General features: G+C 38.8%; 3 protein-coding genes across 5 annotated transcripts in view; 1 reads left to right on the top strand and 2 right to left on the bottom strand.

The window, feature by feature from the left end:
• Nucleotides 1–30386: 30386 nt before the first annotated feature.
• Nucleotides 30387–36329, top strand: STMP1 (short transmembrane mitochondrial protein 1). The gene is made up of 3 exons (XM_079303528.1): nt 30387–30487; nt 33360–33413; nt 35868–36329. Exons 1-3 carry the CDS (start codon nt 30473–30475, stop codon nt 35946–35948), a joined length of 150 nt encoding a protein of 49 aa, XP_079159654.1. The 5' UTR covers nt 30387–30472; the 3' UTR covers nt 35949–36329.
• A 5805-nt stretch (nt 36330–42134) lies between these two features.
• On the bottom strand, nt 42135–65866 carry SLC13A4 (solute carrier family 13 member 4). The gene is made up of 16 exons (XM_079303448.1): nt 65741–65866; nt 60197–60325; nt 58263–58399; nt 57880–58058; nt 57410–57464; nt 55760–55799; nt 54937–55014; nt 53460–53650; nt 52295–52414; nt 49450–49551; nt 48230–48331; nt 47080–47177; nt 45817–45947; nt 45314–45475; nt 43680–43817; nt 42135–42916 (listed from the first exon to the last, which is right to left on the bottom strand). Exons 1-16 carry the CDS (start codon nt 65837–65839, stop codon nt 42779–42781), a joined length of 1899 nt encoding a protein of 632 aa, XP_079159574.1. The 5' UTR covers nt 65840–65866; the 3' UTR covers nt 42135–42778.
• A 3556-nt stretch (nt 65867–69422) lies between these two features.
• The window catches only part of FAM180A (family with sequence similarity 180 member A), a 22563-nt gene continuing 20057 nt past the window's right edge, over nt 69423–71928 (bottom strand). For 2 of the 3 annotated variants that reach the window (XM_079304096.1, XM_079304098.1), the window contains 2 exons: nt 71058–71158; nt 69423–70754 (listed from right to left, as the gene is read on the bottom strand). In XM_079304096.1, the coding sequence (XP_079160222.1) occupies nt 70413–70754; nt 71058–71158 (443 nt within the window). In that variant the 3' untranslated portion in view covers nt 69423–70412. Of the gene's footprint in view, nt 70755–71045; nt 71159–71928 lie in introns of all 3 variants that reach the window. The other variant, XM_079304097.1, reaches the window with a different exon arrangement.

Raw genomic sequence — 71928 nt, 5'->3', positions numbered from 1 at the left:
TGCAAACTCTCACTTCTCACTAGGAACTGCAAGCACATGAATTGTTTAGAGTTAAAGTTTGGTTAGTGTAGCTGTTCCTTGCATGTATTAGCTAGCAAAGTACTTCTTTGGTTTTTCATGTAATCTGTGAAGCACCTGAATAAATGCTAAAGGCTGCCTGAATAAAGCAATCCAGGGAGAGTTAAAAAAAAAATATTGAAAAGGGCTTTGTCAATTTTATTTTATTTCTCCATTTGGAAAATCACTGTCAGCTTCTGTTTTCTATACTAAGCTCTGATTGGTTAGATGAGAGTATAAACCAACAGAGAAAATAAATAAATCAACTCTATCAACTAAAATACTTCACTATAGTAATTTGTTTTGTTTTACTTCCTACACTGTAAAAAAAAATCCTTAAATTGGCAACTCCTCTTCCACCACCTTTTTATATTTCTGACATATTCTTCGTTGTTTTTATCTGAACCTAAAACTCTTAAACTTGATACAGAGTTCATGGATAAGAATAAAAGTCTAACATGGAAGTATATCTTTGATAGAGAAATAGGAGAAATATAAATGAGATGATACCTACAAAGTTGTTCTTCCAACCAGTGGAGAGAAATATGTGGATTGATCTCTCTTTGAAATTAATTTATATTTGAAAATCTGATGAAATTGTGCAAAAAGTAAAATTATTTTCAAGGAATTGTGAGTTGAACAAAGCCAACAATCTAACCATTAAAAGCCATTCAGAAAGATGGCACTTAAGCTCTGTCAAACTTATTTAACATTCAGATTATTTTTATTATAAAAGTATTTGTTTTATTTATATTTTTGCTGAGAAAGAAGAAATGTGACAGAGCTAGAGGTAGAGACAAGACATCTTACCTCAATGAATATTTTGAAAGTTCTTTGGCTGTATTGTGGGAGACAAGTGAAAATGCTACCTCATAAAATGAATGTGTAGTGCATAATATGTAGAGTATTATGTGTCTTCAACTTATTGTAATAGAATACAAGATGGAGTGGATGTGTTTTAGGGTAAAATGATACACTGTCTGCTCTGAGAGCAGGCAATGGGAATGGAAATATTGAAATGTAATAATGCCTCTATTGAAAAATCAGATGAGAGGAAATCTGTCTACAGCTATTTTGTTCTCAGGTCTTGATGTGGCCTGACATTTCCAGCCAGACAAGCAGGCAGCAGCTGCACCACTTTGGGAGCTACTCTAAACTAATAAAAAATGTTCTCCTGTAGAGCTGAGCCATCAGGACAAGCTTCTGAACATTTCTGGCATGAAGCAGAGACCTTTGCTAGGGTCCTTCTACAGCCTCGACAGAGAAGAAGGAAGCTGTCACCATGCAGGCTCCTTTTAGACAGGTTTGAAATACTCTGTGCCCTCCTCTGTTGGGCCTTCACACTATAAACAATACACTTACATCTTTGATTTTAGCACCTCTGATACGCCAGGCATAGCTGAAACATCCCCAGCTCTGTTAACAGGTTCCACACCTCACCTCAACCCCTCTTGTTTCCTCTTTCATGTTCTCCCCATGCCAAGTAGCCTTTAAAATTCTGCCTTAGAGGCTTGTGGTGAAGCCTCTGCATATGTGAGAGCTGAGCAGAAGGGCAAAGGCATCTTTGTGAACTCTGTGATGAAAGGGTACCTGGCAGTTTAACTCATCTACTGTGATTTCATTCAACTCCCAGCAAAAGGCACACTGGGGGGATGTGGGGTCTGACAAAATCACTTTGAACATGCAATGGATAAAATACAGATACAGAAATAGGCTGAGAAGCCTATGACAGCACAGAAGACTCTGACTCTGATTGTCTCACCTGTGAGATTAGTCTGACCAGATTTACAGGAGCCTCTTTATAATTGGCTGATGCCCGTCAGTAATTACAATTCATTTCTTCTGTTTGCAATTAAGACAACTCAACCCTACAGACAGCATCCAAGAAAAACTTTAAATTATCTTCGTGAATACCCTCTGACTGCTACAATGTGCTTTTCAGGGCTAAAAACCCCACCCTAATCCTAGAAAGACTGCCTATTTTACAGGACTCTGGTACTTAAGGGTTTATATACTTCAAACCAAACATTTCTGAATTAGGAGCCTTCTAGAAATGCATGGAGAAATGCATTTTAGTTCTGTTCCTAGGTTTGGGGTTTTCTATTGCTCCAGAAAAATAGCTGGTGAATTACATGAGCAAGCTGTCCCTTGCATCCCAAGAAATACAGTTCAGGCTGTTTCACAAAGTTAAAGGTTTCAACAGCATTGACACATCACTTGCAAAGAAGATACAATTATGTAATTTTGAGATTTAAAATAAACCAGGAATAAGATAATATGTTTTCTTCTCTCAGAAATTATTTTAGGGATTTTGTAGCAAGAACTGAATATGACATTACAGCAGGTTTTCCACTATATATATAATGTATAATGTATAAGGTTCTACATAATTCCTTATTGTCAGATGGGTGTTTTGTACATATTTCTTTGTCCAGACAGTGTGATATCCTGAGACTGTTTTTAAGATACTTTGTTATCGTATTTTTAAATAGATATTTGTGGAGAAAACACTTTTCAAAAGCAATATGCCACAAATATGAAATCAATGCTTTCCTTGATTGCATGTCTACCCAGAAGAAAAGTTCTAGTTCATTTACAGGCTATTAGATTCAAAACAGAAATGACTGGATGAAATTCAGTGAGTCAGATGAAGTAGTAAGTCACAATAGATAATGCTTATGGTTTAAAATCCATTAAATTGTTTAGAAAGAAAAAAACCTTAGTAAGCTAGATAGATAGGTTGCACTCTGTTTTGTCTTTCTGAAGGGAAAGAGTAGCTCAAGAAATCCATCTTTTCCACAGAGATCTGTCCAGTTTATCCAACTAACAATACATTTTTACATATTTTCAAAGGCCAACTGGAGTTGAACATTTGAGTTGTGATTCAACAAGGTACCTAAGAATCAGCTCAGTCTGAAAATTGCTCTAATCAAAGACAAAGCTCCTGGTGCTACTGCCTGATTTTAGAAAGCAAATTTAGCACTAATGAAAAGGTGACAGAATGAAACATGTGAGAGCTGTCATCTCTTTCTGTGGAGCAAAAAAATGATATAAGAAGAAGCAAAGCAAGGTTTTTTGGGCCTTTCTTGCCCACCCCATTCTCATTACCCCTAGCCCCATGTGTTTAAACTTAATTTTATTCCTGATGCAGTGTTTTAGGTTCTCAGTGGCAATTTTAGTTCACACCAACAATAGTAATGCTGTATTGAAGAAATTCTGACTAATAATGTAAAAGGCAGCTCACCACTCTAGCCAGTTCTCTTGACCAGCCTGTTCCCTTAACAGTTCAGTGTCCTTTTTTCCTCTTGTCGCAAATTTCCTGCTTGGATTTGTTTTCCAGGGGTCCCACATAAGCAACACCTCAGCAGGTTGTCTGTTATGTTTTTCTATTTCAGAACATGTCAGGACACTTGCCTGACTGACAGGTTTAATTATGAGAAGCTGGAGCATGATGCAAGCAAATACACAAAGGTGACAAAGAGAAATGAGATCTGGGGTGGATTATTGGAGGCCTTTAGCAACCTCATAAGCCTCCAAAGTTGCTAGGCTGTGAAAAAAAACAGAGGTTTTTTTGGTAGAAAATTTTCAGAAGAGTCATGATTTCCTAACCAGGGTACAGGTTTAATAAATGATAATGAGTAGCTTAACTGAGACTTTTATTCCACCAGAATTCCCTGCCTTTGACACTGATAAGCTTCTCATCAGTACTAAGTATCAACCTCTCTAATGAAACAATGAAAATCAAAATTCTTCTTTGTGTTATGGTAAGGGAAAGAACTTTGGTGAGTGTTGGTTTGGAATATTTGGCTTTTTTCAGAGTGTTTTTTCCACAGCATCCTACTGCACTGAATAAGAATTCTGCAGCTTCCTGCAAGCTCTTACCTGAATTTGATGAAGACAAGCACTGTCATGAGTTATCATGCATCCATGGGACAGGACTGGAATTCACCCCACACTTCCCACATGGGACACAGGGAGGCTGTCCCAAATTATAGTCCCTACCCCAAAATACTGCATAATCTCCACAGCCTCCTCAGAAACCAGGATTCAGGGACAGGTGCAGTTAGAAATGGGAAACAGATACAATTTTTCTCTCCCAGCTTTCTTTCAGTCTCTGACTGTGCCTGGAAGATGCACAGGAAGACTATGGCATAAAACCACAGAGTGAATAGTTCTTCCTGAATGTTGGCCTTGTTTGGAGACATGAGTAGTTACAGGATTTAGATGAATTTCTAACAATTTCTATACCCATGAGGTTCTAGAGAAAAAGTTCCAAAATTGCCACTTCACCATTGAAAAACCACTTCCCTGCAAATAAGTTTTGAGATTCAAATTTTACTATTATGACTAATTTTGTGTCAGCACCCAATTTTATCATCTCACTAATATCTCTCCTTTCTGATCATTCATAATAATGAAGAATATCACAAGATCTACAAAGACTCTTGAGTGAAAATATCAATGGCAAACCATTTATTTAAATTTGCAATTGCTTTCAAAAACTTCAGTAATTGAATTGAAACTCAATAATGCTGTATTTACAAATGCCCTTCTATTGATTGCTTATTAACTGTTCTAAAGAATCTGACATATCTGTGGTGCATGACAAAAATGTTGATTTTTCCCCAATGTTTTATACTTGTACATGAGAAACTATTCCTGTTTTATTACAAAGTCTGCCAGTTTTCCTACTGCTGAAATCAGGTTTAATGAGACATATTTTTGTGAAATCTCTCTTAAACACTGCCTTAACTTACTCTGTTTTTTGATCAAAGCCTTACTGAATGCTTTAGTAAACAATTTTAACTGCTATTATCAATTGTATAATTATTGTTCTGAATATCTCTTCTGCCAATCTTTCATTTTCTAAAAGGTTTTCAGACTTCTCAGAATGCAGGACTCTCTTTTAAACCTCTCCATGGTTAAAACTGGGATATAACATCAAAATTTATTTTTTTAAACTTTTTCCCCTTCCCTTTTACACCTGAATAATTTTCTATCTTGGCTGACTCTCTATTTCATTCCATGCTTTGCTGTATTTTGAAAAATTCCTATTTAGTTTTTCTGCTTTCACAGGTTTCTCATCAAGGACATTACTGACGTGCTTCCTTGCCATTGTGTGTCATGTGCTGCTTTCTGTTCTTTTTTTTGCATTTCTTATTTGGACAACAGAGGGAACACAAATACTTATTTTCCCCCTGAATCCACAATTGCCTGGCAGTAGGATGAAGAGAATACACTTCACTGGACTATTGGAAGTAACCCCTTCATAGAAAAAGTGGGGACGTTTAGGAGACAGCTCTTTAAAGAAAAAGTTGCTTTTGGGGACAACTGCTACCATGAAATGGTACAACTCCACAGCACTCACAGTGCTGCCACACACTGGGAAATACAACTGCTTATAAGTGTAGGAATAATCTTTGACTACAGATATTATATACTGCATGAAGTATGAGCTGCTGAATGACATTTGCCTAAAATGTCACCTTCTAAACTCCTAAATTACAGCTGAATCCTTAAAGAAAGCTCTTAAAATTCTCCATTAAAGTGATAGTCACACTGGTTACTAAATTTCCTAGGCATTTTTTGTGGGTGGATTTTTTGTGGATTTTTTGAAGGAAAGTATGAATTAGTCAAGCAGTGGTAGTCACTGAAACAATTTCACCTGGGCACAGCAGCAATAGAAGGAACAGACCTACAAGGATGGGGAAAGGTTTGTGGTGACTCTTCAGGCTTATCACAACAGACATTGCATGGCTCCTGTCCAACATGGTCATGGACTTTTCAGTTTATTTTTCACTGCTGAATCTTCCCCTTTTCAGTTTCCCCTTTCCTCCCTTCCTGTTTGTATTCATCCACGTTGCTGTACTAAGACTGCAGACCCAAGCCAAGTGAGAAACATCCCTTTGTCCACCTCCAAGGCTTGGTGAAATTCCACTCTTTTTTCAACTTTCGACATCATCTAATAAAATGACAGCCTAGCACTTGGTATTTATTAACATTTGTAAGCACTTTATTCCCTTTATAAAATATATTTTAACTTAGCTGTATGCAGAATTGATAGAAATCGAAGCACTTGACATTTTAGATCACTTGGTGGTGATTATTTTATTGCCCTGGGTCTTTTCCCATTTCAAAACCGGAAGATAATTAAGTGCACTTCTTTTTCCTCCCAATTTTATAAAACTCTTCAAATGTGTGTTCTCAGGAATTCTCCATCTGCTATAAAGAAAATTAAGCCTATCCCAGCCAAAAAGACACTGTAAAATACCACCTCCTGCCCCCCACACCTTATTCTATGGCATCCAGTGTGGGACCTGATGTTAAGTGATCAACGAGGTGCAATTAGGCTTACAGCAAGTTCACAAAAGTCACCAGATGTTCTTCTGATGACACTGCTGTGCTCTGACTCTTTCTGCAATATCTACAATATCTACAAATCAATTTTCAAACAATAAATCCCACATTTGGGGAAGCATCTGAAAAAGTTTTACCAAGTGATCTGCAGGTGACTGGACCTGCTGACAGATTCAGAGCCTTTGAAGAACAGATGGAATCAGATCCCTCCCTGGTGCATTTTCATTTTGCAGTCACAGGAAATTCTTCCAACAGTTGAGCCTGTATAGGATGAAGTAAAATTGTTTTTGTGTTCTATATGGGCCAAATAATTTTATTTCAGCAAGGAGATCATCTGCAGCAGTGCCCTGCCTGGTGAAATTGCAAGGTCTGTTACTAATTTAAAGCATTCAGGTTTCATCCCTTTTTCTAAGCTTACTTATTTTTGTCTAATATTGGCTTTTTATTTAATATATTAATATAAACTTAGTTCTTGAATCTTCATCCAAACTCACAGAATATAAACTTTAGCGGAAAATACAATGATATTCTTTAAAAAAGTTTTTAGTTTTGAAGAGCAAATCTTTTTAGAACAAGAGTCCTGAATTTCTTCTTCAGGATGCTTTGAATATACTTGGATTTGTTTGTTTTCTCTAGAGAACCTAATTCCAAAACTGCGAAGGAAAAATAAATTATAAATATTTATCTTCTCTATTACTCATATAAACATTAGCTGAACGTCTGTCCAATTATTTTTTTTTTAAATAAATCTTCCCAGAAAGGGCAAGAATTTGTTCTAAGCCACAGGTGCAGAGTTTCAAGAGCTTGCAGAGATTCAAGTACTGACAGAAGAAGAAACTGGTTAAAATTAAGCTCATTACTTGCCTCCTGTAACACAGCCTAAGTCAAACTTCTCAAAAAATGAGCAGAAAAGAATGCTTTGAGAAAGAAAATTGTGTTTACAAAATGAAATATGTGCTCTTGGCTTTCCCTCAAAGTGTTGCTAGCACTTGCTGCTCTTATTTTTGCCATGCACAAATCCATGCACGCCCTTCTGTAATCTGCCTGTACTCCAGTGTCTGTGCTGGCACCAGCTCCCCAGAACCCACTCATCCATACTACTCCTCTTCTGCTCAGTCTTTTGCCTCCCAGCACTGCTGGCAGTGGCCAGCACCATACCAGCTGAGCCCCAAATTCAGATTTAAGTGGCACAGGATGAGCTGGGGCTCCTGCACCCACTTGTGGGAGCTGCTCCAGCATCTGCTCTCCTGAGCCACACGGTGCAAGTGCTCAGTGCCTCTCACGGAGCTGCATCTAACCCTGGCTATCCAAATGGTTAATTGCTCCTTTGATTTACCCCAAAATGAGAGTATTTAGCTTGTCCTTTGGCTTTCCTTGGGCCAGCAACTAGCAGCAATAATGAATATATTCCAGTATAATACAATTGCAGTGAGATATCATAGACAAGTTCTAAATATCATCTCTCTTTTTTGCAGAAAGTTAATTCAGATACACTGTCAAAATGCTTGCTTTCCATCCAAGACTCCTAATAGCAACATCTTGGAACAAACTAAGGAATATCTCAACAATATGGTCAAGAGGAAAAAAGGGTTCACCACTGCTAATGTAGCATTTGCAGCTCACTTTATTTGACAGCTTGAAGAGCCACCCAAAGGAGTTTACAAGTTTTCTCTTTATCTTATCTTTACCCTTATTTAATTTATTTATAAATCTACCTATCTTTATATATTTATCTTCTTCTATCCATTTTTGGTGATACTATAAATTAAGACTATCAGTCTTTCATAGAGTGAATTTAGAGATTTAGGCACTTTGAGATGTGATCTCTCTAGTGACTGGTCCTGTCCTGTGTCTTATGAACAATAAGGCTTGAAAAAGGCCTTGGAAGCTAGATTTCAATACAAGTTTTAAATAGTGGACTGCAAAGAAATCAAGAAAACTCACACAAAAAAGGAGAAATTTTTAGCTTGATCTCATTTGTTTTGCTGCTGTACTTTAAAGACCTGCACTGGAAAATGAAAACTGAAATCTTCAGACATGTTCTTTTTCAAAGGTAGCAATTATGAACAAATTGGTTTGAGAAAGGCAGAGAGAATGGCCATTCATTATAAGGATTTCAGAAGGAGAAACTTCTGCTCAGAAAAATATGTAGGCAATTGTTTATTCCTTTCAGTCATTGTTAATAAAATGGAGGTACTGTTTTACAAAACTGTGGGAGAAGTACTGTCAAGAATGTGTCTTCAACTGAAACATCAATATAATGTATTCAATTTTTCATTCACATCTCATTCTTTTCTTTCATTAGCATCAACACTATTTTTAGATCCAGACTGCCGCCGTGTAGTGTTTGTGTCTGGGAGAGAGTTAATTTTCTTCGCAGTAGTTAGTGCAGGCTGTGTTTTTGATTTATGCTGGAAACACTGTTTATGCTACAGAAGTATGGAAAGCTACTGCTGAGCTGAGCTCACAGAAGGTCAGGTCCTTTTCTGCCTCTCCCCCCACAGGGAATGGGCTAGGGGCTCATGAGAAGCTGTGAGGAGGCACAACCAGGATAGCTGATCTGGAGTGACCCATGGGATATCCCATACCACACATTGCCATGGTCACCAGGCAAAGCTGGGGAAGAAGGGGGAAGTGGGGGGATGTTGGGAGCGATGGAGTTTGTCTTCCCAAGTCATTGTTACGTGACTTGACACCCTGCTTTCCTGGGGATGGCTGAACTCCTGCCTGCCCAAGGGAAATAGGAAATTAATTCCTTGTTTGGCTTGGTTTGTGTGTGTGACTTGTGCTTTACCTGTTACACTGACTTCATCTCAGTCCATGAGTTATTTCACTTTTACTCTTCTGCTTCTCTCTCTCATCCCACCAGAGGAAGTGAGTGAGCAGCTGTGTGGGGCTTAACTGTCAGGTGGGATAAACCAATACACTCAGCAAGCACTTCTTGTCAGGGCAAGAGCTGCTACAAAACAAGGTGCAAGTCTAGAGTGGTCTTACTAAACAACTGCACACTCTAGTGCCATAATGGTGACAAATCCCTTCCCTTCATTCTGATCAAGCAAAATAATGGGAAATGACCTTAGCACTGAAGCTCTTCAGCCTCTTAAGTGTTTGTTTCATATCCTTTGATGATATTTGTGAACCAGCTTCTGTTATACAATGGAACAAAGAGTAGGAACCTGGTTTTGCACAGTAAACTTATTCTGCCTTGCAGCTCCAGTGATTTTGACCTTGAATTCCAAAGCTCCTCATGTGCCTGCCATCTGATATGTCCTGATATTTCCTAGCTGACAGACAGCTTTATCAGACCTCCAACACACTGCTGACTTCCAAGCACTACGAAAAGCATGTTCAACACATCTCACATAGAGACAGCATTGGGATGATTCCCAAGTACATTCTCACTATGTGATTCCCTTCTTTGACCACAAGTGTTATCTACTGGTGTTTGCCAGCCCTCCAATGGGCAAGAAGTGTATTGGTTCAATTAATGCAGCTCGGCATCCTCTCTTAGTGTTTTATTACTTTCTTATTCACACAAGCAGTGAATTTCAGTGAGCAAGTTCAGTCTTTCCCAGGCAATGCATGATGACTTTTGGTATAACATGGAATCCTACATATTTTCCACATATACTCACTCAGTATGAAGGACTCTTTAAGGCAAACTTGTGTTTGTCTTAAGGAAATTTAACACATTACAAAACCCAAACAAAACCCCTGAATTTGAACTGAGAGTTTGAGAAGGAAAAAAAAGGCTTCTGAGAATTGAATAATTGTTTTTCAAAAGGCTTTAGACACTTAGGAATTCAAGTCTCCCTGATTCACAATGAATATTAGGCTTTCACAGTTGTGAATGATTTTAAAAATGAAGATAAATGTCCCAAATTACTGGGGCGCTTTCATAAAGTTCCACTAAACAGTGTTCACAAATAAGACCAGGATTTTGTTTTATATACTTGTTTCTCTTTGACAAGAAAAAGATCTCACCTTTCTTTTCACTGCAACAATCATAATGTGTTAGTATAACTTAAAGGGTCACAGGCCTTTATTTTCATAATCAGCCTATGGTTTAAGTGAATTACAAAGTAGAAAAGTGCTCTTAACAATTCAGTTCACAGACTCCCCATAGTTATCCTATGTGACATTTTAAACCTAATATTAAAGGAAATAGTCTAGCCATAATAAAAGAAATATTATGGATGTTGTAGTGCATGAATTATTGAGAAAAAACTATTCCAGTCAAGTTAAATGGAGAGTACTGAAAATCATCCTCTTACTCTACTTTCATGTCCTGGTTTGAAGGACAGGTGTCTGCCAATGAAGGCAGAAGCTCCTCTTTGAAATAGAGAATGTAAGCCCTCTCCTTCCCGATTATTATTATTTTTGAATCAGGGACTCTCAGGCAGAGATACGGGGATAGGAATAACAGCTCTTTACTAATGTACCTAACCGGACAAACAGAAACAACAGCAGCTATGAAAACTACCAACGAAACAGAACAAGTAGCTCAGTTCCAGCCCTTTTCCATCCGCAGACTCTCTGCCGGTGTCCGGTCCCGGTGCTGCAGGCGGGGCAGGGTCTGTGCAGCTGCAGAGGCGCGGGCGGGAGCGGCGCGGGGGCGAAGCGGCCGCGCTGTGTCCCGGTGGGAGCAGGATGGAGGAAAGCTGGATGGCGCTCCCCGCTCACTGTGCGGGTCCCGGTGCCCAGGTGTGTTTTTAGAGATAGCAGGCTGGATGTGGAGCAGATGCAGAGCAGTGTGTGACCGCAGAGAACCCGGCGTTCGGACAGTTTGGGCTGGAAACGAGCAGTCCCGACTGCCCTCAGAGCCTGCCGGCGAGCGAACAGCCCGGGGACAGACCCTGCCCACTCCTTGGTCTCGAGCCATGAAGAGCATAGGTGCAACCTGGCAGGCTTCCTCAGCATAATAATGGGAAAAAATTCTCCAAAAGAGGAGGAACAGTAAGAGAACAAGCCCCAACCCCCAACATTCCATCTGTTAAGTCAGCTTACATCAAATGAGATGATTTTTAGCTTTGATCAAAGATTTGTTTAAGGTATAAATTTTGATGGAATATTAACAGAAGCTTATCTAGTCTTTCAAGTTAGATAACACAGAAAGCATTACAAAAAAATATGAGGATTTCACACATTACTCCTGTGTAGCTGTGGGGCAATTACGGCAGCCCTTCTGCTGCTCAGCATCTAACACAGCATTTAAACTTCTCAGTCATGCTGGTACCCCTGACCAAAATCTCAATGGGCTGTAACAGAATACATCAGGCTTGTCAGTGTTGTTAAAGTGGCAAAGCAAAAATTCAGTAAAGAAGAACTTTCTGGCCTCAAAGTTAAGTTACTTATTTGCAGCCAAATCCTATAACTTTTGTGTATCTTTTGCATGCAATGTATAAATTTCACAGTCTTCCTGGGAGAATCGCTGCTACCCAGTAAAGATAGGGAAACTTGTATATGGCTAGTAACTGCTTGTGCCTCAGTTTACCCTTCTGGAAAATTAATATGAGTAACATAAAATCAGGTCTGATTTTATTACAGATTTTATAACAGAGGTCTTGAGATGCAGAGGATCAAATAAGCAATAGATATTATTACACATTTCTACTTCTGCCATTTACAAAGATTTTCTGATAGCAGATTCCCAACAAGGGCAGGTAGGCAGAGCAAAACAGAGTAGTCAAGATGAGCCTCACAAAGTCACACAAAAGAAGGCAGGTCTGAAATAATAAATTGCTAACATACCTAAGGAAAAGACTTAGGCATAGAGCTATTTCTTTTAACCCAGAACTTTCCAAACTCAAACTTTTCCTGGCACTGCAATCCCAGAAGTGCCTGTGCCTCTTGTCTGGCTAACTTAGTTGCAACCCTGAGCCCCTGTGGCCGCACCACTTTCAGTGTTGGTATCCACAACCTTGTGGCACAGGCAACACCAGCACCTGCCCCACTGGGTACCTCAACTCTGCCAAAAACGTTCAAGTGACACTGAGTCTCTTCTCCTCTCAAATAAACACTTGTGTGAGCCCTTGCTGAAAACTGCGTAACAGGGAAATGTTTTGCCAGATGGCAGAGGATGGTTTGGATCTTGTTGGCAATTTTCAATTAATACTTATATATTTTTGCCTTTCACCTGAATGCCATGCATTGTCATATCTAGATAAACACTGTCAGCCTGTGCCCTGCCTCATCCCCACACCCAGCAAGGCAATGTTCTCAAGTGCAAGGCATAAAGTTCCTGCCAGCTTAAGGATCCAGATCTCTGTCTGACTGAAATGTCAGATACTATATTAAAAAGGCAGCAGATTGTGGCGATAATGAAGTGCTGCAGCCTGTCGCTATGTTACCAACTGCTCTGAACTGACACGTCAGAAGGAACAGCAAGGAAAATGCCCAGAACCCCTGTTTGGATCCCCTTCCCACGTCTACCACCAACTGAACTATTTTAAATATTTACAGATATAGCCAGCATGTTTCTTTATAAACAAAGCCTAAAATGATAAATAGATAAATATGTTACCCCAGCAAGCCTGCTGTCTAGTCCTCCTCTCGCCTCTCCAGTTTGCCTTAGATTGCATCCTTCATCCTTCACAGAGAAGCACTGCTTAGGGAATGGGCATTTCTCTGCCCCTTATCTGTCCCTTAGAGAGGCCAAACTCTCCCTGTCCCAGCATTGTGATCAAAAGTCGATTGGAAAAGTAAGGGTGATGTTTTCCTGCCAACTGGGGATGAAGTGAGAACTGTGGATGCTCTTTAAAAAGGGAGGGGGACACGCTCTATTCCCAAGCCTACAGATTTTACCTGTTATTGCCTTATTTATACTGTGTTAAACATCACCATCCTCAGTAATGAGTGTTGCTGGACAATAAAACTGGCCTGAGGGAGTCAGGGCAGAAGGAAGGAGGGTGATGTGCAAGGGCACAGACAACCTCCTGCTTTCATCCTGCATCCAGCATAGAGCTCCCAGCAAGCATAATTTCTTCCCTTTCCTCAGCAAACCCACTTACTGTGCAAAGCAGAAAATACTCCAACCAAACCACTTCTGCTCCCATGGAAATTTTGCATAAATAAAGAGAACAAAGCCGAGTCCTTATCACAATGACAGGAATTCACTGTGACTTGCCTGGCAATTTTGATATGAGATGGGTTTCATCACAGGCTGTGTTTGCTGAGGAGAGATTGTGTTTGGAAGAGTATCACATCGGGATGTGTCTCTGTGCTCACAGACTCCAGTGCCATGTTTAAAACTCTCTCCTCAGTCAAGCAAAAAAACTACTTGGAGTCACTTTTTTTCCCCTGCCCACCATGCAGAAATGGAATTCTTGATTATTTTACCATCTGTGGCTGAGTTTTGAGTTCCATAAAATAGTAGGTTTTCACAACACTATGTTAAATGATCTGTTCTTTTAAAACCTACAACATTTAAATTAGAAATAGGTTTATTTTCAGCTAAAAGGTCTAACATATCATTATCCTAATTCAGCAGTAAAATATTTTAAACTGGTTTTGGTTGAAAGTAAATTTGCGCTAAAAATACACAGCAGATACATTTTCAAGAGCCAAGAACACAATTATGGAAGTAATTTTGTTGTTTGTAAAAATCACACCCAAATAGCAGTGGCTGCTAGGCATTAAACACCAATAAAGTATTTTTTCTAGATTATATGAATGCAAGCATCATGAGGAGAGTGTCTGGATTTCTGCAGGGTACAACGCCAAAACTCCAGAAACCAGATGAAATGAAGGAAACAATGTTCTATTATGTGCTGCTAATTGACGTGTTACTCCATAGGTAATGGAAAACAGAATTAAAAGACAAACCAAAGCTATCTAAACCCCACAATTCCAGGTACTTTTGACAGTGTTAGAAAATGAATTGCTCAGGATATAACTGGAGCTCCTGTCCCCATCCTTTTGGTGATAAGGGCACATGGTGGCAACTGCTTTACTCAAAAGGAGGGGAAGACAGGCATTTCACCAAATTTCTGATTAGCAGTGCATGAAAGCTTCATGGCCTGTTGCTCTTGATCAACCCTATTGACATATGCCATCACTTCTCATTGCTCCTGCCACACAGCTCAGGGGAAAATTGGCACAACTTATGCATCCAATGCCAGGGCACACCATTATCTTATACAGGTGTTTTATTAGCTCCTCTCTCAGCTTCATTTTCTGTTCCTCCTTCTGCCCCACACCTCTGATTGGGCAGAATCCAGATGTACCTGAGACAAATATCTGAGCAAACATCTTATTCATTAGGCTCTGCTTAGCAGCAGCTGCCATATTTTGACCTATTTGAATGGGGTAATACTGCATAAAATGGAAAGAGAGAGACTGTCAGGGCCAACTCCAGTGCTCTACAGCAGTTTCCAGTGGTACTGTAAAAGGGTGGATTTTGGTAGGACAGGACATGGCTTTAGGGGAATGTGTGTGCTTTCTTACAAGGGATTAATACTAGAAAAAGGAATTCTTAGTCCAAAAAAGCTGTGGGATATCCACTGCTCCATGTTTTCCAGATGTCTGCCAGGTGTATTTCAAGCATGAGGTGTCAATATGAGCCTGATGATTAAATAAGGTCCCTGCCAGCCATATTTTCTACGTCTGTATAATTCTGACATATATTCTAATACATTTCCTGCTTCCTAATAAAGGGAAAATGCTGCTGTACAGTTCTTTAACAATGAAGCTTTCGTGGTATATATTTATTGACAGCAAGATCCCTGGAGTACAAGATGTCAGGTGCACTCACTCAAATATAAATAATAAAATAGGTTTTCTTGTCCCCTATTAATTCCACTTAGCCCTTTCTTCCCTTCCTGCAGACAGATTCCTGATTAACGTAATTGGAGCTGAGAGTTTTGTTTTCCCCTTTCCAGTGGAAAGTTTTGTTGGTTTTTTTTCCCCCATGGGAATTCAGCACACAAGCTTAACAACATCAGCCTGGTAGATTTAGATGTGCCTTTTAACTTTGTCTTAAGAGAAAACCTAGAGGAAAAATGTGAAAGAAAAACAACCCTAAATGAAAGTGCAAGATAACTGCTACTCCACAGCGGATCATTGGCTGAATTTTGCTAAGGCCTGTCTGCATCAGCAAGGCTAATAATAAAATAAATTGTTGAGGGCTTCAGACAGTTTGTTGTAATGAGGAGAAGTCTTCTGTGGTCAAGTCTCTTAACTCTACTTGTTTTTATCCATTAACTGGCAGGGTGTGTTTTATAGATGAACCATTATTGGCAGATGGCAGACAAGCACATATGCACTCAACTGGACACCCAGGAGCCACAGTAAATTGTGAGATATCCATAAGAACAAATGAAGTATTGTCTAGGTAAATTTTTGCCATAGGGAAATCTGGTAAAACATCAGACTGTCACATCCAAAGGCTTGACAAATGCTGTGTACATGGAAGCTGATACTTTATGTTCTCTGTTCTGAGCCTGAGATATCCTCTGCATTGTTACTAGTTCTGATTTACCTGACATTCTGACTTAGCAGCAAAAGAGAAGAAGCCTCATGGATAAATCCACATTTCTCTTTATGCTGGAAATGAAACAGAGTTAATTTTCTAGTTCATAATCAATAACTCCAACACTACAGTGGGAGAAAGAGCATTTAAATTGTTATATGAATGTAATTTCATAAATTCAATATGCCTTAGATATCAACTTCCACCATGTATTTTAATTTCAAAAACTCAGTGTTGTAGTACAGATCATCTGTGAATCTTTCCCACTGTGCCCAGGCTCTGCACAGAGACTTTGCTCTTTTCCACTTCTCAGAAGTGCAGCTCTTACTTTATGCAAGAAAGAGAAGAATATTCCTTGGTGTTTTTAGCATCTCAAGTGCTTCCTTGATTGGTGTGCTGCTCTTGTGGTAAGAGAAAAATTTCACTTGGTTTCACTTCACATGGTTAAAAAGTTGTCCGCCTCTTCCCTCTGCTTTTGAAGCATCCAAAACATGTACTGGGAGGAACATTACAGAGAGTTACAAAAAGATAAAAGGGAGAGGTAATCAAACAGATCCAAAGATGGCATGGAAGAGTGAGAAAAAACTACTCTCTGCAGCTAGAACTTTTCTCCTAGGTTTTCTGAGTTGAAAACATGACATAACACTTAGATGCAAACTCTTTTGTGTTGGACAGTGGATGATAATAATCCCATTGAGATGGATTGCAGATTGACAGTGCAATGCAAGTTATCGATTCAGAATGGAAATGATGAGGGTTTTTGTTGGATTCTATAATCAAGGGTCTCTCTGAATTTGTCTGAGAGAAATCAGAATGTAGGGATTGAATTAAAACCTTTGGATGGACTGAAGTATGTTAAGCCACTCACACATAAAAGTAGAGATGTAAGTTTAAGTTTTAGAATAAGTAAGCAAGTAAGTAATTAAGAATAAGCTTTAAGTGCTTTTAGTGAGTGAAAGGTCTCAGACACCAGAGTAGAAGTGCAAGTTCTAGTGAAGGTTGAAAAACATAGTCATAGATACTGGTGTTTCCATGGAGGCTCCAGGAATGTAGTTTTAGACATAATAAAACAATAGTAAGAATATTGCTTACATTTTTCAGACAAAACAAGATAGATCATATGTGTAGTTTATACTAACCTGGCATGCTAAGAAACTAGAATTCTAATAGGTTAAGAAGTAGTGTTTCGAGTTTGTGTCTTAGCTTGGGAAGTTTCTATATAAGAACACACACTGGGGAGAGCTTTGCTTTTTGCCATTGCTTTTTGCCATTTGCTTTTTGCTTCCCTTTGCTTTTTGCTTTTGTTTCTGCCCTCTCGTCGCCATCACCAACACCCAAGAAGAAGACAGGAGTTGTCTGGCAACATCAGCCCTGCTGACACCCTTGGGAGCAGCTTCTGCTTCTATTTGGGACTCTATACCAAAACTTAGCATGGACTTCAGTGCCTGTGACCTTTTGTCTTTTAAGATTTACCTGCTTTTGCAATAAAGAATTTTATAGCAGCTGCTGGCTGCTTGGCTCATTAAAGAAGATAACCACAACCCAAGAAGTTGGTGCCTAGAGCATTGGAGAACTAACCCTACAGGGTTTTTTTGTCTTGAGTACAGATGGGCAAACTACAATGAATTGAGTTGGAATTTAGCAGATCCCTAAGGAAAACAGCCTGAAAAAGAGAGCAAACTGTGTGGCTTCCAGTAGGCCCAGCATCTTACTGCCAAACTTGCATCCATATCCAACCCCAGGCTCAGCCACCTGCTGCAGAAGGAAGAAAATCACCTCCACTACTAGGAACGTACAGATTTATATTGCTAAAAGTCTCCAGTCTTCATCAGACAGTCCAATGGCAGCTTTAGAAATCAGATTTTCTGGTGTCTAATTTAGTAGTATACCCAGTAGTTATTAGGATCAAATTTACCCTCTGAGCATTTACCTGTGCCTCCCTCTGGCACAGGTTTCCCAGAGGAGCTGTGGGTGCCCCATCCCTGGAAGTGTTTAAGAACAGGTTGGATGGAGCTCTGAGCAACCTGGAACAGGGAAATATGTCTTTGCCCATGGCAAGGGAGAGTTGGAACTAGATGACTTTTAGGGTCTTTTCCAACCCAAACAATTCTATGATTTTATGATGTTTTTATAATATTTCATCTAGAAAATTTCTTAAAGATTAATAGTGATCTCAAGGAAAAGAAAATTTCCTAGAAGTTACATTGAGACTAATGCCCACAGTTATATGTAGCCATTATATAACCATTTCTTATGAAAACATAAACAAATATGCAAAAAAAGTGTATAGAAAGGTATATAAGTAAATATAAAAATACTTTCAGTATTTCTAGTGGAAGTACTGCTAGCAAATTTCTGATCAGTTCTTAATTAATTCTTAAAATAACAGAGGATCAGAACAGCATCACAACAAATTAAGTACATGACAAATATAATAGGGGAAAAAAACCAAATCTGATTTATTTCTCTTGGTGGCTTGTATTCTATATGTGCTAAGTCATTATTTTTTTATAATAGCTAATATAAATTTAATTTTTAGGGTCTGTGATAATGCAGATATACCATTTTAAAAAATAGAAGTATATCCCATTGTTCCCTTGATCCAATTGGTCCCATTGTTCCCTTTGGACAATTTTAGGCAGGATAACTTCAGCTTGCTTAAATGGGTTCACTGAAATGATGAATTGCAGCATTTATAAAAGTAGCCACTGTACCCAAAGGCAGGTGCTGTTCTTTGCTACATTGAAATATTTGTAAAAACATGATGAACAGTAATCAAATATTATTATAAAAATTATTCAAGTTTCATGTTCATTTATTTCAGTCTATTTCAGATTCTCCCAGAATCCTGTCAGAAAAACCACTAGAGCCATTTAAGAGCATATAAACAAATTAGTAATTTGAAAGACAAGCTCAGATCAATACATGTTAGATCAGTAAGGTCTCTTAAAAAAAATAAATTACATGGAAGGCAAAACAGAGATGGGCCTCTCAATAGATTGAAAAGGTGAAAGTGATTAGAGGTGAGATTATTCTGCACTCTGATAAGATATACTCAATGCCCTCATGACAAGGTGATTACTAGTATGGGATAGTACAGAATGGTACTTTCAGTTATTTCTAGAATACCTGCTAGTATAAGAGTTGTGCATAGTTGTGTGAGCGTCTACATGCCAAATGTCATCCCCCCTCACACACTTTCAACAATGTAATGTTGCAGAAAATGTTGGATTCAGTCCACAGATTCCTGGGTTGTATTCACTGTGGTACCATCAGAGACATGAGTGACCTTGCAAACTCTGTTACTTCTCTATGCCTCAATTTCTTTATTTCCAAAATTTTACCAATCACACTGACTTAGTAATGAATGGACTGTGTTGAGATCTTCTGATGAAAAATATTTCATGTTAATGGATGAAAAATCACTTACAGATATTTCTCACTGGTCTGAGTTGGTTAAAATAATAGCCATGAGTTTGATTGTGTCAGTGTCAGGGTTTTTACCTCCTGCTCCGCACACTGCTTTCCACTGAACTTCTCTTTTCTTTCCTATGGCATTGTGTTACAATGTAGGAGCCTTATCAGATCACAGCACTTGCACAGGGAACACAGAAATGTTTCATTACCCCAAAGAACTCAGGGATCCATGATGTGTGCTTCCAGTGCATTTGTGTCCACTACATTTGTATCACTTAGCATTGCTTTCTCCACATAATTTCCAATATTCCAAACTTTACTGTTTTTCCCTGTAAGTCTCAGAAATAGAAGGGGAAGGAAAAGAGAGAAGAAACTCGCTCTCTGAGACGGTTCACTGATCCCTTTTCACACTCCCAGTCTGGCAGGCCCTGAGCAGCTACATGCCTGGCTGGCCTCAAGATCTTCATGCTTATCAAAAGCTTTATATTGTAGGATGGCTATTTGCTACCTTTTTATATGTTTCCATGCACCTCTCTCAAAGCAAAAAAGAATAACACCTGACAGCAAACATATACACAGTCTGTAGACACAAAAACATTTTCCAAATCTGCTACTAGCAACACAACAATGGCCAATAACTTTTCTTATTTGCAAGATGTGGAATGGAAAAAGAGTGAGATGAGAATACATGTATAAAGTAGAAAGAAATTAAGATTTAGCAGCTTTTTTCTCCATCCCATTATTTTACCATACAATCAAAGAAATGGGACATAGATTGGTTTTCTGTTCAGAATGAGATGAGCGAGTTCCTCAGAATGGTTTTTCCTTCCACTCTAAGTGCAATATTGCATGGATGTGCTAGAAGAAAGAAGTGAAGGACCACAAAAAGAACAAATTACATGACTACATTACTGTAATCTCTGCAAAGAAAGTATTGCAGTAGCACCTTTCAATTTTGTATCTGGTTTGCTGCTTTTCTTTGAAGAAACATATTAAAATACTAGGGAAGAACATGCTTATTTTACCTTCTGTGCAGTCTGGGCTTTGCAGCAAAGGTTCTTCTTGGAATTTCTAAGCTTTAGGCTTTAACCTGTACCAAGAAGTAAAGGTGGTAGAAACCAAGGTACAAATGTCAGGACAAACTCTCTGGGATCCTTGGGTAGAGAACATGGAAATAATGATGGGGGGAAAATGCTTAACTGGTATTAAAGTCAAGGACAATTTATGAACAGCACCAAAATTTTATTTTCCAGATAAAACTTACTTGCATGATTCAACTCCTTTTCTTTCTATGGGCCTTTTTATTTGAGGTGGGATGGAACTTTGAAAATCATTTAGCTTGTCCTGAGGGACTTAGCTCATAAATAATATACTGCATGCAAAATAATTATATAGTACACAAAACAAAAAAAAACCACCAGGGAATGCTAGGATTGAGGAGACCTTTTCAGCTGTGCTTCTTCCCTTTGTGCAGTTCTGCTCCTACATAGTCCTTTAAGCTTTCCTTTCATGTTCATAACTGTTTTTCTCAGCAGGCACCCTTTCTCATACACAGAAGTCTCAAGTCTCTCTGGAGACTGTGTTTAAGTATTCTGGCCTGAGGTTTAGGCCATCAGCTCAATAGACCATTCCAAATGATGTTGTTTTATGTTGCTGCTCATCAAGAACCTTACCAGAGCCATGTGGCATGACACAGCTGTGCTTTTCTGTTTTAGACAGAAGGAAAATGAAACTTTTGAAACAGCAAAATAAAATATTGAAATTTAAATAAATTAAAAAAAAAAAAAAAAAGGATGATAAAATCTAAACATAAGGAGAGTGTGTGATGAGACTCCATTGGCTCCAGGGTATACTGATGCAAAGGGCTCTAAAACAGCTAAAACAGCTCAGAAGATACATTTCATCTGGTGCACCCTGCAACACATTGAAGTGTGTTTTTTCTTTCTATAACTGCTTTTTACCAAGGTTTCTCAGCTAGCACATATCTGTTGCTCAGGGATCACACCTTGTCATATCCCTGAGCAATGCCAGCACAAATTTTTACTGTAAGAGCACATCTAATATCAGGTCTTTTAGGGGTCAGTTCAAGAAGACATGAAGGAAGCACACTTTGATTCCCTTTGTCCTTTTATATCTTAAAGATATGACAGTGCATTGTGCAAAAATCCCTGAGTACAGAAGCAGCTCCAGCTATAGCTTAACACTGTATTTCTTGGGCTTTTTTTACATTAATCTTTGACATAATTCTTTTCATGCCTCACAGATGCAACTACAATAATTAAAGGCAGCTCTGGAAATGACCTTCAAGGATAATTGCCTGGTTACTTTTGAAATAAGGGACAAGAAGGGGAATTATCTTTCTGGCTTTGCTAAACACTTTGCTATATTTGTTTACCTGTGCACTTCCACATAAAAACATCCTCAGATGTATAGTGAATTTTAATGAAGTTTTTGACTGCTATGTGCATATTAAACAAACAGGGTGTGGGAAACTGTCCTGTACTGAGGTTATGTAACAGGAGAACAGGAAACTGAGACAAAGATTTGCCATAATGTTACAAATTAGCCACTGTTTCTTCCAGCAATTTCATTCAGTTCTCATAAATGTTTCCCTTTACCATAACAGGCAAGTATCTGAATAGTTGTGGGTTAAGCTTACATGGCATAGTGGGTTAAATTAACTTCTCAGTGGAGAAGGAATGGTTCCTAAGGCAACAGGAGAATGCATTCGATACCTGTTGTTCAAGTCTGTAACCTCATGCTCATTACCTATCACATTGTTTTTTAATATTCACACTAAAATGAATGTTGCCAGAACCACCTTACCTAAGTAGCAAGACATGAACTAACGTAAAAAGAACTTGCAACTACTATTAGTTTGTGAAGATAATTTTTGAGAAGCAAAAATGTTTTATCTGAAAATCAACTTTTGCTTCAATGGAATAGGAAATAACCAAAAAGCATTTGTAAATACAATTCTGAAGGAGTTCTGATCTTGCTCAGAAAACAGCAGGGGATATTGTGATTTCCTAAAAAAAATCCTGTGAAATTAGCAAAACAAGAAAGGACTGAAATACCCACTACCCCTTAGTAAAAACTGAGCACTGACAGGACAGGATTGCCTGCAGAAGATTAAGAGCGTACACATTGTTGATGACCATGAGCAATATGAAATATTTGAAATGAAAGTGGAGCACTTGTGTCTCTCTACATTTTTCTCCCATGTTAATTGAAAATAATACATTCATTACGACAATATATTATCAGAATGAGAATGTATATGCTAGTGTTGGTCCATGGAAGTTAACAGAGGTCAGGAATATTATGACAAGAACTTGCAAGAAGTTGTACACATTGTACAACACAATAGCACTTCACAAAGCTCTTAGGACACCTTTGTGTAGCCTCCCACATGATCACAGAATCAAATACACATAGAAATTCATCCTTAAACTTACTCAAAACTCTTCCATTCAGAAATTAAATGTCAAAAGAAATGGATGCTTTAACTTGAACAAAAAATATATATACTTTTAAAATGTTTTCTTGAGAGTGAAATATTTCCCCTTCATAATAATCAGACTGTGTTATTTCATTTAATTTATACTTTTAAACCACTCCAATGTAAATATGTGATATTATACAAAATGTACATGACATACATGAACACACTGTTTTATCTTAATGGCATATAAATTTGACAGTGCAATTAACAATATCTGTTCATGGAAAGCATAGCTAGCCTTGCTGTTTCTTGACACACTACCAGAGAGAGGTTAGGGTCAGCTGGATCATCTCAGTTTTCTACTTCAGTAACTATTCAGAAGGCAAGGTTACATTACTCCTTTTGTAAATTAGGCCCTAAATGCCCAATGCTTTTCATAATTTAGGCCTCTAAGTCTATCACATTTCCTCATCCATGGAATTCCCACCTTTGCAGTCTCAGTGTTCCCAAGAATAACAGAGACATATCTATGATCCATCTAAAAAACTGTGCTATTGAAGTAAAGGATCTCATTGTCTGCATCTAAATGAGCCCATGAAAGAGGGAGCACTCAGTTACTGAAACAGAAGGAAATTACCTGTTCTGAATTATGTCTTACAGACAAGTACAAAGCACAGATTTGATCTTGCATTCATCAACCTGGTTTAAAAAAATAAATATATATTTTGCTTAAGCTAAAATCTCTTGTCCTATAGTATTTTTGACTTTAGCTGTATGAAATCAAATGTATGCTCCCTGTAGCACCACTTTGGCCTAAACAGAAGAATCATTCAAACAGTTCAAAAAGCCACTGCAGGAAAAATTATGTATATATTATGAGTTCCAGATTTTTTTCTTTTGCTTTTATTAAATTCTTGCAAATATTCCATTCTGTAAAGGCAACTGTCACATCAAACATGAATTTCAAGTAGCATTTGAAACTCTAAATCCTTTTTGGGCTCTTTAAATCACTTAGCCCAAGCCCCAAAGCCAGGAGAAGGCTTGAGATGCTCAGAAACTGAAATTCCTCAATAGAAACACTCACATGCACAGCAGTCAGAGGCAGGGCTGCCAAAGAGCATTCACAGAAGTTGTGCTTCCCAGATTTACTTTAATGGCTTGTCTTGTGCAGTGATGGAAACTTGGGAAGTGGCAGCACAAAATTTCTTGGTAACTTGATAACTGGGAGCATTTGAACTCTGCTTGCCAGTGAATATGACAGCCATCAAAGAAAAAGAGAAAGTTAGAGAATACCAAATAACTGTAATCAAGTAAGTAGGGCCTCTCAATTCTATGTGATGTGTGCAGGTTATTATTTACACTAAAGACAAAAATGAAATATGAACAGGACTCAGCAGAAAGCACCAGTGTGGAATTTTTTTGTGTCAGAGATTAATTGAATATTTAGAGCCACAGTCCTGAAAAGGCATGACATTTGTGACTTGTCACCTGAACTTCTCACTGCATACCTGGAAGTCTCTTCCAGACAAGAGTCCTGAGGCTTTTGGCCTTTTGGTGTTTTTTTTAATCTCCTATTTTTGACATTACTCCTGTATAGAGAATAGGTCACCCTTTAGTTCATCTGTGTACTAATTCAGATTAATTTAATTAACTGAAGAAATGATGTCTAAGAAAATAACATCAGGTAGTTCAAGGGGATTGGGATTTTGGGGGTGACAGGTTGGTTTTGTTTTGTTTTGTTTTATTTTGTTTTGTTTTGTTTTCATAAAAATCAGAACAATCTCATGATAGAGAGAGGAGAGCTAATTAAAATCTGCACAGACAACCTTGTTCTTTTTGAAGGGCTGCTTTTTAAAGTGCAACACCACAATTAGATTATTCCACCAAGTTTAATGAAGTGGGTCAGTTAAACCAGTGTGTCTCTGTCTCTTATGAAAATCCATCTACTGAAAATCTGGAGTGACTTTTGGAAGGAAAAAAGTGTTTGAAACTATTTTAAATAAATATTACCCAATTCTGGAATTAAAAAATGGAAATATGCTAATAATATTCTTGATAATTTGAAAATACTTCTTGCATTCTTATTAAGGAAAAGAGCACCATCTACTGATCATCACTCTGAAATTCCTGTATGATGTTTCCCTTGTGTGCAACATCATAAACTTAACTCCAGAAGTTCTGGATTACTCTTGAACATACAAAAAAAGACTGTGTATGTTCAGCCATCAGCTAATATCACTGTGATGTCTTACTGTTTTAGTAGCCAGGAACATCCTAGCAGCTGTAACCAAGCTAAGCTTCAGATCCAAGGCACAGAGGTCCCCAGAGAGGTTTCTCCCACCTCTGCCTCACAATCCATGGGTGGAAGTCAAGGCTGCAGAGCCTGTTGGTGCACTCAGGGCTTTAACTGCAGCAGGATAGCTCAGCTATAAATAGCTTTTCTTTGCTCGTTTTTCTGCACTTTTGATAGGATTTGAGTTCTTAAAAAGCTCTAGTGCTGTTCTGAGAAACAATTTCAGAAAACTGATGTGCTGGTGATTGCTGTCATCCTGTGAGTGATAGGACTATTTCCCCAATGTCTGATGTGATTGTGATGACTGTCTGTAAGCCAGAATGTGAGGAGCTGAGCCAGGAGCTCCCACAGTTGCATGCAGAGCTACAGCTTGAAATTCCAGCTAAATCTCTATGACTGGCACCCACGCCTCTGTGAGTCTAGCACAGAGTGGAATTCATTACATACCTATTATCTGCTCATGCAATTATGCCTCTCTGTGAGTCACTGGAGAATTCCACATATATTATCTGTTTCTCATGTAATGCCCTTTCCAGGCCACAGCCCAGCAGCTGGAGCTGAAAGGTATCATTACTCAATTATTTTTTGCTTTACTCAGCCTCCAGTTTTGAATTCCTAGTCCCAGGGACATGTGTTCATGGGAACATCTCAACTGGATAGGAGAGGAGTTGTTTAAAGTACATTTCTAGCTGTTGTTGCTCCAGGGTAAAAACTTAAAATCATGACTCATTTGCATTCAAGATATTTCACTACCCTGCCTATATATAAATTACCAGTCTTTGGGGTTTGAGGGTTTGTTTTTTTTTTTCATTATACACTGGAACTTATATTAAAAAGTTTTCTATTTCTCCTGGCAGGGTAGATGGTTATTTCTTTATTTTTGTATGCAATAACTGAAAAATCTCTTTCATCCAATAAAAGAAAAAAGAAAACCTGAAAAATGGATATGGAACAGCCTTTCTGACAAACATGCACCATCTGGTCTCATGATGAAACAGTTAAAAGTTGAGTTCAAGTCAAATATATGTGACTTATATATATAAATATAATGAAGTAGTGGGGAAAAATAATAAAGCAAAACCATTTACATGGGTAAAACCAGAGGCACTAAGGTATGTGGTCAGATATTAAGCAGATAAATTACAGCCATTTGTAGGCTTATATTTATCACTGTATGAGATAATTTCAAAGTATATGATAAATTCATAGACAGGGCTTACAGATGGCCTTTTGTTGAAATGGAGAATTAAATTGCAATGCTAGGATGGAATAAATGGCTAAGTGGGTCAGGAAATGCAGTTTCATGCATTTACAAGGGAAAAAATAGTGTGGTTGAATGATCTCTATTTTTCATTCAAAGTATTTCAAATTCCCATGGTTGATTTGTTGTAGGAGCATACCATTGCTATTATTTTGCACATAAAGAAAATTTTGCTTGTATTTTGTGGTTTTTAGCTATTCCTCGAGTCTGAGTCCCTCTCCTTGTGCCAACTTGTGGGGTTACTCTAGAGAGGGACAAGCCCTGATGTTTAGATTCATAGATTAAATTAGAGCATCCATTATCAGATCATGCCATGAGAATAAGAACCACTTTCTCATTTAGTTGGAAATGCAGCAACAATCTTCACTGGAGTGGGGCCTTTGTTGTGTCACCCTGCAATTGTGACGGACCTCTCAACTTCAACTTATTCATGCTGCCCTCCAGCCTGCTGCTCAGAGACCTTCTGTAGGTTTATCTCTTCTGGTTGTCCTGGGGGTCAGGTTCCTCATGCTCTAAAGTTTCTCTCTTTCTGCTAAGGAGCACTTTCAGAATAAGGGAGTATTCTGGAGTGCACTCTGGAGCTTGCTCTGGGTTCAGTACTGCCTGACATCTCCCATTTGCAGCAGGTGCTGAGCATTGTTTCCTCCAGGGCAGCAGAGGGAAGTGCACACTGCAGCTTCTCTGAGGGCTGGCACGAAGGGCTAAGCTGCTCTCTCTGCCTCTGACAAATCATTCACACAAAGCCAAGCAGACCCCAGTGTGCAGAATCAGCTTTGGCTCTCAGAGAGCTTTGTGTAAAAACTGACTTAGAGAGGGTCAATACAAACCACCATAAATCAACTACCTCTTCTAATCATAACTACGTGTGAAAATTTGGAGTTAAGCAACTTGACTCACACTATAACTCAGGGATGCCTTCAGTTTTTCTGCCAAAAATGTAGTAGGCTATTGATCTGAGAACTCCAGAGGGACTTTGGAGGCCACAGCCTCTAAGAGGAGACAGAAGGCACTGGAAGTTATTAGGAGAAGATGTTTTCAACAACTTTGATTAACAATAAACTGCAGCTCCACCAGAAAAGATTTGAGATGAAAGGCAACCTATTTTTTTTTGAGATTGGCAATTACACTTGGTATATTGAAAGGTCATAAATTCTACTAATTTTTTGACAAGCTGACTGCCCTGAAGTTCTGATTTCTTATTGCATATTGTACAATACATGTCAAGTGATTAATACATTCTGTATCTGTTGTGCACTACAGTAGTGCATGTCTCCATGGCAAGACAAAAAAGTCCTGGATAATTACAACTTCTCAGAAACCTTGAAACCACATCACAGATTATCAAAGACGTCTTACTAAAGCAAAGCAAAGAAATTGGGCAGAACTAAAACCAAAATGTACAGATTAAACATAATAAAACTTTAACAGAAATTTTAATAGATGGTTTTCTGGCTCCATCTGGTGTTTATTTTACAAAACTTCTAGATCAAGGAAGTCTGATTTCTACTTCCCTTTTCAGCTACACATGAGCACATAAAGAGTGGCATTAAAAAGACACTTAAACGTATGTGTCTTGAGGACTTACACTCAAAGTTGTTTATTATTTGTTGTGAAAGTAAAAGAAGATTACCTCTTAAAATTAGTTTTTATATCCTATGACTAAAATAATTTTCAGCTCTGAGAAAGGGCTTCTATGGCATACTTATAATTTCACCTTAGAATACCAATTAGAAAGACCAAATACTGTTCCTTCCTACTAACCTTGCTTTGCTTACATCCTCATAATGGCTAAATCAATACTGCTGCTTTGTTCAAATAAACTCTCAAATATTTGCAACACAATTATCACAAGTTTTCACAACAAATATTTTATTGGTGCTGCTTTCAGATCTTAAAATAACATAGTTACTGCCTGTAGAGAAAAATCACTTGCTTCACTTGGTTTGTAATAGTTTCTAGGGGCAGTGGGTCCATGATTGTCCCAGAGGTTGAAGCAATACTAAAGTGTCTTTAGTTTCCTGGGCCTTCTTATGGGCCCTTCTTGTAGATGTCTGACATTTGCTCTCTTCCAGTGATTAAAGATATCCTCTGATTTCCATTACTTTTAATTATAAATTTTAATATTATAGACAGTGGCCCTCCAGCAATGTCAGCCACTTCTCTCACACTGGGCCAAATTTTCTCCAGGCACATAGATTCATGTGGATATCAGAATAATAAACTCTTCTTTGTTAGCAATTCTCACAATATCATGACACAACATCCTTCTTTTTCTACTGGGCCTAACATATAAAACATCCAAGTATGTTTATAATTCAGCAAACTTATTGTAAAAGCAGTGAAAATTAAATGTTATCCTTTAAAATAGGTATTCTCAATTTCCATAAAGTGGAGTACATATATATAGAGCACATGCACTTTTAAAACTGTATTAAATCAACATCAATGCATCTTCAAATATGATTTAGCAATTGAGAATAATGTTGAGCAGCCAGTACTTCCTGACAAACAAGCTTTCTGCATGCCTCAGGGGCTTGAATGCACTTGCAGAACACCAGAGTGCAGTAGATAACATTGAGAAAATCTTCCCTTAGAGCAAAAAAGTAGGTTTGGGTTGGTTTTTTGGTTTTTTATTTAGCTTCTCCCCCCCCCCCCACCCCCACTTATAAAAGCATAACAGTTGCATTTATAACTACCAGACTGAGCTCTTCCTTCCACTAACATATGCCATCCACAGCACCCACCCTGTACACACTCTGACCCAAAATGATTCAGCATTGGCTGATGTAAATGGAATAGCTTTACCTAAAAGGAAAAAAAAAAAATTGGCAGTCTGCTAAATGTCACATGAGTCTGCTAAATTTCCATGAGGAAATTCATGGCATGTAGGAAAATAACCAATTAGAGTAATGTTGAGCCAAGACTGTCTAACATATGTTGTATTCATTATAGCCGAAGCATAATAATAACATTCCTAATGAACCTTATCTCCCTGTGATGGTACTGTGGAGGCATTATAACTACTAAAAGCCTTGTTTGCCCCATCTGGTTTCTGATGTGCTCAAGCTGGAGTCTCATATTATCTCTGCTCTGATCCTGAACACATGGAGAAGGCTTACAGTATGTGGAAAGTAGTTATTAGCAGTTCATTTGTTCTTTCCAGAACGAAGCTAATTTGTGAGAGCCCTGGAAGAGTCAGTCATTCCAGAGGACAAGGAAGCGCAGCCCGGGCTCTCTAAGCCACATCCATTTGAATCTTTGTGCCATTTCCAGATGTCAGCCCTCACTCAGGGAGGGAAGAGCAACGCACCAGCTTTGGGACACTCTGAAATTCAGGAGAAAGTGGTCTCGAGTCTGGGACCCTATCAGGGTACCATGAAAACAACAACAACAACAAAAAGGTGTTACTCAGTATCTGTCTGTGCTTTGTTCCTGCAGTAGGTAGGAGATACTTCTTTACTTCTCCGAGGGACCTTCCGCAGGGAGGCAGGAGCTACAAGTTTTCTATTAGATGGAGCATTTGAGCTTTCTGGGAACTGAGACGTGTGTGACTTAACTTCCTTTCGGGGTAGAGTTTCCCAATAGCTCAAAGACGCACATATCTCGCGGAGGTTTTTTTTGTTTGTTGTTTTGCTGCTTTTTTTTTTTTTTTTTTTTTTTTTTTTTTTTTTTTAATGGGTTTTGGATATTTTTTTGTCTGAAAGTTTGCAGGGTGAAAAAAAAAAAAAAAAAAAAGAGTTTTGAAATAAATTGCAATAAAGCCTGCGGTCTCTTACTGACTTGCAGCAGGAGAAATATTCCTAACTGATATTTACTGCCCAAATTGCCATGAATTAAGCGTAGCCATTAAAAGAAGCTGAAGCCGAAGTTATCCACAAAGAACAGCTACTCATATAACAAAAAAAAAAAAAAAAAAAAAAAAAAAAAAAAAAAAAAAAAAAAAATTTAAAAAAAATAATCCCCAAAAACCTAAAAATCCCCAAGCCACACAGCCGCCACCTCTCGCATCCCCGTGCCGCCCCTCAGGAGCGGCGGAGCGCGGTGGGGGCGGGCCCGGGGCTGGGCCGGAGCTCCCCGGCCATGGCGGCGGGGGCGGGCCCGGAAGGGGAGCGGCCGCTGCCCGCCTGACTTCCCCGGCTGGCGGGCGGGGCGGCGGCGCGGGCAGTGGGCATCATGCTGCAGTTCTTGGTAAGGCTCTGAGGCTCGGCACCGCCGCCGTGGCACGGCACGGCCGCTGCCCGGCCGAGGGAGGAGAGGCGTGGTGTCCGCGGCCCCGTGTCCGCAGCGGGGCCGCTGTGCCTGGTGCTGGCTCCTGGCCTTGGGCGTCTTCCCTTCTCCCGCTCCTTCCTACCCGTCCTCCTTGTTCTCTCCTTAAACCGTGCCTTAAAGCTGCTCTCGAAAAGGAGTTCCGCGGCTTGGTTTTCCTCCGAGTCGTGCTGTTAATTTGCCTTGGAGATTCTGCTTGCTCGCGGTGATGCTCTCCTTGCTGCTCAAATTTCTTTGTGTCAGCATAAATGGCTTCTTTAGTGAGAGCAGGGGCGTCAGCCCTTGCTATTTTGTACACCCTTAAAAATGTCGGCACAATCCGCTGCATATGTGGATTAAGGCAAGAGGTCGCGTTTTATTATTCCCCCGGAGAAGAACAGTATTATTAGACTCAGGCTTCATGTTTTGTTGGGGCAAGATAATTTAGCTGGCTGATGAGTTTCATAGCGGGTGCTGATACAGAGCAAGAAGTGATGGCCTGCTGGAAGTTGAGAGAGTCATGCTTGTTTTTGTAGAATAAATAAACGAGGCCTATTTTTCATCCCAGCTATATAATAACAAGTATGAAAGTAATTTCTGTAGCTGTTTATCATCTCCTCTCCACTCCAATGAAAACCTTAAGAAGGCTAAATGTGGTTAGCCCCTCTCAAAGTTTTTGGGTTTATCATCTCCACTGCTTTCTGCTAAAGTTTTTTGTTTTGTTTTTGTTGGGTTGGGGTTTTTTTTGTTTGTTTGTTTTTTTCTAAATTATAATATTGTATAATTATGGCTTCTCATTAGTGTGTGACAGACAAATGATATACTAATTCTGGGTTTCTTCCCTGCTCGAGTGTAGATTGGATGTTTGACTCTTGGTCTGTGTGGTTAGGGCTGAAGCAGAGAGATAAAGGGATAATCTCACAAACCTTGTGTTTTGCAGTCCAGAGTTAAGCATTAAATAAGCTATTTGTTTTCAATGCATCTTGAAATGCTGAGTAAAAATTGGAAGACTCTGAACTCTCATCAGCCCTATTGTTTTTAACCAACATGGACATTTTCATTGGCTATGGGTTTTGCTTCCCATAAAATTGAAGTCTTTAGTGATTTATTTTTTCCCCCACTGCTCAAATTGTCGGCTCTAAAAATAAGTGCAGCTGGGTGGATGCAGTGCTGGACTTTCCAATAAAGGAGTACACTTTCAGGGTGTACTGATCTCAGTACTGTCCCTACTGAGTAAGGGTTATTTCACTACAGAATATGATGCACATTGGAAAGGTTCTAGCGTAAAAGCCTAGAACACTGCTAATAAAGAAGGAATTGGTTTGGGTTTCCAGGTGGTTTTCCAGACACTGCTAAAGATACAGGAAATTCTCCTCTGCTAGAGTGGTGCTCTGGATTAAGAGGAATCACAGGTCTGGTTTTCATGAGTGTATTATTTTTTAGTATCTCCTAGACTACCTACTTAGCTGGTAATTATAACTACAAGAGCATATGATAGCCAGGACAATACACAGAAAAATAATTATTCTTAAATTGTTAAAGTTAAGCTTAGAAAAGTAATTTTAACAAGGAATAAGACCAAAAATGTGTTTAAGAAAATGTTGAAGTAACTTGCAGTCAGAGTTCATTTGACAGCTCTCAGCCAATTTTAGTTTTCTATAGATAGATTTTCAGCAGTGCTACTTATGGAGTCTGAATCACAGAAAAGATGAGCTGTGCTTTGGGCCTGGAAAAGATGTCTGGTCAGTGAGTGATGGCAAAGTTGTTTTGTGTACAGTGATTTTATTTTTCTTGAAATAGTCTTATTTTGACAGCAGTGACCATGAGCAATAAAAATTTTCTTAAATAGAACTGGCTGCAGCTGTTACCAAGAGTGATTTGTCTACTTACAATGCATGAAAGCACAATATTAGTAATGTCCACTTTCAAAATAGTTAAATGAGCTTTCGTGGTATAGGACAGACTTATTTTGAATTGTAACAACAAAAATAAAATGTAGAATACTGAGGAGTTGCTGGATGAGTATCTCATAGTGTGTCTTTGAAGAGAAGAGTTTCTTTCACTCCAAAAGTGTTCTTGTGCTTGAGGGGTTTCCTCACTGGCAAACACAGGTCTGGGCCAGAAACAGTGCTTGTGTTTTGCTCTTGCTGTGCTGCCAGAATGCATTTTTATGGACATCCTTTATCAACTACAAGTCTGCACAGTTGTCAGAAGAGGTTGTGCCCAGCTTCCAACCAACTGTGCTGCCTTAGAGGAGCCCCTAGATCAGAGTGGATTTGGCTGAGAACTAATCTCTTGGGGTCAGAAGGGTCTGTCTGGAAGATGCACAGCTGTTATTGCAGAAGAGAAGAAGCAGGTTTAAGTTCATGTTGAGAAGTTGTTTTTTTTATTTCATACTAAGACATGGATGTCCCTTTCCAACACTGAGCATTGTTCTAATGGGTTGTTGTTTTAGGCTTTCCCAGCATGGACCAAGAACTCTGTGATATGTAGGTCCCTGCTGCTGTCTCCCCCATTTTTCTAGAAGTTACTGCCTTTGTGGGTGTGTAGAGAACCTTACAAGGATGAACACTGCTTGATCCCAATAGTCTTGGTGATGTGTATGGACTAACAAAACTGTGTGGTATTTTGGAAATGATGGCAAAGTGTTTCTGGTGAAGATCAGTATAATTGCACCTCTCTGATGAAAGATGATAAATTAAATAGGAGTGGAGTTGAAACTCTTTAAATGATTTGCAGTATTCCCTTTTCTTAATTTTAGGCAATGTGCTTTTGGTTGAAGGGTGTTAACTCTTCTCCCTTTCTTCCATTTTAGCTTGGTTTTACTCTTGGCAACGTGGTTGGGATGTATCTGGCTCAGAACTATGATGTGAGTATCCTGGTATTCTCAGAGATAAACCTGTCCTGAACTGAAAATACATGGCTATTTTCCCTCAATTAGAATTGAATCAGTCTTTATTTTGAAGGTTTATATTATTTAAACAGAATGCTGACACTAGTTACAGGAGAACTCAGACTTCTTCAGGAAGAATTACCTCACTGAAAGAATGGTCAGGCATTGGAATGGGCTGCACAGGGAAGTGATGGAGTCACCAGCACTTGGAGGTGTTCAGGGAATGGCTGGACATGGCACTTAATGCTGTAGTCTCATTGACAAAGTGGTGATTTGTCAAAAGTTGGACTCTGATCTTGTAGATCTTCATAGCATTTCATCTCTGTGGTGGTGTATTGCTTAAAGCCTAAACTTCTGTTCAGACCTGGAGTCCAGGCACCTACAGGCAAAGACAGGAGGAACAGAAAAGGTTTATCAATCACTCATGGATTTTAACAGAATTAAAATACTGTTTTCCTGTCTTGGATAACCTGTCTTCTTAAAGTGTTCTCTACTCAGTATAACTGTTAATAAAAATCCTTAGACCTCTGTCTCCCAGACCAATAATGAAAACAAGTTTTACCAGCTTTTTTGAAAACTCAAATACTTTCTCCTACTTGAAGAAGTGTATTGACCTGCAATCTTTTTTTCCTTCTTTTCTCACAGTGAGAAAAGAAAGAGAACTTTCTTTTTTCAGTTCTCAGTTAACAGAGTTTTCAATATGAGAGGGCAGAGGAGAAAGATTTCAAGCTGAGCCTTCAAAACATGATTTTAATTACTGCTGAATTAACAGAGTCCCTTGTAAGAGCAATGCTGCTTTATTTATTGGCTAGAGGAGTTAATAAAATTTAACATATAAATATTTTTAAAATTCTTATTCAATCTGTATTAGCCTTCCTAAAAAACCAAGCAAAGTTGTTGAGGCTTTGGTGACATTTATGTTTTGCTTTCCTATCATATTCAGTACTGAAGTCATCTTGCTTAAAAAAAAAAAACCAACTTACATTTTGCTCTTTGTTTATGCACAAACTCTGATGATTTTTCCTGTCAGTCAGTCCAATAAAAGGACTAATGAAAGGCTGGTGTTTCTGTCCAATAAATGTTTTTACAGTGTTACAAAAGTGTAGTCATAAGAATATATTTGGATGTATCAATATGTATCGCAAGCATTGTATGTTGTTTTTCTGGCAGCACAGGTAAGTATTGCCACAAGAGGGGGACTCAGGCTTTTGATTTCCTTGAAGTGGTTACCTGGGAATGCAACACTGACTTGCAGGGTGAACATGGAAATTTTATTGCTGATCTTGAAGGTGATTGGTTTGAGATGACATTTAATGTAAGCTTGTCATAATGAGGTCCTAATTCTGCAGCTGTACACACAATGTGCTTAGTAATAAGTACATGGAAGGTTCTGCTGACAGTAGTGGAGTTCTCTTCATTTAGTTTAAATATCAGGTGTGTTACAGGCTGAGCTCCTAATTTCATTTGTTGAAAAAGAGCTTAATTCTGAAAAGGAAAGTTAGAGAACTTATATTACCAGTTCTGTGAGCCTCAGACTATTCAATAAGAGAACTTCATTCTGTTTGGATTAACTTCTGCTCTGTGGTCAAATTACATATGAAGTAAAAACCCAGAATTTTTTTTTTTTTCTTACAGCCAGAAGTGGAAAGTTTGCTTTAATTTAATTTAAATTAGTTAGCTTGTAAAATCTTACAATATCACTTCCCAGTTTTAGCTAGTTGTAATATTTTGCTATTAGGAGCTTCAGCTTCTTTTTCTTTTCAAGTTATCAAAATTTACTGTTGGATTATTTTATCAAAATTCTTTTATTTGTGAGAGAGAGCTGAAATTTTGAAGCTCACAAGCAGTAAAATGAATTTTCATTCAAGTGTGAAATGCAAAGGTATGCCAGTTTGCAGTGCAGTAGAATTCTCTGTGAGGAATTTTGTTTCCCACAAGATGAACCAGGAGAACTATTTCTTAATAAATTTCTTGAGAACATGTTTGATGTTCTTGAGCATCTCTTTTCTCATGGGTTATGACCAGTATAGTGCAATCTAATTTCCCCTTCAAAAGCCTGTGCATCAGTGTTTAAATCTGCTTATTCTTGGCAGTTTGTCTTTTTCAGTCAGGAAGCCAGACTGGTCATGCTAAATTTCCTGTGATCTTTTTTCCTTCCCCCTGTTCCCATCACCACTAGCTGATTTATAGCCTTAATAATCTGAGTATTTCCTGAAGCCTTATCTGAGGGGCTCTCATCTGCTATTTGCCTGATACTGCTTAGATTTAATCTCTGTGCAAGGTAACAGATACTGGAAATACATTTTAAAAACCAGTTTAAACTTTGTAGAATTTCTTGCCGTGTGTATGGTATTGTCTTTCCTGATGAAACTCATGTAGCCCAGGACTTTTTGTTCTATGGGGTTTGATTGTTTTATTTTGTCTTTAAAGATCCCTAACATTGCAAAGAAGCTGGAAGATTTTAAGAAGGATGTGGAAGCCAAGAAGAAACCTCCCAGTGACAAGTCCTGAAAGAGCAATGTTGCCCAGGTCAACTCCGTTTGCACCAAGGATGCAATTTACCTTTCAGACAGCAAAGGTCAAGTAGAGGGTTGGCATGGGAGGTTCCTCCACTCTTAGTCTTCTAGAACTGGAATATCCTTCTTTTTCAAGGGCAGTCGTGAACTTTTCCTGGGACTGATTTTCAAGGGTTTCAAAATTTGGATTTGCAACTGAGGCGTGGCTAGATTATATAATTTGTATTTTTCAGTATTTCTTTTCCTAATGTTTTGTAACCTGTTTTTACCTGATCCAACTGGAGTGCTTTTGGTCCTGTTACAATGTGTACCTCACACCTGATAATACCCTAGCTCTTAGAACAGCACAGAAGGAATTAAATGCATCAAGAAATAACTTTCAGAGTTTCTTGTTATTTGTTGTGAGTAGTGGTACTTCACTGTCCTTAAGCCACACACACAAGCAAAGCAACAAAAGCAGCCATTAAAACCCCTGGTGTGAGAACACACATCCTATTGCAGAACTCTTGTCTTCTGCTTGAAACCATAACTCTACAAAACTCCTGTTGTAAATTCTGAAAAAAAAGTTGCAACGATTTGAATAGATGTAAATTTTATTAATTCAAGAATCACCTTTTTTTCCCCTCACCCTTAAAATTGACGATTTCTATCAACTCTGTTACATGGCTTAAATGTTGGAGTCCCCTTGATAGCCTTTTGCAAGATGTGAAGAACAAAGAAAACTGCCAGGAAGGTATTGTTGCTTTTATTAAGAATGCCTGGTGTTGGAACTGCTGCAAACAAGCACAGAGAATGACCTCCATTTGTTCAGGCTCTAGATTAAAGCATACCTATAGTGCTTCTCCATTAATGTTTTAATTAGGATTAGGATGGTGCCTTCAAAGTGGTTTGTCCTTTTACTATGTTTTCATTCTCATCATAGGAAAACTGTAGAGCACATGATCTGTATTCCTCTCAGAAGAGACTAAATCAGAAGATGTGATTTGATCTCTAATGGGTGTTTAGTCAATTAGACAGGTCTAGAGACACTCAGAAGGAAAAGAACCCTGGGCAATAATTGTGTTGCTTTGTCAGTGAAATGTGCTGTTTGATACAAATGTAGCATCAAAGCTCTAAAGTACAGAGCTCTCTATGTACCCATTGTAATTTTCACTCTCTGCCCCAAAGCCTTTAAATTGGATGTATCTGAGTGGACTCCTAGCTCTTTGGAACAGTAAAGATGCATTTACAGAGTACCCTACACCAAACCCTTGCATGCTTTACGAAAGTTTGGTGGTCACAGAGTTCTTCCACAATGCTTTCCTGAAAAAGAGGAAATTATTCCTCATGCAAAGATTCCCTTCTTAAGCAATATAAATATATATTAGAAATTTTTCACCTGTAATTTTAAATCCTTCCTTTCACCTCTGCCTTGAAATGTGTAGCTGACATAAAAGCTTTCAGTTTTTGCAAAAGGTTATTTGACAAGTTTAAAAGCCAACTCAAGTCAGACAGTCTCAGCATTGAACTACAGCAAATGCTCCAAGAAACTCTGAGAGGGAGAAATGGTTGTACCACGTAACCCCAGCTATCAGAAATCTCATGATTGCAGTGTGTGTGGAAGATACCCAGAATGTGCTTAGTGAAGGGAGTTGTCTACTAAAGTACAATTATGTTTACCTTTTACTGAGTTAGTACTGTATGCTCTGCTTCTTGGAAGAGCTTTCCATTACCTTTCACAGACTTCAGACCTAACTGAAGGAATTGTCTTCCATACACAAAAATGTGATAGTTCTGCATGTCAGTTTTGATGTTTTCATGGACATGATGAGCTTAAGTTTCCCACAACTTCCTTTCTCTCCCCTCTCTTCAGCATTGAAAAATACTGTCTCTAACTCATTCATTTTTCTGTGATTGCCATATAAAATTATATTAGTGTTTATACTGGGTTATTTCTTTACTCAAACATACTTTATGTTCTTCCCTTTCTTTCCATGGGGATGAGAAGTAAAATAATATTCAAAATCTCTGTATTTGTTGCCAAACAGGGCAGTTACTCTGTGTTTTTGGAGCTTCAGCTAAGCATACCAAGTAGATTTTAGAATTCTTTTTTTTTTCTATTATATTAGTAAGTGAAAAGCTGCAGGTGTAATGCTGTGGAGATGACAGATACTCATGAATATTAAAGACAGGATTTCTGAGGTATTTCACACTGTTTGCAACACTTTGCAACACTAAGATGGAAATCATAGCTCAAGCTGAGGTTTTTCCTCCCACATAGTAAGCTGTAAATCTGGATAACATTATAACACAGCTGATGTGGACTTTGCAACTACTGTATAACACATTTTACCTAGCCTGAGGTTATCCTAGATGGTACTAAAATTTAGCCTTTCATTTTAGAGGGCAGGTGAGCACAGATAATGACTGCTTGATGCAGCTCTTGCATCTGGGGGCTGAGAGTGCTTTGGATACACTGGTGTGAGAGCAGGGCACAAAAGATGGATGTTCCATGAAGTTACCTAGGAGCAAGTTTCCCACTTGGGCTCTGTGAATATCTGCCCCTTTCAAATGCCTATGTGGATAGCTAAAATTGCCAGCTAAAATATGCTGTCTTCCTTCCTTTGCTGAAAAGAATAGTTCATGTATTGATTCTTTTGAGACATATTCTGGAGCTGAAGGTTCAAGGCAAAATGGGAGGAAAGGAATATATGAGCTACTAACAGACTTCTAAAATATTTACTGTGGGTTGAGAGTATTATCCTGTGTTGGAGAAGGCTGCCCTAAGGCTCTTCTGCCATTAAGCACTCAAGGGTTATAATTAAAATAAACAAAAGCCAGATAGCAAAGCTAATTATTAGCTTACTGGGAACCAGAACTTAAAGTTGGTTGGATGCACCTCACAGAACTTCACTAACATGAACATTCAGTGGTTTTACATCCCAGAACCACAGCACGCTGCCTCATGATGTGTGCTTTATCCCTGGTGAAAGGAAGACATTGCAAAGCAAGAAACTGGAATTTTTTGAATTAACAATGTGTTAATTTCATAAGCCTGGGTTGTATCTGTGTTTGCAAAAACAAGATTGTTCATTGATATTCAAATGTAAAAATCAATATCAATATTCTGTATGGGATGCATAATTATTTTGGACATTATGTGGATATCAGTGTATAAGTTGCTGCAAAAATCCAGAGGAAGGTCTCCTGTATAGTTTTTTTTGTTTGTTTTTGTTTTGTTTTTTTTTCCTCAAAAAGACAAAAAATAGAGAGATGTAGTTTTGTTTGTTAGACTTCTTAGTGGTAGATGTTAGCATTTATTTTGCAAAGTCCTAAACAGAGGTAATTTTTATTGAATTTGTACTGAGATAAAATAACTGCAGGTTATTTGCTTTTTTACCCAAAACATACATTGTTCACAGGTTATCAATTTTACTTTCTGAAAAATAAATTTCCTAAGTTGTCCTTAGAATAGGTACTCCTGCCAAAGTCAATTCTGACTTTAGTCTTTAATGCACATAGAAAAAAAATGAATACCCCAATGCTGTAAATCACTGACTCAAACCACAACTACACTGTAACTTTCTTATGCTGTGAGCCCAAATGCTGGAGTGGAACACACTTTTTGTTTTCTGTGTGGAAACATGGGTAAGTACATACATGAAGCCTTAATAGGATTCTAGTTAAAGGTAATATAAAAACTTTAGTTAAATATTATACTTCTATTAGTTAATGCTGTTCTACTCTTTGGATAAATACTGAGCTGAAAGCAGAATTGTTGTATTTAAGGCTTTGAAAGCAGCTTGAAACCACTTAATTTGAAATCAGGCTTGTCTTCTGAAGAAAATAGTTCTGCCTTGGTTATTGGTAGAGAAAATTCTGAAGTTGAGTGAGAGTACACTATGTCTTACAAGAGAAAATTTCTGACTTCTTTGTATTTTGCCATTAATTCTACTGTCCTTTGCCATTAATACTACCACTACTAAAAAGCAACAGTGAAGAGCAGAGTCTGGTGGTGGGAAATGCAATGGCTGATCTGATGTGATGTGCAAAAAAGGCCAGGACAGCACACTGTCTTCCTGCATCTGCCTGGTGGGACATGTTAGTGACAAGCACCAACAGCTCTGAATATGGAAGTGTGCCAAGAGCACCAAAACAGGAGAAACAGTCTGTTGAGGAAATTCCTTGCCTGAGTCCACTTCAAATGCCTCTGTACCAATATTGTGAGACACAAGCTATGCCAGAGCCTTCTGGAAATGTTTCTGAAGAAATATTGTTTGAGATGGGCAATAGCACCAAGCCATTTCATTTACCTACTGCTATTCTGCTTTTACTGAAGAGCATTGCTGGACATCCTCTTTGATTTGTGAGTAATCCCAGGTGTCCCTAAGGAATGACAGCTGCTTGTCTCTTACAAATGAGGATATCTCATGTTCGTATCCCCTGGGAAATCTCTGGGTTAGCAAGGTGTGATGGGAGCTGAGCAGAGCTGAGAGATCAGTGTTAGGAGGGCATTAGAGTGATTTGTTGCTGAGCAGCAAAGCAATTGGAAGCTGCTGGTGGATGAAGTATGAAGTGAAAGGAATCAGAAGATGAGTGCAAGTAAAAGGTGCAGAGCAGCTAGAGTCTGGGAAGAAAGCAAACCAGAAAATGTTTCTTGGCAGGGGGAGGATGGTCAAAGGTAATTTAGGCACTGTGACCAAAGAGATGTTCTGCTTGCTGTGTATAGGGACAAAACTACTGGTATTGCAGACAGCCCCACCCACTGTAGTGCTTATCCTGGAGGAAGTTGTCCCTGTTGGTGAACAGACTTGGCAGCCTCTTCCTCTCCTGCTCCTGGGGCTTCAGGATGGAGCTTGTGTCAGGGGAGGCCAGAGTGTCTCTGAGCACCATTTTGGGGTCTGTGTTCAGCAGTAGCCTCCTGCCAGGGGGCAGGGAAACACCCAGAGAGGGGAGCAGAAAGGGTGTGGGGGGGGGATCTGCAGGGCACAGGCTGCCCAGGGCTTTGTGTGCAGGAGTGCAGCAGAGCAGCAGGCTCAGGATGGGAGGAACACAGGAACAGGTGAGATGGGAGAAGAGTTGAAAGGCTGAGGCTGAGGTTTTGTTTTATGTATCAGGAGTCATGGGGTTGCTCCAAGTGACTGATGCACAGAAACTCTTTGGTATTCAAAATTAAATTAACAGGAGCTACCAAGAATAGCAAGTGTTTTGCTAAAGGATGTTGCTTCCTGCTTTTGGAACAAGGGCTAAGACAATGCTTTTGGGTTTTTTCCCCGTTTCTCCTCTCTGTGAGCCTAACACCTTTTATTGTACCTGTTTATTTCCAAGATGAGTCTGTGGATCCCTCTGTTTTGACAGAACAGTAAACCAAGACCTCCTGCTGTCTCACCACTACTTCTCTAAGGGTTTTGTGGGTTATGGGCAAAATATATTAAATTTGTATTCTCATGGAGCACCAGAATGTGCAGTAGTGAATAATTTATTTTATTGATATTTTATTTTTGCAGAATAGACATTCACATTATCTGCTAAAGAGCCTAGATTAAAAGTGGAAAGCGTGACAATTCATTAAAGTGTATGTGTGATTACATGAGATTCAATCTTTCTAATATAAAGCTTAAATGTATTGACATTAAAGAAATTATCAAAAACTGGACATAATACATGAAAAGATTTTATGAGTGTTACAGGGATCCAGTGAGGAAAGCATGGCATTCACTTTGTTGATGAGAGATAAAGAGATTGGCCTTTTGGCTTGGTAGTTATTTACTCAATGCCACATTTTCCTACATTTGAAGCTCCTGCTCTCTGGGCTGCTAGAGAGCAGGGGGTGTGATGTTCAAGTGCATACACAGGATGGGGAGATACACCAGCACCACTCCACTTCAGCCCTCTCCCTTCTTGCTCATGGAGCAGCACTGAGTGCCATCAGGGATGATACTTTTTTTGTCTGGGGAATCATAACTGCATAACTAAACAGCAGCCAAAGAGACAGGGGAGCAATGGGGGGTGTTGGCCTGGATAGGTTTTGCTGGTCACAGCTTCCCCTGCTGAAAAAACTCCCACTGCAGTAATGATAAAGAAGGTCTTGAACAAGATTTTCTGCTCCTGAAACTTCCTTCCTAAGCCAACACTGCAAGTACTGCAGTATTGAAAATTTATACTAGTGCTGTGTGAAAAAAAAAAACAAAAAAAACAAAAACATATTCTCCTTCCAAGGACATTTCTCCTTCCTCTGTGGAAGTTTCTATTATCCCTTTGAAGTGCTGTAGCTGGTAGTTGGTAGCTGGATTTCTGTCCAGGTCATATGAGTTAGGTGAAAAAGTGGTTTTTGCAAAGCAGTGATGAGTCATCTCAAAAAAAGAGAAGAATTTGCCTTCAAAAGAAGTAGGCTTATAAAACTCCTCTGGATTTGGGAATAAGGCTCACCATACATTCAGTGTAGAAGGCAATGGTAGGACTGAATCTGCTACTGTTGAGTACACCAGTGTATGTGTGCTGGTTTTTGCCACTGAACTACTACATACAAGTTCTACATAACTACTCTAAGGCATGAAAAAACTATGGGTCGATAATTTGGAGGAGTGGATTTTTTCTGAGTTATGGTATCCCATAAAAAGAGAAAGCAACAATGGTGCAAAGCTAATCTCTCCTTTTAACTTACACTGATTTAAAGAACTGAAAAACGGTTGCAGAAGACCTCCCAGTGCATTTTCTTGGTCGTTTTACAATGGATCCTGGTTCTATGTATACAAAAGTGTCCTTCTTTCATATGTGAAATGTAGGTTCAATATTTTGTCCCAACTTGCTTTGGTCTTGCACTTTTGCTCTTTTTTTCATCGAAGATTATGTTTGACTTGTGATGTTGCTGACTGCTGCCCATTCTGGAAAGATGTTCAGCTGGAAGAGCCTAATTCCCCACGTGTTGATGGCTACCATGACAACAGCCAGGCCAATCAGATTTACACCCAGGCCAGCTTTCACCTGTAAAAGCAAAATGCATCAGAGCAACTTAATAAAAAACAGTTAACATATTTAAAAAGAAAAGAAAAGAAAAGAAAAGAAAAGAAAAGAAAAGAAAAGAAAAGAAAAGAAAAGAAAAGAAAAGAAAAGAAAAGAAAAGAAAAGAAAAGAAAAGAGAAAAGGAAAGGAAAAAAAAGAGAAAAGGACAATATGGTCTATACTGACCCATATAGTGTGATAATTTATGTATAGTGATTTCTAGAGAAAAAAGAAGAAGCATAAATGAGAGCATATGTGTCAGGGTATGTGTTGGAGTACTCAGGAATGATGGTTAGAGACTGATGCAGTTCATTGTGAACTGCTCAGTTTGTCACTTGACTTCTCAATCAGATAATCAGAATGTGGAGTTAAACCACAGGGTAACAGGGTGATATATGACTTACTGTGGAGCTGTGATAAATCCATTTTCTTATGCTTTCTTGTGCTTGTCTTAGTAGGTCAGTGCAAAGGATCACATACTCCTAAAGCTCTTTAGACCATTACATTCATTTAAAAAAAATACAGATAAGGAATGTGTACATCCTACATCAGATCTGTGGTTGTTCTTAACCTGACAGCTCTATTGTGTGTGAGCAGTGCAGACATCACTACTTAATACTAGCACTAATAAAATTATTATTGCACTATTTATTTTTATTTTTTTTTAATTACTGGATGCTGGATGTAGGACTAGGTATTGGAGTTGTATGAAGCATGGGAGGATATACCCAGTGCCAAGACTCACCATATCTTTGATCTGGCAGTGCCCATAACTGAAGACAATGGCATTTGGAGGGTTACCCACGGGCAGCATCACCGCAAATGAGATGCACATGGTGACAGGAATCAGGGTGTATAAAGGGTTGATAAGCAGGGTTTCTGACTGGAAGAACAGAGGTAGAGAAGTGTTTCACCTAATCAGTAAAAGTCATGCCTGGCAATTCTATGAAAGGACCCTCTCTGTTTACTGTGGATCACACCTGACCTAATTTCTTAACTTAAGAGTGGAAGTATTTTTTGATTGGTTGGGTTTTTTTAGAGCAATGCCATAATTTTGAGCTGGTCATGCTCCAGGGATCTCTCTTGAGACACTTCATACTGAGGGAGGGCGGAGTTTGCTAATAGGACACATTTGCTCTTTCTCCCAGTTGTTCTCTGTGTCATTCTGTATTGTGTCTTCTGGACCTTAACACTGACTGCTGCTTCAGTCTTCATCCACGAGAAGTCACAACAGGTTAACATGAAGAACTTGCTTTTTCCAGTTGCTGAATATGCTGTGACCATTATGTGATGACCTCCTCAATAGTGGTTAAGAAAACCAGTTGTTCTCCAAACTTGCATGGTGAGAAGGCAGAGATGATGGAATATTCTTTACAGTGGGCTAAAGAATGTAGTTTTCAGTGGTAATAAAATTTTCCAATTTCATTTACATTGCTTTGGCCCCGTTTTATATGAGATGGAATAGGAAGGATAAACAAGGCTACAATAATTTTGGGGAGGGAAGTATCTCCAGGTTACTTTGCAATCTAAAATGAGTGTCTGCCTTAAGATGGCAGTTCACACTACACGTACATTACTGATCTAAACATTTTTTCAGAAGAATCTCCTTCTGCATGGAGCAGAAGCAAAACTGAACTCCTAAGCCACAGAAACACTATTACATATTTTGATCTGACCACATCTTAATATTAACTCATAACTGTTCATACAATATGCTTTGGGACAATCCCATAATTTGAACAGGGAAAAACAATTAAGACCTCCATTCTTGGTCAGAAAAGTTTCATGTTGCATTAAAAAAAAAAAAAAAAAAAAAAGGGAAATTTTCTGTAACTGCTATTCCAATATAAAATTAAATTACTACCTATTTCTTCTACCTTTGTCAATAGCATCCTGATTTTCTTATGTCCCTTACAAACATCTCTGCTTTCCATGGTGGAAGACAGTATGTTTACCAGATCAACCCCTTGAACACTTCTAAATCTGAAATAAAATTTAGCACTCCAGTCTTTTCTCACAAGTAGGGAGCAGGTGACTACTAAGTAATGAACAACAGATTAAAAATAACAGTGACAAAAGCATGTCAAGCTTTATCTGAAATTCACTTAATTTGTTGATTCCATAGTCACCTTTTCTTGTACCTGGCATATGAATTCCTCAGTGCACTTTGTCTGAGAAGTATTTTAAATTCCTTGATGCTAAAATATGCTTTTGGCTGCCCAATTATAGTATTTTTCCTGGTTCCAAGACTACAGAACAGTAGCTTGGAAACTGAGGCTGGGTTTCATATAGACAGAGTGCCAAGATCCTGACATCCTGAAAAATTCCCAGAAGCCTGTGAGGAAACAACAGACTAAAATTGTCACTATTTTAACTCACCATACTGCATAAAATAGGCAGAAAGATGGTTATGGTTGCTGGATTACTAACAAATTCTGTTACCATGGACACCAAAATGCAAGCCAGCAGAGTTACAGCCCAGTAGGGAAGGCTGCTCAGGGAGAGCATTTGACGTCCAATCCATGTAGAGAGGCCAGAGGTCTGGGGAAAAGACAGAAGCACAAGAATTACTAAATACTTGGTATGTTTGCAAAACAGATTATTCTTTCTGTGGCAGTTTACATCAGAGAATCCCACCAGCAAATAAAGTTTAGGTCAATGCTTTCTGCATTTCCTTTTGCTCAGTAAACTAGACTTCACTGCAGTGTTTAATAAATAGCAAGAAAGATATATTGAGTGCAGGGAGTGCTGCCTACAACATTATGTACAAACTTGTAAGTATCTGCATCATAAATCCAAACTGGTTAGCATACAAAGAAACAAAAGAGCAGGTTGATAATATGTTTAGGAAGGAGGATTAAGAAAGAAATCTATACCAGTACCTTGCATCCAGCTGCTAAGGCATAACCTCCTCCAACCAACACTACAATCTCCCAGGGCATGGTCTTCTGAAAGTCCTTCCAGGTAATGATGGGCTCCAGTGTGTTAATGCCTGTTGACTTTTCACCATCTCCTATATCAAATAAAGTGTGTGACCAGTATTATAATGACCTTTTTGCAAAGATCTTCACATTTTTCACAAGAATAGAAATGATTGAATATGCATGGGACTGCCTGAGAGAGAGGCAAAGAGGCAGTGCATAGCCTGTTTCTCTGGATAGCCTGGTCTCAGGAAATGCAGTATATTTAATCCAAACATCCTGACTTTCCCCTGGCTGCTCTGTTGATGGAAATACTGTTAAACCCCTGTGTTTTCATGTTACAGTTTTTTGAGGGACTGTGAGCTGTGTTGTGATATGCATGTGCATCTGTAGACCACAGAGGTGGTGTTACCATGGGATTATATTATCAAAGAAGGGCTATGAAGTAGGCCATGGTGCTTGATAAAGTGCATTTAGGTCCCTAGATATTTTTCTGAGGATATTAGGTTTTTTAGTGTCTGAATATTTTCTTGAAGGATGACTTAGAGAGTGTCATGTTTTCCTAAAACCTGTACAATATATGACAGTATAAAAATATGTTTATATGCATTTATAATCTCTACATAAGACTGTGCAGATAATTCTACTTTCATACAGCACTGCTGAAAGAATGATGTAGCCTGAATGCTACCCAAACACAAATGTGAAATAATTTCATTATCAAAAAAATTGTGAGAGAAGCATTGCACAAAACTCGAACTTTATGACCTCTTTTATCTTTATCTTAAGACATTATAGTGATTTCCACTGTATAAGTGATAATTAATTTTTTACTAGGGTTTATCTTGATAAGCTGATTTTGCATTATAGTTTTTTCATATGGAACTCCATCTAAACTTTTCCTAAAGCTGAGCCCTAAAGTCTAATAACTTTGCTAGCACTGAAAAGGTGGCAGTCTCAGATTTGAGACCTGTTTGTCATCCTCAGAGTGAGACAATATGAATTATAGCAGAGGAAGAGGGGGTCTGATGTAGGAAGGGCTGGTGTCAGAGGAGAAACTGAACCTTGACTTACCAACACAAAAGTATCTTCTTGGAAATCTTTACAGACAAAAAAAAAAAAAAAAAAAAAAAAAAAAAAAAAAAAAAAAAAAAAAAAAAAAAAAAAAAAATCACTAGACATTTAAAAATGAACCAGCTGTCTTTTTTACTGCATTCTCCTCACCTTTTCTCCCTTTTCCAAAACATGGCTTTTTTGCTGGAATCAGGAAAAGGAGAAACCCAAGAAATAGAGAGACAGTGGCATCAGTCCGGTAACCTTTCCTAGGAAAGAGCAACATTTTCATAGAAACACATTAACAGAAACATTTCCAAACCAGGTGCATAGCTCCAAGAACATCTCTGCAGGTGCAGTTGTATTCCCACATCTGTAGTCATACTAACAGCTCACTAGAAAAATATACCTGCACATCAAGGATACAAATTGAATTTTTTCCCCCCATTTATTAAACTGACTGTGATAGCTAACTTCAAACACAACAGCTCAACAATTTTTAAGATTCTGGTTGGAAAAAAAATAATCCCTTTTGGTTTACAAATCTATTAACTTGGAGGTACAGAAAAATAGTGTGTTTACTGTAGTGTAAGAAACAGTAAACATGTTCTGGGGAAAAGCAAAACCCAAGTGATTCTTTAGAAATGAACTGTAGATTGATTTTAAATTAAATGTTTAAAACTCTTTCTGTATTTTGAGGAATGCCGAACTCCTGTGATCATCAGAAAATCACAGTACTAGAAATTGTTTTTCTGTCAAAATTGGAATGAAAAATTAAAGTAATTTTATGCAGCAGCAATATAAAGAAAACTTACATTCAAATCACTTATTCTTTGATGCGCAAAATGTATCAGTAAGCTTTAATGTAATTTTTTTCAATATTATTTGAAATAAAAGAAAAATAATTTGCTTCAGTCACTATTCTCAGCAATATTTAACTGAATGACATTTCCTTGATAAAATGCTTATTGTCAAAAATTTTGATTTAAATTACAGTTGCAATATATTCTAGTGAAAACTTCTTTATGCATAGACTAAAATATTTTAAGCTAAATATCTGACCCTCCTATTCTTTTACATTTGAAATTCTTTAATTTACTTTCTCTACTTAACTCACTTTGACTACTGAGGAATAATCAAATTTTTCATTATATGAACAAATACAATTTAAGAAAAAAAAAATCCCAGTTTTTGAATAAAGAATCCATTTTTTCACAGCTTGTTAAATGTGGCTGATGATGTCCTAAGGGGGGATAAATTGTAGAAAGTTATAAGCAGCAAAGTTGTACTCCTGTGCAGTTTTTTAGGGGGTTTTACTCACTTCTCAAAAAGAGATGACCATCCTGGTACAAACCCAGGCTCACGAGTGAACCAAAGCAGGGTCATTAGGATGAAGAAGAATCCAGTCACCATCTCGGGATAGCTAGAAATAAAAAACAGAGAAAGCTAGGAAGTAATTCCAAGGTCTGTCTGAAAACTACTCTAGACCAAGTTCCAAAAGAAGCAAGAGAATGGAAACTGGTTCCAAAAAAGGATAAAAAACATATGAAAAATAGCGAGGAAGATTAGATTGAATTAAAGAATTCTAGATTTGGCTTCCAGCTGGGAACCATATAAACCCAGTAAGAAATAGGCTAAAAATATCCATCTGTATTTGCAATTCAATCATTCATGGGCAAGACCTGAAGGAAAATATTTCTAAATGCTTGTTTTGTATCTGAGTTATTATAGGATTAAATGTGTTAACAAGGTGAATTTCATATTAGCATTCCACTGTAAACATATTCTCTTGCATTTTTTAGAGGCACAGAAAGACTAAGAGCAAATGACAATGTAAATTAGCATAGATGGTGCACACAAGGTGACTTGAGGATACTTGAGGTGGCTTGAGGATTTTTAATTTAGCATAGATATAAATTAAGAGATATTTCATATTTAGGCACAGTCTGAACAACAGTTTAGTTTCAGAATTTATTTCTTTCAGGCAGTTGATCTGTCAATATTTCAGTTAAACAGCACAAAAATGTTTTGTGAAGAAGGAATTCTGTGCCATATCAGCCCTTTTTAAAATGAAAATCTTGCCAAATAATCTTTTTAAGAGACATTTCTTGCCATCGTGCATAAATATTATGGGCAACTGGGAAGGCTGGGCAAGTCATGGCATGGGAAAAAGCCTTTGTTGAACTTCTATCCACTAAAATAAGTATGTGCCTGAGCTAGGAAAAGGGATCCTTTACAGTTCAAAGACAAACCTTGTTTCAGATGACCTTTGAACCCTGGAATAACCTTGAATATTTTCTTTTTTTTTTTTCCTTTTTACTTAGAAATAAGTAAGTGAGTTACATGTTAGCACACATGCTTGTAACGAAGTCTTTGATTTTAGATCATTTTTGCATTAGGTCTAGTTCTGTCCTGGAAGGGAATAAAAAGAGCTCACTGTTTTAGAATAGGCTACATTAACCCAAGGCAATATGGATGAGAATAAGAGACAATGGTTTGGCCTAGAGAGGCAAATTCCCAAGGAAGGCAGGTCTGGTTTACCTAACATTTCCCAGCTTCTTATATTCCTCTTGAATTCTTTTCTCTGACATTTCTTCCCGTTTGGTCTTCCTCTTCTTGCTCACAGAACAAGTCTCTTTAAAACTGAGATAGCACAATAAAGTTAGGCAAGGGCATAAAGGGGGGGGGGGGGGGGGGGGGGGGGGAGGGCAGGAAGTAATTTTAAAAACCCCAACGATGAGGTAGACTGAAAATTCTGGTATCAGGGACTGTTGGGGCAAGGCCTGATGGCAAGGGGAAAGGAAATTACTGCATGTGATATTTGATTAATCTGGTTTCAAGTTCTTTTAAGATTCAATTCTAGACATAGTTGGAAGGTCCCCAGGGTGCTCTGACTAGTACTGATTGGTATCATTGAGCCCTCTTGAGCAATGGCTGGGCTCCCTCCTCAAAGAGCTGCCAGAAACCTCCAAAAGCTATGGACAGTGTCTATCATCATGTGGAAAGATTGTGACAGAGGTCAGCTATCAATAGAAATTGTTCATGGGCTAACTGCTTTCCAGTTGGATCAGGGTTATCCAACACATTTGGGGCCTGCTCTGGCTTTTGTGACCACATCTGCCTTGAATATTCAGGATTCATAATGAGGGAAAGCTGTGCTTGGGATCTCATTAGCTGCCACAACCTGTCTGCTTCTGCTTGAACTGTCATAATAATATCTGTTCTAAATCAGACACATTCAGAAAAGCACCACAGAGGCCAGGGGTGTTTTGTCCAGGTGAAAAATGCCTATATTTCTGCCAGGGTTATGAAAACATGAGCATATTTCCTAGCTGGACATATTGATCCTCCTATACATTTGTATGGAAGTTAAGAGAAGTCCTTATTTTGTTCAGTTTGCCTTCATTCTGTAAGAATGCATGGACATTCTTAACTGAAACTAAGATGCTTTGAAGCTCTCTTTAACCCTCTCCTTTTCTTCTTTCCAGAACTGTTGCCTTGCCGTGCTTTGAGCCTCAGATCCCTCCTTTTTCACTCTAGCTGTACTCTCTGTCACACAGAGGTGTAACAGGATCTGAGCCAGTCTAAAAGAGGCAGCAGCAGTGACTCAGGTACCATGGCAGCACAAATCTTATAGTTCTTTTAGGTGATAATAGGTGCTTTTATGGTTCCTGCTATTTTAATATCTCATTTGGTACCTCACTAGGCACCCAAGCCTGTAGCACTGGCCATACCATGGACAGAAGTGTCCCTCAGTACATCTGCATAATGCCAGATTCACAACAGAAATTTGCACAGGCCTGTCTGGTCAACAAAAGGGCTTAACCAGGGTTTTCATTTCACATGGGCAAATATGTAACACACTTTTTTAGCTCACTTAGCACTGCCCTTCATCTATACATATTTTAAATTTCCTTGCAAATCTTGCTGTTAGACTTCAGTAAAGTCTACAAGCAGGGTGAGATGAGGCTGGATGAGCCTTCCAGGCTGGAAAAGAAGAGTTACATAGTTTATAAAGGACAATTCTGTAGTAACTTCTACCCTTAGCTCTTCTTTGCTGGCAAAGATCCTTTGGTGGGTCCATTCTCTTTCATCTTTGACCTGATCTAGGGCCTTAAAGGCTGAAATGCTGTTCCACCTAAGAACAGACTGATGGAACCAGGCTTCCTAGGAAAATAACATTACACGAATTCATTAAACATTTATACACAAACATTAGGCAGCTATTTCAACATGTTCTGAGGAAGGATGTGAAGGCAGAGTGCTGAAGCCCAACTCCCAACACAATATGTTGTTTAATGAGGTGCAGTGAATAGAAATCAGAGATTAAGAAGCCTTGGAATCAACTAGCACTTCTCAAAAAGTCAACAATGCTTCAGCCTCTGGTATTATTTAGTACATTAATCAGCATGAAGTCTTGGATGCAATGTGGAATTTAAATTATTTATTTTTAAACCAAATTAATTGAAGGTCATGTTAGGACCTGTTTGTTCTCAAGATTAAAAAAAGTGGCAGAGAGAATTTATATTAGTCTTTTAATCTGAAACCACAAAACTCATAGACTGACTGAAAGGGGCATGGAGCTATTCACCTCAAATTACTTCTTCAAATCTAGTCAAGGTCAGCAGCAAGCAAACCTCATTTTCAATTTATTAATGAAATACTCATGTCAGTTCAGTTTACTTCTGAAAGTAAACTAAATCAAATTAAGGTCAATTCAATTCTGAGTAAATGTGTCTGCATCAAAATTTAATACAGATTAACTAATACACTCTAAATGCACACATTTAGGCAGTTTTCATTAACTTTTTAAAGACAATATGTGGTAAAAATGAACTAGAAGATTGAAACTTTTTCCAATTTTGGGGCTTAAGGACTTGTATTAAATGTATTTGTCTCTTAGGCTGTGAGTCCTTTCCACTTTAAAAGAAATATATATGGAGTCTATTTAGCTTTAATTTTAACTGATTTTATGTTAATTTCATTGAGCCGGAGGCAGATCTGAAAAGTAACTTGTTCACTTGCAGTTACTTTTCTATTCATCTTTTAAGCTGTGCTTTTCCAGAAGGACATATAATGAGATTTTTGGTCAGCAAGGGAATCCTCATTGTCGTAAGAGTAAAAAAAAAAAAGCAAACCAGTTGAATGCTTAGTATGGATTTATGGCAGTAATCCCTGAGCACTTCAATCTCAAGGAGCAATTCTCTACACTGCTGTCTATGCAGGGCAGCTAAGCAGTGATATTTCCTCTGGTAATTGTTCTGGCAAGAAGAAGGAAATTGTGCCTTAAATTCTGTCATTTTCCAGTCAAAACTTCTTTATGGGACATGTTTGAGAGGAGATGCCCTCTTTTGTAATCCATATATTTTGAACAACTTTCACTCACTTGCAGCCCAAGAACAGCCAGTGCAGCCAGAACCAAGTCAGCACCAACATGATGAGGGAGATGGGGAAACTGAACAGAAACCAGGTTCCAAAATTCACCACTTCAGCTTTTGGGTACTGGCTGTAAATTAAAAAAGAGGATGAGAAGTTAGAACAGTAAGGGACAGGAACCTCCAACAGTCATAGTTGCATATACATCTATGTACAATATATATACATTATGGGGTGATATAAAAATTCCATCAGTTTGCATTTGCAACAGCTGCATTACATATGCAGAGTGAAACCAAAAAACAAACAGTATAGCTCTCCAAACCTTTAACAGCAGATAGTCTGGATTGTCTGGCCAGCTTCAAAAACACTTGAAAATTCCTGAAGTGAAACTCATCCCAACCTGTGGTTTATATTAAAGTTTCTTTTAGGGTTAACAGACTTCAGAATGATTTCACCCAGAACCTGAGTCTTCTCATGGGCCATACAAATATTGACTGCATTCTGCTGTGCTCTGACAAAGTTGGTGGATGTATGCATTTGATGCAACTGTCATAAATGCAAGATCTTGGAAAATTCTGTATGGCAGTAGTGGCAGCAGCAGATGGTCAGAAACAGATCTGAGCTTGGAAGTGTTTCTGTGAATGAGAAGTACCACCAGTCTTCTGGCACAAAACCATAAATGTTTCTGACATTGAAACATTCATGTCTTTGAGAGCTCTGGGCTTATGATAAAGGAAGTACTTAGGTGATCACAGAACTGCTTTCCATCTTCTCTGAAGCAAACATGTAAGGCCATATATCTAAGCTGGTTGGGGGTTTTTGCACTACATGTTGAGAAGCTGCTTTCATGACACATCTTATTTTGTGAGTATTTCTTTATCTTCTTATCTTCATGACTTTAGTGTCAGAGTGGCTGCTGCCTTCATGATAATCAGAACGTCAAATCAAAAGAAGTTGCTGGAGAAATTTCAATGTTACTACACGCTGAGAAGTTTTTACTTTACACAAGAAAAAGACATGGATATGTATTACTTTCAAGCATTAACTATTGGTAATAACATTACAAGAAGAAGTAAAATTTCCTTCAGAGAGAGTGTTCTCACTAGGGTTCCTTGAGGTAGGAAATGACCCACAAGGATGATAATGATTCACCAAATCCCAGTGTCACTTACTTGTTGAAGTGCTCGAGGAATATGAGGCTGGTGGAGGTGCCTATGATAGTGGTCAGCCCCCCGATGGTGGCTGCATAGGAGATGCTCAGAGAGAGGCATTTGCAGACCATGTGGTCGTGCCTGGTCTGGTACCTGTACTTGCTGCTCAGCCCCAGCTCCGAGGGCTCGGGGGGCAGGACCAGGATCTGTGCCTGCAAGGGGACACATCCACAGGCAAAGCAGGTCAGAACAGCAGCCCATCTTGCTCTAATGCCAGAGTAATAGGGACCCAGAGCTGCAACGGGTTTGTGTAAGAGAGGCCAGGTTTTTCTTCACAGGGATTAACTGGGATCAGTCTTGGAAACCTGTCCCAGGGCCTGAAATTGCCTGGTCTGTGACAAAAATGTCACAAGAAGTAATCAGACTTCTGGCTAAGGTTTGGGCAGCTCCAGATCTGACTGGAATATCAGTGGGTTACCAAAAGTCTTTGAGGGCTGCAGGGACAAGATGCCAGCACTGAGCAGAAGGAATCCATAATTCCTGAGGTTTAGGAGCAACCACCACACAAAGACTTGGTGAGCTTTTCACACTTAAACTGAATCAGGGCCTCTAATTAGGGCTGGAGTGCTGGGGATCTCATAATGGCATGGCATGGCATGGCATGGCTGAGAGATGACAATATGGAAGGAAAAGAGGCCAGAAAATTTTGCTCCAAAAGAAGCTTTCTTATCAGTGACAGGAAACTGTCTATGTTGGTAGATCAAGTCCTTGTACTGGGAAAAAGGTGCAGTACTTCAAGGCATTTCTCATTAATTTAAGAATGAGGGAAAAGGCAGCAAGTGTTTACAAAGGTTTGTTAGATTTACTAATTTGAATTTTGATTTATTTTAACTGTGAACACAAATACATGTGTTGATTTTATCCTATTCTTTCATGGACATAAACTTATGCCATTAGGATACTATAAAATTGTCATCCAAACAGCATTCTGTTCTTGGATCCACTCAAGAGAAGTAGAACTACCAGAATGAATTGATTTAATGGAGGATTTTGAGGCTGGAGATTTTGGAAGACAAAAAGGAAGTGGGTACTAGGAGTACCTAACAAAGTGGCAGAACAAATTAATGGTCTGTGCCTGTTGCTTTTTTCATTCTGAGTAGGATTTTGTGTGCCAGGGGTTGTTATTTTTGAGTTGGGCTATTTTCCAAGGAGGATTTCCAGAAAAAAAGTGGCTTTTAAGTCAAATAATAAAAGAAACTCGTGATCACATTACTGGATGTAAAACTAAATGAATTGTCCCAGCTGTTGGGGAAGGGTCTTCTGAACATACCTGTGTTGGGACCATCTAAATGGGAGCCAGAACTGGCAAAGAGCCAAGCTCTAACTGTGGTTAGATGACAGAGAATGATTCCTTTCAAGGAACAAATATGAAACAGTAGGGAGCAGGTGATATTCACATCTGCCTTTTGCTTCACCCCCAGGTGTAACATTTCCTTACCTGAGGTAGGTGCTGCCCATTGCTTGTAGAATTCATTGTTCCAATAGGGTTGGCTATCACGTGCACACCATTCATACTCTGCAAGGAGGAAAATGCCTTTGCATTAGCCTTTCTTGTGTTCCCTAGGGACACTTGGAATATAATTTGTTATGCTTTGTAAAGGTACTGGGTGGCAGGCTTTGGGAACCAAAAATAGAAAAACACATTCTAAAACTACAATAAAATCCAACCCATTAAAAATCAGCTGCTAATTTTACACAGGGGATAAGAGGTTTAAACCCCCTGCTTTGTTTTTTTTTTTAATTTGTTTTTTTTTTTTTAATTTGTTTTAAAGTGATTTTAAAGTCAGATTATAATGAGATTAGGTTTTCTTCCTCTGTCATGTGGGCATCTTATAAATGTCCCTTGAGCCTCTGACTCTGTGGTTTGTGTAGACTGCCATAGCAACTGAGAATTCTCAACTTCAGAAGCTGGCAACACTGGAACAACAAAAGATCATATGTGAATTTTCTAGCAACCATAGGGAATTGTTAGTTCTCTGACTGGATCTCAGAATCTCCAGCAAGGACTACAACAGACTTATATTGTTTTGTACTTATGTTGCTGTTGTTAACAGAGCTAATGTTCCCTGATTGATTTGTGCAAGCAGGCTGGCAGGTTAAATACAAAGCAGGACATCCTGCAATACCTACTTTCTGCCAACAACCCCCAGACATTTGAAATAAAGGGACCAGCAGTTTTTTTCAGAGCTATGTGCATTTTGCTCTGCTGGTTCCTGCATTAGAAGACAGCTTAGCACAGATGATACCACCTATGACAATACCTTTGAGTGCATCAAGGAGCTGAAGTCAGTAGTAGTAGCACTAAAAACAAAGAAAGGAAAATATACTTTAAAAATGTCTCTTCACTCAGCAACTGCAAGAGGCACACATCATGGGTAGGAGGGGCAACATCTGCCTACTGAAATGCTGAATATCATTTCCTAGAAGCTCTTATATGGGCTCTTGGCCAAGCAATAAGAGTCGTTATGTTTCATACCAATCTCTAGCTGTGTAACAGTGGAGTTTCACCTCCATGAAAGAAAAAAATCTGTTTCTTGGTAGTATTTACCCCATTCTAGGAGAGGATTCCATTCTCTGTGGAATGAATCACCAGGCAAACCAGCACCTTTGGTGTCTATTCTAGTAAAATTCTTCCTCAGCCAACTTTTCCAGTGCTGTTTCTGAGAACCTACCTGTACCACATTAAAGCCTTCCCTAAAACCTGCCCTGTGTGGCATGTGTATCATGCAAACAATCCACTGAACTTATTTCCAAAAGATTTGCTGTTTTTCCTGTCAAATTTGACTTTTTTTTTCAAGCAGTCCTACTTTAACAATAGTTCAGTATGAAATATCTCACACATACTCTTCAGTAGGATTTAGAGTGCCAATTCAAAGATTTTATTCCATGTTGCATACAAAATATGGCTGGGATAAAAAGATAACAGAGGGAATATTGGAGAACCCAAATAGTCTAGTTCTAATAGTCTCTGTAGTTTCTATGAGAAAACTATTTAGACCTTTCAAGTTAATTTAAAGTCATCAACTTCTACTGTTTAAATTATAATATCTCTTTTAAAGTAAATTAAAATTTAAAGTAAAAGAAACCTGTTTCTCTTCTATTTTGAATAGCTGCAAACAATACAGAAGGAGCCCAGAATGAGACTATGCAATTTTGTTTTTACACTTCATAAGATGCTCCTCAGAACTGGCCTTTAATAAATTTTTAGAACATTAGCTTTGTATTCTGTCTAGTATATCTTGAGATGATGCTTAATTAGATAATTTGACAAAGAAATTAGTCCTTTACTTGATTTACCCTTTCCTCTTACTAGATTATACCCCAAACAGAAACTACTAGTGTTTCAAACCTCTGAAGAAATTTGTCTATATTTAAAGAAATGTTCTACAAATATTGTATGGGAGGAGGAGTGGGTTTTTGTGGGTTCTTTCTCTCCCCATGTCCCACTCCCCTCCAGTCTCATCTCTTTCTTAAGTGCAGGCAGTTCAGCCTTTCTTCAGGAATGCTGTATAAGTGCTGTCCCTCTGGATATGTCCTGTGGGCAGTCCGTGCTGTACTTGGATCATCTCCATCACTGTTCCTTCAGGGGAACAGAAACTAAAATCTATGGACAGCACTTTCTTACACTGCACAAACTCAGACTTCAAAAGAACTTTCAAACCCCTAGAAATATTTTTCTTCTCCCTAAAATATCCACAGTGTTAAAAAATAGATGGAGACTGTGAAGCTTTAGTGAGATCCAGACCATTGCATTAATCCCATTTTTCATGTAAGCCTTCCTTGTCAGTCACATGTGAAGCATTCACTTGTAAGGTTTTGCTTGCCCTTTCTGGCTCTACTCCTGAGTTCATCTCATTGCAACCTGTGTAGGGTTCAAATGTCCAGTCCTGGTGTACAGGGTTCATTCTTACTCCTCACTGATGAAGATAAGCTCCAGTGAAGGTTGGCTGTGCTTTTCACCGAGACCTGCAACAGAGGAACAGAGAGCAGCGCGTGGGGTAAGAACTCAGCTGAGCCCTGGGTCACACCACTGCACCTGGAGCAGCTGCTGCAAACAAAACTTGTACAAACAGTCACAGCTGCTCTCTTGATGTGTAAATTTATTATTTTGTATTGTACTGATCATGCACATCTGGCAATTAAAAGATTATGGTACCTACATATAATAGATAAGGTTGGATTAAATAATTTTCAACTTGGAAACTATAAACTTTCATTTTTTGAAAGGAATGCAAGAGTACAAAAAGAAAGAGTAAATATCAGTGTTTTTGGCAGTGTTAGTCAGACAGATCTGACCTCTATAGAATTTGAATAATACGTATTAAGAAGTCTGGTCACTGATAAAGGAACTGAGAAAAGAGTGGTCAATACTGACAAATACCTCTTGGCTTGTTTTCTTCGGCAATGCTGCCTGCAGTGGTGATGACCTCACACTCCTCCTCAGCATTCACCAGCTCCTGCAGCACTGCCTCCACGATTGGCATCACCATGGCTGTGGTGGAGGTGTTGGAAAGCCACATGGAGAGCACTGTGGTGCAGCACATAAAGCAAAGGAGCAACCTGGAGCACAGTAAAACATCAGGAGTCAGAGGTGACAGAAAAAAAAAGAGAGGAGAATTTGTAAGCTTTCAGACTCTGAAAGGAAAGATGGGTATGAAAAATGCCCCCAAACCAAGGTAGCTTTTGCCTATGGATGAGAAGATCAGAATGGTTTCAAGTTGCTGCTCTCAGCCTCAATTACCCCAAAGCCCAAGGTTCACTCACATGCCTGGCTTGGCTCCAGCCATCATCACCATGCGCAGGGCAATTCGCTTGTGGAGATTCCACTTTTCCACAGAAGCTGCCACACAAATCACACCCATGAGGAGCAAAGTTGTGTTCTTGAAATATTCAGCAGCCACCTGCATTAAGAACCGGGAGGATGAAGTCAGTTAAAAAAGCAGTAAATATCTTACATGGAAAGCATGCTGAATGAGAAGAAATATAACTGTGCATTTTTGCTCCCTGGAGTAAGAATGACAGGGAGCTGGAGAAAATGAAGAATTCATAAAACAGAATATTCTCTTTAATCTCTTTCTTGTGTTTACAAATAAGGCTCTATCCCCTATTGTTTATAGGCATCTCAGTTTTGAAGAGATGGAGAGAAATGTTGTATTTGCTAGCAGGATGTTCAGTGCTTCAGTCAGTGCATCAGTCATACTCAGCTGGTCTCAGATGGAAACAAGCACAGGCAAAACTGCACTGAAAGCAGCTTATTCATGTGCTTCATCTGCTTTTTCCTTCTGGAGGTATTGTTGTCTATCTTGCTATTGCTGTCTATCAATTTATTGTCTTTTTCAGCTTTTGGACAAAATGTGGCATCCTTAGATCCTACAGCATTAAGAAAAAAAGTCCTTTGGGTCTTGCTCTTTGAATGCAATTAAAAAAGGTTTGTATACTGCTGCAGTGATCCACAAATCCTGTGCCAAAACTTGTCACATTGGAAATCCACTTCCATTTTATCAGGAAAAGAGGGAAAAGTTTCAAGAAAAAGAAACTTTAATTTAAAGACAATGAGCAAAACCATCACTGCCTCAGAAAAATATTTAGAGACCACCTCCAAAGCAGGAATTGAGGATGTGGGTCTTGCTAAAATATGGGAAGATATTGTGTGAAGCAGCTGCAAAAATGACAAATCAAGCAAATCGTAAAATTCACACAGACTTATGTAAAAACAAACAAAATGAGAGAAAATAAAAGTTACAAACAGGTGCTCTTTGATATTGTATTGAATTTCTCTCAGGCTGACATTAGTTTTCTCCAGCGTGCTGCCAAATTTTTTAATGAAAATGCCTGACTACTTTACCTTTATGTTAGCAAAGAAGATTGCAAAAATAGAGAATTGTGTTGGTATGAAAATGTATCTCATTTTATTACAAAACTTGGGGGAATAAGCAGCCATAAAACTCTGGGCTCATGCTTGTCTTTATCCATTATGGGTATTCCCAGTGCTAGATTGTGAGAGAAATCCAACAGTTTTATGTTTGCTACATATCCCTCTGCATTCTTATCTGTATTACTTGTCTTTAAATCAAACATGCTGTCCCCTCATCCCCCAAAAAGAGATAGAAAAAGGTAGGGGGGAAAAAAGGTTGCAGAGAAAACAAAATAAATTATTGGCATATAATGAAAGAAATTAACATTCGAAAAAGCCTCAAGTAAAAAAATTCAGGACTGATTATAGAGATTTTTTTGTACAGCTATTCCTTTGCCTGAGAGCTCATGGCTAAGTGTAGCAGTAGGTTACAGTTTTGCAGAAGGACTAGACATCCACCTGTGCAAAAAAAATCTCTAGTCCTTTGCAGCAAATGGAACTGGTTTTAGCATATGTAGCCTCTTGCCTTATATGACATCCGTAATAAATAAAATCAGAAGGAAACTTTACAGTGCATCCTATGGCTGCTGTTTACATGGATTTGAGGAGGGTAAAGGTGGGATCCTTTGGGGCAATAGATTTTGGAAATGAAGGGATGGACATCTCTCTTGGCCTGAGTTCCATCCTATATCTATGTTCAGATAAAGAAAGAGCTGGTGGGACCCAGTCACACATTGCAAGATGCACACTGCTGCCTCCCATACTGCTGCACTAACATCAGCCTCATTCAAAGAATTAGCTGAGAGTAAGAACATTAAGTGTTGAAAGCACACAGGACTCTGACCTCGCTGGACTTCATGACCCCAAAGAGAGGGTACAGAAAAGCAGGAACCAAGGCTGCTGCCCCAAGAGGCACTGCTTCAGACACCCAGTACACAGCTGTCACGACGAGCACGTAGGCACACGAGGCTTCCTGCAGGGACAAAGCACAGAGCATGAGTGCTGCTGCCCTGCACATGCTGGGGGAGTCCTGGGAACTCACCTGTAGCATCCTTCAGACTGTGGGTGCCTGAGTTTGAAAAAAAACCTAAAAGGACTGCATTGGGAACTCCAAAGGTGCAGCTGTTTGGGTGTGAAATCATAGCTACCTTCTGAAAGGACAGTGTCAGAGGATGATGCCAATTGAAGTTTTTACACATAATCCAGTGCAAAGCTTTGGGATAAGCCTATTTATCAGAAAAATAATGGCTTCAAGCACATTTGCCAATTTGTTTGATTTCCATAATCCGATATTTACCAAGCATTTAATCACAACTCCCCAGATTGGACCTGTTGACCTGTTATTTCTGCATATTTTTCTCTCCAGTCCTGGACAAAGACAGAAACTGTTAGTTTTCAGGACCAGGTGAGAGCATTCATATTTTCCATAAAACTGCCTTGTAGTTATTTTTGGAAATGCTCTGGGAACTTGGTGGGGGGTTGTTTGTTTGGTTTTGGTTTTGGTTTTTGTTTTAATAAACAGTGTGCAAACACCTTTGTTAGCTGGTTTTTTTTTTTTGGTCAGGTAATTTCTACAGACCTTTGGAAGAAGACCACAGTCCTGTGGGGTTGGAGGCAATGGGTGAATGCATTTAATCATACAAATTTGCTACTGTCCAAGCTTCTGGTAGAAAAAGGCATGAGAGCATCATGGTGAGCAGTCATAGGGAGCTGGGATATGATGGAGAAAAGTGCTATCTGCTGAATATTCTTACAGGAAAACATAGCTAGTGAATGGAAGTCTTCTGGCCCATTTCTTCAGATAGGTCTTTATTTATGGCACTCATTGGAGTTCTCCTCATGCTCAGTTTGTTATACTTAGCAATAGTTTCCATACTTAGAAATACTGGGGATGTCTGCTGGTAACAACTACAGAAATTATCCTCAAGAAATGTTTTTTCTTTTCTTTCCTTCTGTCAAATTTGAAACCAAGTCCTGTGCTTACCTTAACCTGCTGTTCTGTGGTAGTTAGTAGGTCTGCACTGATTTACTCCAGATATAATTTTATCTGTTCTTCATTATGCATCAGATGCTCCATATGAACTCATTGAGCCATATGGAGTCACAGCTCACAAATGGCTATTGTTTAGAAAATTCAGTATTCACAAATGCTATTTGAGTCCCTTAAAATGCAATTTTATATATTGTGCATCCATCCTGGCTTTTCCTAAATAAAGCAGCTTTCAAGAGGTCACACGAGCAATTCTCACAGATCCTTGTACAAATCAAAGAGCATGTTTTACATTTCATTGAGTTCAATCAGTTTTGTGAACAAAGTGGTAAGGCCTAGTGAAATACACAGGAATGTGAGTTCAGTGGAATGAATCAATAGCTTGTATTTAAATTCATCTTCCTAGATGTCATTTTTACATTACATCTAAAAAAGATCCACATTCAGATGCTGATCTTTTTTCTTGAAGTACAGCTTACAGTAGGCAGTACAAAGCCCAGAGAGGAAGTTAAGATAGATTGATATGTACTATTTCTTTTACTTGTGTAAGAATTGTAGCCAAAGTCACTCAGGAACTTGGATTTAAATTAACTACCAGATCTTGCTCTGACTCCTATTTCAGAAAAGTATAACATTAAACAATTATAATTCAACAAAGCCAGGTTATATTGGAGAAAATTTCTTCGGTGGTGAGGGATTGGAATAGATTGGCCAGAGAGGTGGTGGATCCACCATGTCTGGAAGCTTTCAAAGGACATGTGGGTGTGGCCCTTGGGAATGTGGTTTAGTGGTGAACATGGTGGTGGTGGGTAAGCAGCTGGACTTGATCTTAGAAGTCTTTCCCAACATTAATGATTCTATGATTCTGTGATGCTATTAGACAGAGCCACTAAAATAACTGAAATGAATTTATAAGAAAACCTTACTTCCTGCTCAGACATGTTTAATGACATTATACCTCAAGGTTAATATTCCACAGAGAGTAGCACATTGGGCTTTTTTTTGTCACCTAGTGATTCTGACATGTTTTTAATTATTACCTCACTAGTTTCTGTTAATGTTTGAAAGGGCATTTTCAGCAGTTGTCTGAGGAGAAAAATTAACTTCTAATGAAAGAAGAATGAATTTTTATTTTAAAGCAGTCCAGATGTAAGATCCAAAGGCTATGAATTGCCAAAATTAATAAAGTAAATTTCATCTCAAGCTGAATCCAAACAATTTCTCTTTCCAGAAATGTACATCTCTCTAATTTCTTTGAGCAATGATTACTGTTATTTTCTATTACTCTTCTCTATGTGGCAATAAAGTAGGCCATTGGTGAAAATGGAATAGGACAAAGGGAATTTGCATCTCTACCAAAACCTCACTGGGATGGGCACTAAGTCTTTCTGTTTCCTATACATTGGGCTGTAATAGTTAAAAAAAAGCAAACAAAAAACACCCCCAAAACAAATAAATAAACAAACCACATTTTTAAATGGTACAAAACTGTAAGCAAGTACTGGCAAAGCCAAGTTTGCTAATCTCTACTGAAAACTTAATCGGCTTGTCTGGCAACTTCATTTATTTTCTCAGTTTGTTTCCAAGAGAAACCATATTAATCTCTTCTGTTTAATTGAACTGAGTTTATATATTTAATTAATGGTTACCAGAGCTACTAAGTATTATGCTGAAGCAGTGGCTGTATAATTTTAACTGTTTCACCCTCCTCACTTGTTGTTTCACAGCTGAAAATGTCTGTTAAGCCCACCTCTGAGCTTGAAGCAGGGAATAGGAAAACATGTGATGGTTGGAGGGACTATTATCTAATTATGTCTTCAGTCAGTCCCTTAGGTGAAAAGAAAAGAGGAGCTGAAAGGAAGCCATGGTTAAAATCTCCACACTAAGGGTCATGCATAAAACTTCTGTAACTAAAATATCCAAAAATCTCAGAATGGTTAAAAGGAAGAATAAATTCTGGGTTGGAAATTTGCCCACTTAAAGGTGTGCATTGCATATCTTGCATGCAGACATGTGGTAAAGCTCTGCAAAGGTGTAGTGCAGCCTCTGGAAAAACATCTTTGATTTTATGGGATCATGCGGAAATTCCATCCTTCAGCTTGTGTAAAGAAACCAAAGGTGAAAGAAAATATGTCATCTGTGGCTCTTCAGAGCATGCTCTGTGATTTAGGGTCCATTCTGCTGCAGTGTCACAGAAAGACTGTCCCCAGCTGACTGAAATCATGTGGCATGCCTTGTGGTATTTCTGGTGGCTTTATGAAAGAAAAAGAAAAAAGCAACAACAAAAAAGTGGATAAATATTACCAAAAAAAAAAAAACAAAACAAAAATGCTCACATGTTACTGTAAACAGTGAAGGAAATAAGGGCAGAATGAAAAAGACCCTCAGTTTTTAAACCACACAATCCTTTTTTACCTGTGATACAAGTTCAGTTATAACTCCAGAAAGGGAAAGAAATCAAGCAAATTTTCTCAAATTTATTTTTTACCCAATAATTTCTTTTCACAAAATAATATAAAAGAAGCTGTGGACTTCATTCCCATTAGAAGCAACTACAAACAATTCTGAGTCCTTGTGCTCCCTCTGATCTCTCTTGCCACTACATATGTAATGCTCCTTTGACATTTCCAGAGATGTGCTGGTATTATCAAAGAAATTGCAAGTTGATTCCCTGCAGAAATGGAAATATAAATGACCTGGTAATTTCAATCTCTATTAAAAAGACAAAAAATCTAATAGAATTGTAAAAATACAAGCTTGGGAGCAGGTAGCAAATTTAATCTTCCTATTTAAAAGGTAATCATAGTCAGTGGGTTGTAACAAAATAAAATCTACACAAAAGCCCTTGAATTGTATACTGTCAGCTGAGTTTACTTGGTGTAGATGTTTTCTTAATAGCACTGTAAACATTTGTCCAGCTCTTGGTCAGATTGTCATGTGTACTTTACCCTCTGTGGGCACTCACATGTATACAAAGTGGATGTAAATCTCCACTGGATGGATTTTCACATCACTTTGCAGTAAAGCAGCACGGGGTGCAGAGAAACAGTGCAGAGGAGCTCGGACTGTGCAATAGTAATTCTTGCAGCAATCCTGTCAGTGAATTCCTTCAGCACCCATAAGGTGCTTTACAATCCCCTTGGGCGAGCGTGCCAGGGAGGATCTCTTTTCATGTCACCCTTCCAGTGACATCAGAGGAGATTAAACCCTTCTGCAAAACAAGCCTCTGTGAAAGGGTGAGCCTTTCTGTTCCCTGAAGAGCACAATTGTCTGTTATTCATTTGCTGTCTTGAGATAAAAGAGATGGAAAAGTACGGTAAGAGAACAGCCAAGACACATTGAAATTCAAAGCAGGAAAACTCAAAGTGCAACCTGCAGTTCAGTGGTGCAGGAACATTTCCTTTCTATGAATCCTGCTTTATTTTCCAAACAAAATATTACTGTTTTGTTTTTGAAATCAGCAATGCAATTTCTAATCCTTTGCATTTCTATTGGATAAAGTACTAGCATTCATAAATCCCCTGATACTTAAAGGAAAAATTAATCTTTAGCAGGATAGAGGATAGAATGGATATTGCTGCACCGTTTGGACAGATTTTTGTCTAGGTCTATGGGGAAGGACAAACTGCAGATTTTTAATACATTGCAGATTGTGATAAGTATCACGATCTCTCTAAGATAGGGAAACATTGCTATTTCATGGGTTACAGCTGCAGAGATGTGCAAAAAGAGGACTTTACCCACATGGTCAAGGTATTCAGTATCTCCAGAGCAGTGTCAGGAGCACAGCTGCATTCACTCCTTTCCCTGGTTCATATGTTAAGCACAGGACCGTCCCTCCTTTGCATTGCTGAGTGTGTCTCTGGGCCAGCATTTATAAGCCAATGTCAGAGCTGCAATGCTCCTACATCTGCTCCGGAGCAGCCAATGCCTGCATTGTCACCAGCTCCCAGTGACTCACCTGAGTTGCTGTCTTTATAAACCCATACTAAATTGAAAATCCCTCCACGCATACTTATTACTAAAACCCTAAAGATTCTATAAACATTCCTTTTAAATACCTCTTCTTAAAGAAAATGTCATGGTTGTGTTTGGTCTGTTCTCCCTTCCACACAGATATTATTTTCAAATGAGATCTAATATTTCTGCTTTAAAGCAATGCTTTTCTAGCTTCACCTGGCTCCTCAGTTCTGCTTCTGACTCTACTCAAGGTAGCTCTAGCTCTCAGTGATGATTTCTCAGTGACCCCCACAGTGCTTCAAATATGAGTATTTGCTTTTGTTAAGATCTGTATTTCTTAATGTCTTTGTCTTTCTTTTTGCATACTGCAAACTTAATCAGCAGGACTACCTGCTGCACTCAGAGGCTTTGCTAAAAAGAAAATGAAAATGTACTTACACTGCTGGGGTATATGAGTGGCAGAGGAAGCAGCAGAAGTGGAATGAGAACAACGAGCAAGAGATTTCTGGATCGGAGAATCTCCTTCATCACTGCCATTTTCCTGGTGGCTTTCTTCTCCTTCAGATTCTTCTCTGGTTCCTCAGATTTTTATACCACGTTTTCCTTCACTTGTGCGTGGATTCCCCCCAAAGATCTCTCACAACCTCATCTCCTATCCCATAATCACCTAAAATACCTTTTTTGGTTTATTTATTCTTCAATCTGTTGTTTTGAAGAACCTTTTTGAAAAGCATTCAGTTTATGTAGGGCTCACCAGCACATCTGAATTATTATCACACCATAACACACAGAGGTTTGCAAGTTGGAGCATAGTGATTTTTGAAAAAATTTTCTTTTTAGTTCAGACTCACAGTTGTAGATGTGTTGTATCCTTATTCCCATATTTTATAAAGTTTTTTTCTTCCATCATCTAGTGGTATTATTTCATAAACCAGGCGAGATAAGTTTTGAGCTGCTGTTTTTCCTCCTGTTTGATAGTCTCAAAGTCTTAAACACAATTTCTTTTCCGCTGGAAAATTGCTAAATCAAACAATTTATTTTTCAATGCATAGCAGTAATTTTTCAGGTACTTCTTTTTTAAAGAAAAGACCAAACCCCCCATTCATTTGCAGCTCCTTCAGATTTTACTTCTTTTCTTCTATTTTGTATCTACCTTTACCCTGCTTTTGCCCTGAGCTTGGAATTCACAGGGCAGTAATTCCAGCATGGATTATGCTCGATCTCAAGACAAAAATTTGCTAAAAGCTACAGGCAACTCTAATCCACCAATGAGGACTGCAGAAGGTAGAAGTTGCTCCACCCATTGTCCCAAACCCAGTCAGAACATTGAGAAAATCAACAGCCTTCTGACATTCCCAAACAAAAAGGACCTTTTTTAGGTGGCTGAACAGTTTGCTTTTGTTTCAAGGTCCCTGTACTGATGATAAATAAATAATCATTGTTTTCTGAACAGTATCTTTTGTCTTCATGTTTCTTCCATCATGACCCTTGAATGTCACTAAGTTATAAGGCATGGGCTGATCTCTGCACTGACTCATGTGCCCTGAGTAACCATAGGGTCCAAAATCAATTTGAGAATTTTTAGACTTTCTACTCTTGTCTTCTAGGGGAAAAAACCCATTTCTCCAACTATTCTTTATTAATGCTTTTTGTGGGGCAGAAAGCTCTGGAGATTTAGGATTGCACCCACTGGCTGTTTACATGCAGATCTGTAGACAGACAAACATACATTAGCTCTGTATCTCATGGGAAGAACACATCTAGGATTCTCCATGACCCCACAACTTGCCAGTCTGTGACAAACTGAGCTCCCCAGACTGGACTGTGATGCCTCTGTGACCCTGAGTCCTGGAAACCTAGCAAATGCAAACTTGAAGAGGAGTTTGATGTGCAGAGTAAATTCTTCCTGAGATTAATAATTGTATCTCAGACTTCTATACTTTGAAACTTCCATCAAGCAATAGAACCTTGAGACCTTTCAGGTAAATTTAACAACCAATTCTGGAAGAAAATCAATAGTTAAAGTGAAGATTTTGAATTGGCCAATACAACTCAGGATCTCTTTTTTTAGTTGTTTCAGAGAAATTAAGTAAATAATAAACAAAAAGGCCTAAAATGTTATAAAATGAAAATTTGTCTTATTTAAAATGAAAAATAAAACCTTATTTCATATTTTTATGATCCACAAAGTCAAAGGGTAGATAAAATGAACCATTTAGGAGCAATAGTTTTCTAACTGTGAGACAAGAACTGCCCATAAAGAGGATTCAGTCCAAAGTGATAAAGCAAAAACTGAGACCAAAACTGAGATACAGAAAAGTATCACCTGTGTCTTAAGCAGGGATGGAGGGAAATGCCCTAAGCCCAAAGGACTTCCTGGAAGGCAGAGTGCTCCTTTCCACGTGAACTCTGGAAAAAGGAGGCACTCTCATTTCTGTTCCCTCTGTTCTCCTATACAGAGAAGGGCTGTACCCTCTTCTCTCCTGTACCGTTGCTCCCATGAAGAGTTTTGCAGTCTGAGACAAGCAATTACTCGAGCTGAAAAATAACAAATCTGCTGCTGAAATTAACATGATACACAGGCAAGGACTTTAATGTAGAATGTTTTTATTATTACATTAAGAGTCTCTGTTAAATTAACATGGGCAGTCCAAGAACTTTCCCTAGGAATAGACCTATTTTTTACATTACACACAGTAAAAGGAGGAGGGAAACAAACTCATAAGACTTTTATTTTCTGTTGAGGAGATAAATGTTTCATTTACCAATTTCTAAGTATAGTAAGGTATGTATCCCATAGGGAATTATAAGATATTAAAAATTATATGCAATTCTTTTTCATGGGATATTTTTTGATGAGTAAACTCTGCCAGGCAGTTCTGTTGTGGAGAGGAGCATTGCTGAGAGGTATATTTCTGATTGGTGACTGCTAGCAATTAATATGTGCTGTAGTTCTCTTTCTTGCTATTTTTGCAGACTTGGAGTAGCTGGCTGTGAGGCATTTATGAATTTCCCTGGTTTCAGGCTCTTCCAGCAAGTGGTATTTCAGAGAGCCAAGAAGCAGAGCTGGAAAGGCAGTATTGCACTCTGTGGCATTTCCCCTTCATGTGTTTGTAAAGCACAGTGGGGGAAGGAATCACAAGCAGATCATCAGTGTTAAAGCTGAGGGCTCAAAGGGCAAGTGGGCAGGACTGCAGGGCTGCTTTTGGGCTGCTGAGCTCTGTATGTGTAAGCAGAGGAGATAGAGATATTTGTGGCCCACAGCTTTGTGCCTGCGTTTCCTTTACCATCTGCCAGACAGGCTTCAAAGATGGCCAACAAAATTCTTCAGGTATAAAAGTGAACCTACACATACGTGTGTCTAAATCAATGTGCACACTGGGACACACAAATCCAGAAACTCCTAGGGGAAACAACACAGACTCTGTCTTTTCTAAGCCCTTTGTCCAGCTCCTAATGCCATGGCCAGACTGCCCCTAAGGCTGCTGTGCTTCCACATTCCCACAGGTGTTTGCCAAACCTAGTGTGCTCTGTCTGCTTGCACTGTGCTCTTTGCTGTGCTTTTGGGTGGATTTTTTCAGCTCCAGTCCTTGCAGTACCTCTGCTAAGGGACACAAAAGAATTTCTTTTGCTCAAGTGATGCAAAAGCAGTTAGACATGATTCAGGACTTGGACTGGAATCTGGTCTGCTTTAGTCTTGGGGATCTGTGATTTGGGCCTGCATCCTTAATAGATAATCCAATAGAAAAATAGAGAATGATGATATGAAAGGATGAAGTAAATGCTGAGCCACTTTCCCATGATCTGGAAGTAGAAGCACTTCTAATATCAATAGAAAATCAGAATTTGTATCTCCTGTGTACAAACATTAGAGGGTTTGATTTAGATTTTTGATAGCTAGTTATCCTTCTGACAAAATAGATCTCCATATTCTGTCAATATTCTGTAATGAATTTTTTTTGGAGTTTATTGTAATTGGTTGCAGTATTTCTATAGTTTTTTTTCTTTGCTGCTCCCAAATTCATAATTCACACCACTGAATTGGTAAATAGCCTTTTCTGTTAAGTGATCAGATGCAGTTGTTCACTGACTGAACAATTTGGATTCTTCTATGTACGTGCCCACATATGCATGAATAGACACACACACACAGACACACAAACACACACATACGTATACTCAAATGAATATACAATTTGTGTTAAAAAAAGAGCCACAGTGCTGAATTCAGCACCAAGTAGGTTTTAATGCAATTTCCTCCCTTGCCTCACTGGGATTCTGAAGCAGGGGTTTAGATGATCTACGTTCAAGTGATAGAATCAGGAAAAATGTGTCAGTATTAAATTAAATAGGGCTTTTGTTTTGCCTTGGATTCCACTGAGGACAAATACATGTCCCTTTCAAAAAAAAAGCAGCAGAAGCAAGTCATGTACAAATAATGAAAGAATCATTGCAGACTGTTTGGGAGGACAGCTCCAGGAAGCAGGGAATATGTTCCCAGGCATTGTTTGCTGATGGCCTTCACAATGCCCTTTGTCTTCTGCAAATGTTATTGCAATTAAACACTGGCTCAGCCAAATGAAGTAAATCAGAGAGTGCTTATTTATGAGAACATTTGGAATTAATATGTGGCATAGTTTCTGAAGGCTCACAGTTATGAAACCTCTTCCTTTTACAGTGGGCCTTCATCTCTGTGCAATATTCTCTTACTGGCCGGCCAAAACACGAATTTGTTTACCTAGCACTCTCCAGCACTTACACATCAGCATGTGAGCATAAGCACAGTATATTTATGAATTGCTTATAGAAAACCCAAAGGATGAATCAAGGGTTTGTCTGAAACAAGGATCTGCCTGGATAGACCAAGCTCCCTTCTTTTCCTGTCACAGAACAAGCCTCCGAGCCAGCACAGAAATTGAAATCTCAGGACTGAAGGCATTTTTCACCACTTAGCATGGAACTAGAAAGCAGATTCCACAAGAGGGAGCCAGTAAACTAACAATCTTTCATGAAGCAGGCTATAAAACTCTTTACAGAATAAAGTGTAGGGCGTGCTACATCGTGTCCTTCCCCAACCAGAGCAGGTGGCTGAGCTGCTGCTTCTCTCCCGCTATGAGGGCTGTTTGTTGTATGGGAGCATCAAGTCGTTCTTCAGGGCTTTGTAGAGATTGACAAAGGATTCAGCCCAAATGTCTTTCTGGTGGCCCTGGGACTGTGCAGCTCTGTAGGCTGTGTATACCATGGTCAGCACTGTCCTTTCAAAGTCTTCTTTCTTGAGGACCCTCGGGTAGGAAGACAGTCTGCTGCTCAGTCTGCGGATCTCTGTGATGCTCTTGGGGATAATCTCGTTGCAGATGGTGTCAAACTCAGCAGCCTTCCTCAGGGAAGCCAGCTCCTCATCTTTGATGGAGATCCTCTGACCTTTGTCAATGTTAAGCTCAGCTAAAAGAAACTGGCACAAAATCAGAACACAGACAGCTATTTATTTTCTCCAAGAGAGTCTAGACAGAGTATGTGTGAATTAGCAATATGTCCTTGGGTCTTTATTCTTGTCAAATGGACACAGCTGCACTGTATGGAGGTGGGGGGAAAGATCAGAAAGCTTCAATGTGTTCCCACCCTCCTGCTGAACTATGACACAGACACAGGTTTACTGCTGGGATGGATAAAAGTGACACAAAGCCAGGTAATGGATAACCCTAGTATGGACAGGACCCCCAGTCTTGGTTAAGGCTTAAGGTACCATATACTGAACCTCATAAAGCAGGACCACATCTTCCAGTGAGTTTTGTAACACTGGGCTGAGGAAGGTAGCTGAGGACCTCTTGAATCGCTGAGCAGCTGGGAAAAGCATAGCTGGAAAACAGCAATGGGAAAAGAGAAATTTTATAAAGCGCTGATGCCTGGAAAGGCTGACCTGGAACAGAGACTTGACAGAGCAAAACGAATAAAATAGGTATTTTTTGAAAGGATACACCTTGGGCAGTGCAAGAACCCAACTGGGGCTACATCCAAGTTGAATCCAAGATGGATCCTGGTCTTGAGTCTTTACACTTTTACAAGTTTTGTTTCATCTACATATTGGGGTCAATTATGCAACCACAGCCCCAGGCTATGAAGTATCAGCACCCTGGTTTGCCCCCTTTCCCTTACCATTGTTTATGCTTTTTGGGGACTGGTTGTCCTTGATTCTCTAGCTAGGAAGGGAATTTTGTTTTGTCTAACTACCCAGTGAAGAGAGCTTACTAACACATAAAATGAAGTTTCAAAGTTAGACATTAAGCAGCAGAGAATCTGAAAAATATAAAAGCTAAAACCCAAGGCATCACTGCCAAGCACTGACAAGAAGCAGTGCTTTTCAATAGTACAGTCAAGTAAAAATCTCACTTGCAAAGTCTTACTGTACAGTATGGCCTTTCACAGTAAATGAATTGTGTGACAGGGACTGCTTTGACCCTGATCTACCAAGGATGGAGGCTGGCTGTCTGTCCTGGATCCAAAGGGTGCCTAATATGGATAACAAAGGGTGGGTGCTTTGTTATCTAAGCCTGTGACTCCAAGCTGCAGCCTCAGAGGTGAAAGGAATAATGATAACTGCAGCAGCAACATAGTCTGAAATGCATGTC

Source organism: Erithacus rubecula (genome assembly GCF_903797595.1).
Source record: "Erithacus rubecula genome assembly, chromosome: 4".
In the NCBI taxonomy this organism is placed as follows: Eukaryota; Metazoa; Chordata; class Aves; order Passeriformes; family Muscicapidae; genus Erithacus; species Erithacus rubecula.
This window is presented reverse-complemented; position numbering and strand designations above follow the sequence as displayed.

Coding starts and splice junctions, on each gene's coding strand:
- SLC13A4 (XM_079303448.1), bottom strand. CDS start 65,839: ATGGCAGTGATGAAGGAGATTCTCCGATCCAGAAATCTCTTGCTCGTT. Junction 49,552..52,294: donor TGGCTGTTCTTGGGCTGCAA/GTGAGTGAAAGT, acceptor GTGCTATCTCAG/TTTTAAAGAGACTTGTTCTG. Junction 42,917..43,679: donor ACTGCCAGATCAAAGATATG/GTGAGTCTTGGC, acceptor TTGCTTTTACAG/GTGAAAGCTGGCCTGGGTGT.
- STMP1 (XM_079303528.1), top strand. Junction 33,414..35,867: donor ATCTGGCTCAGAACTATGAT/GTGAGTATCCTG, acceptor TTGTCTTTAAAG/ATCCCTAACATTGCAAAGAA.